This window comes from Lactuca sativa, chromosome 4 (genome assembly GCF_002870075.4).
Source record: "Lactuca sativa cultivar Salinas chromosome 4, Lsat_Salinas_v11, whole genome shotgun sequence".
Lineage (NCBI taxonomy): Eukaryota > Viridiplantae > Streptophyta > Magnoliopsida > Asterales > Asteraceae > Lactuca > Lactuca sativa.
In genome coordinates, this window is record NC_056626.2 from 240,840,576 (window position 1) to 240,912,664 (window position 72,089).

General features: G+C 36.1%; 1 long non-coding RNA gene across 1 annotated transcript; it reads left to right on the forward strand.

Annotated features, from left to right (window-relative positions):
• The first annotated feature begins 19,406 nt into the window (after nucleotides 1–19,406).
• On the forward strand, nucleotides 19,407–46,693 carry LOC128133312 (uncharacterized). Its single transcript, XR_008231778.1, has 3 exons — nucleotides 19,407–19,508; nucleotides 42,180–42,244; nucleotides 45,809–46,693. It is a non-coding gene; the product is annotated as an uncharacterized LOC128133312 (long non-coding RNA).
• Nucleotides 46,694–72,089: the final 25,396 nt, after the last annotated feature.

The window sequence follows — 72,089 nt, forward strand, 5'->3', positions numbered from 1 at the left end:
GTGCTGAGCTTCGAAAATGTCAACTACGCACCTGAGTTAAAGCACAGCTTGTTGACCGTTTCCCAAATATGCGACAAAGGCTACTCTACCCATTTCACTGATAAAGAGTGTATGATTCTCAAGCCAGGCATTGTCATCCCAGAAGAATGGATCCTGGTCAAATCTAAACGGGATGGAAATTCCTACATTATTGATCTAAACAGCAATCTCCCTGAACAAGTCACTTGTCTATTCTCAAAGGTCTCCGAACACGACGCAATGCTATGGCATCGAAGACTCGGTCATGCTAACGCGAAAAACCTGAATCGTCGTGCGAAAAATGAGATCGTCCGAGGCCTCCCTGTCAGAGACTTTATCACGTTTGACAAGTGTGTTTCCTGTGCTCAATGCAAACGTCACGGAAACCACACCTACCCAAGCAAGTCAACTACGTAAGTCAAGTGCTCCAATTGTTACACATGGACTTATTTGGACCGGTCAACGTCCTGAGCATTAACCGAAGCTCATACTGCCTCGTTGTGATCGATGATTTCTCTCGATTTACGTGGGTCTTCTTCTTATCCAACAAAGCAGGGGTTGCTGATCTGATAAAGAAGTTTGTGGTGATGATTGAGAAGCAGACCAACAATCAAGTGAAGGCGCTTCGCACTGACAATGAAACTGACTTTAAGAATTCGGTTCTTGATCATTTTTGCGTAGAATAGGGGATAGTGTGTCAATATAGCTCTGCTCACACGCCTCAACAAAACGGTGTTGCTGAAAGGTGAAATAGAACGTTGAAAGACGTTGCAAGGACGATGCTATGTGATTCCAAACTACCTGTTTTCTTTTGGGCCGAGGTGATTAACACTGCTTGCTATGTGCAGAACCGTGTTCTAATCAACAATGCACGGATGAAGACTCCGTATGAAATTCTTTATGGACACAAGCCTTCTGTCAGCCCTTTTCGTGTATTTGGTTGTCCTTGCACCCTTCTTCACTTAGATTCCAACCCTAAATTTAATGCCAAAGCTGATGACAGTTACTTTGTGGGGTATGCCGCGTGCACCACGTATGGAGTTTACAACAAAAGGACGAAGTAGATCGTTGAATCCTATGACGTGCGTTGGCTGGAGGAGAATGAAATAGATGCTCGAGTGGGTCCTGACTGGTTATTTGATTACACATCTCTTTTCAAATCATTTAATGTGTCTTCAGATAGTTCAAGTAGATCCTCTTCTAGTTCGAAGATTGTGTATAAAGACGAAGACAAAGAAGTAGTCTACAGACCCCCATCGGTTGAGGGGGAGTTCTATGCTCCACGTGATGGAGAGTCCTCTATTACACTTGAAGGGCAGTCATCTGATCAACCATCTAGTCCAAAGTCTAAAGTTCAAGATGGCACTCCTGATGCTGATGCTACACCTCTTACCCCTATTGAAAGAGAGTTCATGTCTAGAGATACTTCTGCTGCCACTGCAACTTTTATGGAACTACTCTTTCCTGAAGAAATTGCAAATGAGTTTATAGCAGTGTCATCAAATAGGACTCAATCAGCAGATGATGAAGGTTTCAACATTCACACTTTTCCTGTTTCTCTCAATGATATCAGCCAAGACATACCCTCCAGAATCCAACGCGATCATCCGATCGAAAATGTCATTGGCCAGCTGGGAGATGGACTTAAAACCAGAAGTCAGAGTGGAGATGTTAATGCATGTCTCTACTCTTGCTTTATATCTCAAATAGAGCCGAAGAACGTTGACATGGCTCTGAATGATCCCAGCTGGGTGGATGCGATGCATGAGGAGCTTAATCAGTTAGAAAAGCTCGGAGTTTGGAAGCTGGTTGACTTACCAAAGGGAAAAAGGGCTCTTGACACGCGTTGGGTCTATCGTAATAAGCAAGATGATTCGGGAGTGATCGTCAGAAATAAAGCAAGGTTAGTGGTTCGTGGGTTTCGACAGATTGAGGGTCTTGACTATACTGAGGTATTTGCTCCCGTGGCTCGGTTGGAGGCTATTCACATCTTTCTCGCTATTCACGGTGTATCAAATGGATGTCAAGACTGCCTTCTTGTATGGCAAGGTGAAGGAAGAAATCTATGTTGATCAACCCCCTGGGTTTGTTGACTCAAAGTTCCCTAATCGTGTCTACAAGTTGGACAAAGCATTGTATGGGTTACATCAAGCTCCTCGAGCATGGTATGCAACTCTTACAAAGCATTTTCTCGAGCATGGATACTCTCGCGGCACCATTGATCAAACTTTGTTCATTAAGCATGTGGGTAATGATCAGATACTTGTTCAGATCTATGTTGACGACATTATCTTCGGGTCAACTTGTCCACAGCTTTGCAAGGAGTTTGAAGGCATCATGAAGAAAAGGTTTGAGATGAGTTCTCTTGGGGAGATGACCATGTTTCTGGGGCTTCAGGTCAACCAATCTTCTACCGGAATCCTTATTCATCAAGCAAAGTATGTGGACGATATATTGGAGAAGTTCGGGTTTAGAAACATGAAACCTGCTCTTACACCCATGGCGGAGAGACCTCTACTGGCTCCTGATCTTGAAGGCGAATCCGTAGATCAAACGTATTATCGATCGATGATCGGTAAGCTCATGTATCTGACTGCTAGCCGTCCAGACATAATGTTTGCAGTCTATCAATGCGCACACTTCCAGGCCAATCCTAAACTTTCTCATCTTATTGCTGTTAAACGGATTTTTCGGTATCTCAAAGGTTGCCCAAAACTGGGCCTTTGGTATCCGAAAATCCAGAATTTGACCTTTACGCTTTTGCAGACAGCAACTACGGCGGGTGTGAGCTTGATAGAAAATCGACTTCAGGAGGATGCCAATTTCTTGGAGATAGACTGGTCTCATGGCAATGCAAGAAGCAGCATACGGTCTCAACCTCAACAGCAGAAACGGAATATGTCGCTCCGTCTGCATGTTGTACTCAAGTCATATGGATCCAACATCAGCTGTTGGACTACGGTTTGAACTTTTTAGAAACCCCAATCCATTGTGACAATGAGGCTGCTATTCAAATCGCTAAAAATCCAGTCCAACTTTCCAAAACCAAGCACATTGATATCAAAATTCATTTTATCCGAGACTGTTATGAGCGTTCGCTCATCAGGCTAGAACATGTTCACACTAACAATAATATGGCGGACCTGTTCACAAAGCCTTTTCATAAAGCTCGATTCGATGTGCTTGTGGGATTTTTAAAAATGATTCGTTTTGAGGATTAAATTTTTAAGTATTCTTAGTTTAAATATTTTTTTCATGCTCAAATTTAGGGGGAGAAATAATAAAAAATCCAAAAACATAAAAAATTGAAAATCCAAAAATATTTTTTTTCAGAAAAACTTTAAAAAAATCCAAAAACATTAAAAATTCAGAAAATTAAAAAATATTGTTGCTAATAGTTTTGTTTGTTGTTGAAGGTCTGGGAAGTGATATTATCTAGTGATAACAGGCAATCTAAGTCTGCGTAACATACCCGAAGTTGAAAGGTTTATGCTCTGGTCTGATGCGTTGGTAGGCACGAAAGATTCTAAATGGACTTGACTAGGCAGAGTTGAACTTAGGAAATTTATAGACTTGAAAAATCTTGATCTAGTTAGATCCGTTTAGCCTGACAATACGACGCTTGGATAGGATGAGCATGGAGATATATATGGGAATCCACTCGTCACATTAAATGAACTCGTACTTGGAACCGTGGTTTAACTTTTCCTCAATGTGCGGATTCTATCCTTAATTTCGGTTGGATGGGGCGACTGGTAAATTCCGATAAATTACGTCTGTAGGAAATCGTTTTCTTTGTCTCTGTCTGTCAGTCATATGTTGTCTCCTTTGCGTGACTTTCAATCCGACCTGGTACACAACATATGCAACTCTATTTCTCTGCATGTTATATATATGAAATTCTTCTTATCTGTTAGCCATATGATGTCTCCTTTGCGTGACTTCCAATCCGACCTGGTACACAGCATATGCAACCTTCTACTTCTCAACCCCTCTGAAACAATAAGTAATAGCAATCTGAATTTGTTCTCTCTCTGAATGATTGTCTGCTCACCTGGTGTAAGGAGTACTCTGGAAGTTCTTGATGGCTGGGCCATATCAGGAAGCGGGAAACGTGTTCCGGTACAATTAAAACTGAACACTCAGAGATTTTCTATAGATCTCGTTGCTCAATTTAGGTGGACAACAATATCCCTGGTCGTCGTCAGATGAATGGTCCTTAAGATATAGTATCTAAGGAATTAGGATCAGATAAAATTTCTAGGAACCTAAGATCACCTTGTCTTACAATTCTTAGTATGTCCTAAAATGGTCAAAAAATTTCGTGTTTAAGTGGATCACAATACCGACGATCGACCAAACAAAGATGTGAATATGAAAGGTACAGACAAGTGGATAAAGATTGTCTAATAACTTTGATCCCAGTATCAAAAGATGAAGTAAAAAGTTTACTTACGCGCATTATTTTGTTTAAAATTTCTTTTATTTTTGAGGTTATCTTTAATTTTCTTTGTTTGATTTTTATTTTTATTTTTTAAATGTCAAATTTTATTTCTTAAATTTTTTAATTAGGATAAATTATTATTATTATTTTATTTTTATTTCTTATTTTTATTTTAATAATCCTCAAAAAGATTTTATTTTTGAAATTTTATTTGGAAATTGGACTGTAAATCTAATTGTGTAAGGGAAGTTGAAAAGTCAAAGTGGTATATAAGGAGGAGTTTACTCCTGTAAACCCTCTTTACCGCCTCTCTCTTCTTAGACCGTAAATAGCCCCTTTTTCTCTCAAATTCTCGGAAAAATCAAGTGTTAGTTTTCTTGAAATCGCTCAGTCTACGTTAAAGGTATGTAAATTCTGACCCAGAAAATGTATTTCGTTGTTTGAATCGAATGCAAATCGAAGGAGTAATTTGTGATTTAAGGTTTGTCGGAGTTTACGGTGTAAGGAGATTCACATACAGTAAACTCATAGACCGTAAATTCATGTACCGTAAAGTCCCCTTTGTGACCTTGCGACCGTAAACGGATCTTGTCTTTACAACCGTAAACTTGGTTTGGCCTTATGGCCGTAAACTTTGTTTACGGTCGATTGACCAATGTTGACCGTAATCTCTTGTTGACTTGAGAAATACTTTGTTTACTTATTTGGGTTGTTTAGTGCAGATAATGGCGTTTCTTAAGACTGCTGAGATGCATAATCTTGCCATTGTTTTGGATGATCCACCAGTGGCTCATAGAGAATTTATGTCAATGATGTACCGGCTTCGAGAATGCTGCTTGGCTCATGATATAATGGTGAATCCTGTTATCTATGAGAATCTCATTCAAGAATTCTCGACTTCAGCAAAGGTGATAGAGGTGAACAAAGAGCTGATTATTGAAGCAATGGTGCAAAACTGCAAGATCAAGATTTCGGAGCAATATATCAGAGACACCTTGTTAATCCTTGATGAATCTAACTATCCCACTAAAGCTAAAGTTGAAGAAATTCCTAAAATTCTTGACAGGATGGGATATGAGGGTTCTTATCCTCCAACTGTGAAAAAGCTTATGCCTCCCTACTGGCGGTTCTTGGCTCATGTCTTCATAAGCTGCATGTCAGGAAGGAGATCTGGAGCAGATGAGATCTCCATTAGAAATACAGGAGCAATTGTTTCTTTAGCTGCTGGCAACAAGTTCAACTTCTCAAAGTATGTCCTTGATGAATTTCTGGTGAACATTGGCGCCAGAACACAGGGAAATAGGGACACATTTTTGAAGTATCCCAGATTCATTCAAGTCCTTATTGATGACCAATTTCCCGATATGGTCAAAGCTGGTGATAAAATGGACACAAAATCCTTAGGCCCTCACACCGTTGGTCTCATCAAACAAAATCGAAAGGGCAAGCTAGTATTTCAAGGTCTGCATCCTCTGGTGAAGTTTGGACAATTTGCAAAGATTAACGAGTCTTCTGAGTCTCATGGAAATTCTGAGAAGACTCTATCTGAACCAACTTCATCTGAACGAGTGTCATCTGAATTTATCATCACAGCCTCAGAACACGAAGAAAATGACACTCCTGATCCAGATGCTATAGTCGATGACGAACACGAATTACACTCAGTTCAAGTACAAAGTAATTTCGATGAGGGAGCAAGAATCGATGATGAAGGGCTTGAAGATGTTGATCTCACGGGATCTGATAAGGATGATATCCCGTTGAATTTTGGTAGCAATGACGGTTATCTGAACGAAGTAAACTTCAATAGTTTGTTTGACAACGTCAATGAAGTTGTTCACAAAACAACTGAGACAAGGGAAGTAGAAGACGTTCTCAAAGCTGCACCCATTGTTTCAAATCCAGAGGCGAAAATAACAACTTCTATGGTGTCAATATCAGGGATTCCTCCCCTTGATACTGTCTCACCTACTTCTATGACAATGGAAGATGATCCCACCACCACACAGGCTACTCCTCCTCCAAACAAGCAACGCAGACTAGTTCTAAGACTAGCAAATCCGAGTACAATGACTCAAGGTGCTACAACTCCATCGACAATCACGCATGTTATTGTCTCAACCAAACCTATCAGTGAAGGCCCCAGTACTATATTTGAAGCTGGTGGTTCCTCATTTCAAGCAAACATCTCTCCTCCCAGGCCAAACAAAGACGATGCCTCGGTTAGGTTAGCCCGACTATTGGCTGAAGAACAATTCTCTACACCACTTTCTCATGGCAAAGGAATTTTTATTGGAGGTGACAACACAAGAGATGAAACCCCTTCACTCCATGGACTCCGGAGTCGGATTGATGTTTTAAATCAGAAGAATGTTGATCTTGACCAAAGGAATGTAGAGCTTGTCATCAAGGTCATAGACCTTCAAACTGAAAATATAGAGCTCAGTATCCAAGTGGTCGAGCTTCATGAAGACAATGTTTTGAAGACTAAGAAAATTCTTGACCTTCAGACACAATATGGTCACTTGGCTGCTAACTTCCTGGAGTTACAAAAGAAGCTTAAAGAAAAATTTGGTGATGAATTTAAGTCAAATGTTGAAGAACCACATTTTGATTTCCTCATTCCAGATGCTCCCAGTGTTGATGCTCCTGCTATCTCTCAACCGATTAGATCCCCCATCATTGTGGATCGCTTTGAAGTGGAACCGGAACAAGCTCCAAGACCAAATGCTTCAAAGAGTTCCAAGAAGAAGAAGAAGAAGAAGGCTGTTACTGAGGATGACAAAGGAAAATGGCTTTTCAAACAAAGTGTGGATGATAAGGCACCATGGGATCAGCCACGAATTACCCTTACTAATCTTAGCACCCAAACTTTCAGGGATGTCTATGGTGATAGGTTAAGAATCGTATTGTGGGGATTCCATGACACACAGAACATGTTTATGGTGAGAAGGAAGAGCGGGAATAAGGAACTATACTAGGATGCTCATGATTTTCATTCTTTTACTAACGTTGACCTCATTGAGCTATCCAAAGCTCCCTTTTCAAATCCATCAGGAAATCCTAAGGCCAGTCAGTTCAAATCTTTCTTAGAAGATCAAGTCGCCAAGGGGTTCCCATCAATGAAGAATGCAGAGTCTGTTGTTAAGGTTCACTCCAAGGTATTTGATACCTCCACAAAACAGCCAATTACTTCTGTAATGTGGCCAGCTACAACTCAGGTTAAGCAAGTCTCTGTTCTTCAAAATTACCCTGATGGTTCTCTTGCATCCATGCTTTATTGGGTGTATGATGAATCCACGGATGCTGCGGTCATCACGCTAAAGGAAGATTGCATCCGTCTCTCTGAGAAAAGGATTTGCTTCAGTTTCACAAGTGGGACATACATCATCTTGCTAATAAACATATTATGGTTGCTGAATCCATATTTGAGCCTACTGCGAAAGAATATACGACGTGGCTCAAATTATCGAGAAGAAGATGTGGAATGGAGCAATGGGGAGATCCGATGTGCTGGTCGTTGACAAAGACTGAATTCATGCTAGCACCAAACCAAGGGGGAGATTGAAGGGTCTGGTAAATGGTTTGGGCTAGGCTTATTTGATTTGTTTGGTTTTGAGTCTGTAATAGTATTTTTTAGTGTTTATTGTTTTGTCATTTTCACGACCGTAAACACGTTTACGGCCATAAACATGTTTACGGCCGCAAACTCAGTTTGTTGTCTAGTCTGGTATATAAAGGCTAGAAGTTGGTCTTTTAAACGGTTGGTTGCTTGTCAGTTTACGGCTAATACTTGAGTTGTACCAGACGATTATTCGATATAAACGTGTGCAAGCTCAAATTCTTTTCATCTCATTGTTGTTCTCAATTTGTGATTGTTTGATTACTAGTGTTAGATCCAGATTCGGACCTAACATTTGGAAAACAAAAGCTGATTGTAATTTCAAAACATTAAATGAAAAATTTTATCCAAATTTTCGGGCTGCTACAATGAGCTATTATGGATCATGATGCTCCATCATTATGTTGTTGATGCTCATGCAATGTACATCAAGGATTAATGTTCCACAAGATATAGATGGCATATTGTGTTTAGTTTACACCATTCATGGACCTATGGGAGAATGGGCTTCGCCTATTAGGGTTTTAGGTATAATCCTTTGACTATAATTAAGGATGTCTGCTAGTCATTTGTTAGGGTCTTTTGTATCCTTAGTAAGTAAGTCAAATCTTTGTTGAATTGTATTTCTAACCTATATTTGAGAACTCTATGAATAAAGAATACTCCCTTCCTACTCGTGGACGTAGGTCACCTTGATTGAACCACATAAATATTGTGTTTTTGTGTGCTTTTGGTTTCATGTGTTATTCACATTACTTTATAATAAGTGTCATCATGTTTTTTCTTAATCTTAACTAGTTGAAGGCTCTTCTAGTTCAACAAGGATGTGCAACGATAAAGGAAGGAGAAGCAAAACTGCCAAAGGACACGACAACTGGAAGGAAGTTTGATATTTTTGCAAGAGCGCATAACGCTATTCTGTTGAGTTTGGCAAATGGAGTACTGAAAGAGGTTGTGGATGAAATGAGTGTTGATGGGCTCTGAGAGAAATTATGTGACAAGTATCAAAAAATTCTCCATCGAACACGCTCTACTAGAAGCAATGTTTCTATACTCTTAGGATGTTAGAAAGCAACCAAGTGAAGGATAATCTGAATAACTTCAATAGGATCATCTTGGACTTACAATGTGTGAATGTAAAGATTGAAGATGGAGATGAATCACTTATCCTATAATACTCGTTGCTGAATTCTTATAAGAATTTCTTGTTCCAGTTTGTTCACGGTTAGAGGAAGAACATCATATATATGTGGAGGTAACAAACGGAACTCAAGATCTAAATCTAAAGATAACATTAGATGCTATAACTAATAGGAAAAGGGGAACTTCAAAAGATATTTCCTATTGTTAAAGAACAAGAATAATGGTGTTGAATGAACTAACAGCAACAATGTTGTTCTGGTTCCAAGAAATTCTGAGGAAAGGGATGACTGTGAAGCTTGGAGTATATGTGTAACTAGTTATGCTGATGCTTGTGTCTAGGAATCTGGATCATCCTATAATATGACATACATGTTGGATAAGGTATCTAAGTCCATAACTATTTCTAGTATGTACTTCACCCGACTTGGCATGGTCCATTTGGGTTGCATGGCATTATGCATTTGGATAGACTAAAATGAGAGAAATAACACTTAAGGTTTATTAATATATTATAAGTTCTAATATATTAATAATATTATTTAATTAGGATTGATCAAGCATTAATTTGGAATTAATTACGTGATCAAAATGAGAGTAATTAAATATATGGGTTGATTGTGTAAATCATCCATACTTATATAGTGGGCTAATGCTTCATGGATTATCAAGTTGGGCTAAAACCCATAGGATGCTCCATGGTGTTTATAGAACTCATGGGTCATGGAAATGAAAAGCCATGACAATTAGGGTTTACATGGTGTAACCCTAATTGTAACACACTATATAAGCTTCATGTTCTTCACCAAAATTGGCCACTAGTGGATACAAGTGAGGGCTAGCCGATTTCTAAGTGTTCTTCATTTCTCTCTAAGTTATTCCAAGTGCATTTGGTGTTGTGTGAGACATTTGAGGTATCACAAGGTTTTCAAGGAATCCAAACTATTACAAGGTATGTTTTCTTGCTTACTTTTATGTTTAAAAGTTCTCCATGTATGCTAGATAGGATATAAACCTTGGAAATCAATTTTGCATGTATCATAGTAAAACATAGATCCAAGATTCCTATGGTTTAATGTACACCTTAGGAGTGTTAGAATGCTCAAAACCCAACAGTGGTATCAGAGCCTAGGCTTGTTTGTTTGATACTTGATACAAAATTGTGAAAAAAACTCAGTTTTTATGCACTCTGCAGCATGAACTCGAGGAGTCCATGGGGGGACTCGACGAGTCCACGAGTAAACTCATCCTACTCGTCGAGTAGGTTCATGCACTCGACAAGTAAGAGCCCCAGAATGCAGTTTTTTGATTTTTGCTACTGGAAATGGACTAGAAACATTACCCTAAACTGTTTTGGTCTTATAAAACTTGTTTGAGATGGTGTAATGGTTATGCTATCCATTTTCAATAGCTATTATCAAAATTTCAAGTTTTATATGGTTAATTTTATGATTCTTGAAATTGTTGATATGCATGTTCATGAACTTATGAGTTTAGAAGATCATAGGAATTATTTGTAACTTGCTTGTTAGTTAATTCTTGATCATTATGTTTTTAATGGAATCCATAATTTGTCCTCAAATTATAGATTACCAAAAATCATCCTTTTAAGGCCATTAAAGAAAAAAATAGGTTACATCAAACGAAAGTCTATCATTTTAATAAACCATTTAACTCATAAGTTTTGAAAGATGAAAAGTTTACAAAGTTACAAAACTTGCCCTCAAGTTTCGGAACATGTAAAGTCACTTTAAAAACTTTAGTTCCAACCCCTAGAATTTTGAAAGTTAAAAATCAACCCTTATACTTTATAATATTATAAGTTTAATAATAATTATATATGTATAAGAAAAAGTTGTTTTACCGTTAGTAGGCCTCATTCACGAAGTCAGTCTATAAGGGTGGGGGGGTATACGGTTGCTGCCTATAAAATGGCAGCTTAATGGGTGTCAACTCTCACCCACCGCTTCCTTGATCGGTGAAGGGTCGTTAACCGAACGGGTAGGAAAAGGACTAGAATTCTCCCATTAGAAGTATTAATGATGAATATAAAGTAACTAAATGTTTTTATAATTTCAATTCTTAGTTACTTTAGGAAAATGTGAATAAGGTGCTAACCCATGAAATTTCACTTTGCACTTTGTTTAAGTCGGTTAGTGGAGCGCGTGTGGTGAACCGGCACACTAACTGGACTTAACAAGGTAGGCAAAGGCTAACTTAACGTTTATCATAGTATCGATGGAGCGCATGTGGTCAAACGGCACATCGATTGAGGGGTAATACATTAAGGGTACCAAGTAATTTGCATGGTTACTTCACACCTTGTTTTATGATCCTCAGCATCCCAGTCACAAAAGCTGAAGGGCACACTCGAGATTAAAACATGCCACTGAAAGTTCAATGAATCTCAAAAGATCTAGGAGTTTCAAATCCAATTAAAACCTAATAGTTTATTTCGTTTTTCATGATGAAAATTGGTGAATCGTCATTCACCTACCTTTAAATATTTTATAGCTTGGATCACGACATCCCTCTTCCAAGTTATAAAATATTGTGTCGGGTCCTAGACTTAATATTTCATATTCGGTGTTATATTAAGGACTTTAAATCAACTATCTTGAATATCTCCCAAAAGATGTCTGGTTCAGACAATTATGATCTTCCCAAAACTCTTGGAATAAGCTTTCCTAATGAAGATGATGTCCCGTGACTGGATCATGGAAATCGTACTTCAATTCCTCCACCTCCTCCAATTATTCACCCTAACCCACAAGTTCAAGGTCACTCAAGCCCTATTGGCAAGTAAGGTCTATGTATGATCACATCTTGGAGATGAAGTCACATATTAACAAGTCGGGAGAGTTGGGTGTCAAAGTCTTAAGAAAGTTGGTTGTTCAATCACTTTCTAAGTCACATAGTCAGTGTCCTTTGGGACCACTATGTAAAAGACTATGACATGACCCTTAATGATCTTATCTATTTGTTTGGTGCTGCTGAATCAGAAATGATTTGGACCTCTGGTAAAGCAAATTTGATTAGTAGATCAACTTCCCAAACTACCATGGACATTGATAAATTGGTGACATTGGAAATCCAGAAAGCTTTCTCCTCCCAATGGAAAGGGATCGGCCATAGTCAACTCAGTTGACCAAATGGTAAAGAGAAAGGCTAAGTCGGAGATATTCATGTGTACAATTCCCAAAGGTTCCATATGGTTCTATTGCCAAAAAGGAAGGGGCACTGGTTACAAAGCTACCCTAACTTCGTGAAAGATCTGAGAGAAGGTCTAGTCAAAAAGTTTGATTCTGCTTCAGGTAAGTCCACTATTTATCTCTTTTAAGTTCCTTATTGATGATTCTTAATACATTAGGTGACTCGGTTACATTTTGGTGTTTGGCAGAATCAAGCAAAGGGAAGGACACTTGAAGAAAGAGTATGCTTAACCTGATCACGAAGATGGATTTCAATCGCATGGTTCGAAGATCGGATTCTTGAGCTACTACTTAGAGAGTTATGATAGATTGCTAGGAAATATATAATAGCATAGTTTCCATTTAAAGTTGCACCGTAAGGAAAAATTTTCCGCATTTTATAAATAAATAAAAATTTGATTTTATTTTAGTTTATATCTCCTTGCAATGGCTTTTATGGAAAATTGTTGTTTATATGTTTCTAGCAATAATGGAAATATGAATTTGATTCTTTCTTTTGTGGTAGTGTCTAAATTTACCAAATAAGGAAAGATTCTCATCACCCAAGTTTTTAGTTGGATAGAAACTTGGAACCATACAAGTTATATAGTATGATGAATGAGAATTTTCATCTTTGGAAAATTATGACTAATTCCTTGTTCACATTTATATGTGAGTCAAGTGAAGGACTAAGGGATCGAGCAAACATTCTTGTGCACTGGTCAAGTCCACCATAAAAAATCGATAACATTATTCGTTATGATTTACTAAAGTTTAGTAAATATGGTTATACTTACCAGTTTAAAGTATAATTCTGAGACATTGGAAAAAATTTCAATGTTTTGCAGGACAAATGAGAAGAATCAAATTAGGCAGAAGGATAAAAGTTTCTCAAATCTGAAAATATGGGAGAGTACTTTAGTATCATGTTTTGTGATCATCTCAAATGATTAAGCAACCATATCACAATTGATGCTCTAAGGACATCTTAGTGTATGCTTATGGCTAAGAAGAGGAATCATGAATTGTTGAATTGGTTAAATCAAGAAGGTGAGTCATACTTCGTTCCAAAACAATTCTTAGAGTCATACTCCAAGATTGTAGCTTGAGTGACATATCTTAAATAAAGGTTTATAACACTAGTCAAATGTAAGAATAAAGTGTGTCCTACTATTGTACATTTGAAATTGGTAAGTTGTGATGTTTTGGATAAAACAGAGACTAACTTAAGGGCAATTGTGTGAAGTGTTTGTCTTGATAAAGAATCTGCACTATCTCTTGAATATTTGGCAAGTGAGTCTTATATGTCCAGAGGGCATTGGGAGTCTTAAAGATCTTGAAAAAGCTTCTAGATCTAATCAAAAGAAAAACCTATAGTTTATCACTAGCACACGACTTGAGGTTTATAACCTATCGTGTTGACATATTCTTATTTATGTGCCCATTCTAGTTAAAGTTGGCTTTGCATATGAATTTTGAGAGTTCTCAATTGGTTGCATAACAACTAGGAAGCAATGGTAGGTCCTTGAGCTGCTAGGTGGCAAGAAGTTAAGACTGCACAAGTTCAGTCCATAAGAGTTTGGATTTGTCACTAACCTTGTCTTATGATTATGGTTTTGACAAATTCACATGGATAGGAACACATACACCAAAAATCTAAGTGTCATAAGGTTTCTCTCCGATTCATGAAAATGATGGTGAGGAAACTCTTTGACTAAGTAGATTTTAATTAGATAACAATTGTGATATTTGCATTCTCAAAGTCGTTAGTGGAGCGTGTGTGGTTAACCAGCACACTAACATGGACGTGTGAGAAATGGCAAAGGTCTAAACAATTGAGACTATGATTACAACATCCCTTTTCATAGTTCTAATATTGTTTAGAAATGCATGTGTGCTATCTAAGGAAAGGTGTATGATTTGATAAACTTTTATCAAAGCATCTCGTATCAGAAATATGAACTTTGGTCAGAAGGTCAATAAAGTATTGATTCCTAGAAGTCCAACAGATTTTTGAGTAAATGTCAAAGTTAGTGGGAGCATAAGCTTCATGCTAATAATCATCATACAAGCAGTAGCAAGTTAGGAATGTTAATTATAGAAAACAAAAGGTTTCAATTGGGAAAAAGTTGTTTTGCTATAATTAAGGGAGAGGAAATTATACTTCACTTCAATTCTAAAAGCTTAGATTGAGGTTTTAATCATATTTAGTCAAGGATATATATACATACATACATATATATATATATATATATATATATATATATATATATATATATATATATATATATATATATGAATTTTATGTTGGAATGGCTCAACATAAGTTCTATATATGGGTCCATTATTTGCGTTCTAAAATTCGATTATGATTGTGGCATCCCTTTTCATAATCTGAATTATGAGAACTTGGCAAATAGAAATAGGAATATTATAGCAAAATACTGGTCTAGTATCATGTCTTTATGAATCGTGTCCCATATGCTTCGGATATAGGATCGATTGCATGTGCTATAATATTCATATGTTCTAAATTTTTCCAAATGCCCAGAGCGTTAAGAGGGAAAAAGTACTAGAACTAGATATGAGTAATTTGATTAAGCAATTACCAAAGATTCGTTGCTCAGGGACAGTTGGAAGTACAGTGTTCATTTTTGAAGGACCATATTGACATATTCTGAAAAGAGGCAACTCTTGTTCAGGAGTAATAGTCAAAAGGAGAATATGGAAATGTTCCCATAGGTGGAAGTTATTCATTAAATATGTGTAAGATTAGGAAACTTAATGCAAGAAGAATGTTTAAAGGCAATGAACTTTAAATATGATACTTCGGTGCCATGCAGTTGATCTCCATTGGAATACTCTGTAATGTCTGTTGACAAGTCTTTGTGACTTAGTGCATAATGATTACAAGAGGACCAATGCATATAAGTTTAGAATCTAACAGATTTAGGTAAATGGCAGGAATTTGGAATTCTTGAATTTGCGGTAAGGATTTGGGATTGTGAAATGAGTATTATTGGAATTATGTTCAATCGATCTATTTCACAGAGTAAAGATCATAAACAAACTTAGTGTGCATACTTGGTGTATGGCATAACTAATGTTTGGAAAAACATAGTGTGCATACTTCGTGTATGGCATGACTAGTGTTTAGAAAACCATAGTGTACATGCTTGAAGCATGGGACAACTATTGTTTTTAATTCAAGTATAAAGTTGATAGTTTGAAACAGTATGCAATGAATGATGGGTAATCAATATGGTGATATATAAAACATGTTTTATTTATATTCATAAGTTTCTGAGACCGTATTGGATTCGATTATTCTTGTGTTTCACTTTGCATGTTTTGGATTCCAGAATAACTAAGTCGCTCTTCCTGAATGACTAAGTCATTCAAACCATCCACAGTCGGTCATATGTTGGAAGTAGATATGAATCAAGACTGTCATGAAGCTGGATTTTAGATGTTCAAGGTATGGGACATAGCAAGGATTGCTGCAACATTCATGAGTGCTCATAAGTTCTGAGTATTGGATTCAACCTCCGCTCACTGGTATCATTTCATGGAATTTATCTCAAGTGATCGTGAGACGGTAATATCATATTAGTCTTCAAACCTAGAGATATGACTTGTTGCCTATGAGTTGCTTATACATTAATTGTACGTAAACGTATTGGTAACTTGATGTTATAGAATGTGCCTTTGTATATGATTGAACAAGTAGTAGAACAAGCATATGAGTCGAAGTTTATCTATTCCTTCTTGGATTAGAAGTGATATCTGGGCCCCTCGATGATTTTGTGTTGACCCATGTACCGGGCCCGGTCAGAACTAAGTTGATATGTTCAAATAAGTTCTATGTTAAACAAATCGCAAATCGAGAAACAAACTGCAGGACAATAAGTAAGACATTGTTCCATGTATTTGTCCGGCTGATATCTAGAACAGAGGATTATATGATCACTTATCTTAAATGGTGTATCATCATCATCTTAGTTCTGAGAGACCTTGAAAGAGCTATGATTGCTAATCGGTTCCTGAAGTCATACTTACAGTTATAGTTATTAGACACATCCAAGTGGGAGACTGTTGGATAAGGTGTCTAAGTCCATAACTATTTCTGGTATGTACTTGACCCAGTTTGGCATGGTTTATTTGGGTTGCATGGCATCAATCATTTACGTAGACTAAAATGAGAGAAATAACACTTAAGGTTTACTAATATATTATAACTTCTAATATATTAATTAGATTATTTAATTAGTATTGATCAAGAATTAATTTGGAATTAATTAAGTGATCAAAATGAGACTAATTAAATATATGGGTTGATTGTGTAAATCATCCATACTTATATAGTGGGCTAATGCTTCATGGATTATCAAGTTAGGCTGAAACCATAGGATGCTCCATGGATGTTCCAAGGTGTTTATAGAACCCATGGGTCATGGAAATGAAAAGCCATGACAATTGGGGTTTACATGGTGTACCCTAATTGTAACACACTATATAAGCTTCATGTTCTTCACCAAAATCGGCCACTAGTGGATACAAGTGAGGGCTAGCCGATTTCTAAGTGTTCTTCATTTTTCTCTAAGTTATTCCAAGTGCATTTGGTGTTGTGTGAGACATTTGAGGCATCACACTTGAGGTGCTAGGCTCACAAGGTTTTCAAGGAATCCAAACTACTACAAGGCATGGTTTCTTGCTTAGTTTTATGTTTAAAAGTTAACTATGTATGCTAGATAGGATATAAACCTTGGAAATCATTTTTGCATATATCATAGTAAAACATAGATCCAAGGTTCCTAGGGTTGCATGTATACCTTAGGAGTGTTAGAATGCTCAAAACCCAACAATACAATCGTGATTGGTTCGATTCTTAAGAGTGGAATGGTGCAGTCCAAATGGTGATGATTGGGGTGTAGTATTAAGGGTTATGGCATAGGACAATCATGATGCACAAATGGTATGGCCAGGAAACTGAATTGATGATTCGTCCCAGATCTTCAAAATAATATGACCACTCTTGGGACTTGGTCAAAGGATTTCCTGAGATATTCTGGAAATGATGAATGGGCAATACTCTCCAAGGTTCCTCTTGTGGTTATGAAAGGGAAGATGAATCATGGGATTTGTTTCATGGAAGATTGCATGATTAGAGGAACGGTGACTATATCTAAATCCATGGATCAATGTGATGATAAAAGAAATTTATAAAATCATAAGTTGGGATATATAAGTGAGAAGGGTTTATTTGTTGGAGATGTAACTAGAAATGCTAAACCTATTGTGTTTAATGAATATTTTAAGGATGATGTTTCCAAAAAAATATTTTCTTGCTGGCATGCTAACTTAACTTGTTTTAATTTTGAAATCTAATATGAAAAAGGAGAATATAATAATCTTCCAAATTTTTTAACACGTGAATATTTGCATAATGATCTCTCATAGAGGAGGAGAAGGCTACTCTAATATAGGTGGTCGAGGTAGCGGTCAGTATCCTCTAATCCAACATGGGAGTAATAGGCTAATAGCGAAAAATCTTGTTTCAAGTTCTAAAAATTCACCTTCTATTCCTATTACAGGGGATCCATTATATGATGATTTTCAAAAATTTCTGAAAGAAGAAGGAGTTAATAATTCCTCTAATTATGCTCAAGCATTAATTGAAAGCGACAGTGTCGAAGATACTACATAGTATATTCAATGCTCATATAAAGAAGAAATTCTTCTTTTAGAAAACAAAGATGTTATGTTATATTTTAAAAATAACAATGACCCATGGTTCTTAATGTCTAGATATTTGGATAGAATGTATTTTTCAGCATGTTCCTATAAACCAAAAAAATATTATTAGCATATACTCATCATTACATGATCTATAGATTTTTTCCCATTTTAAGACAAGCAATAATATAGACTACAATTTTAGCAAAGCAATCATCAAAAGATTAATATATGTAGAAGATTGGGGATTGAGTATCCTTAGTGAAAAAGAATTTATAGTACCTCAATCAAAAAATGTGTTTAAATTTAATTATTGGGACTATATTGATAGTTTTCATAAAACACTTTTATATGAAAGTCCCAATAAAAAGCATTCTTTGTTTTTTAAAGTTTTTGAAAATGTTTACAAACAAAATGTTCCAGTTTAGTTCATAAGATGGTGGATATCATATGGTCCAAGTATTGATATTCTTCCTGATGATCCATTTAGACAATTATACGGTGAACGGATCTCAATCTCTCTTAAATATAAATAGCCTTCAAGCCAAATTAAGGATGGAACAAAAGTTATATCTTCTTTACATTTCTTTAATGAATTTTCTATACCATGGATATGGAAATAGGTTCCTCGATTGGATTATATTCCAAATAAATTCTCTTCATTAGAAAGGTTATACCTCACCAAATTTTGGAAAAAAATGTTACAGAAATATCCAAAAACAAAGGAATTAAATTCCAAATAAATTGTTGATAATATCAAGTAAAAAGTTCAACAATATAAAGCCCAGTTGGAATTCTCTAGTAAAGAGAAGGATCAAGATAATTGTTTTCATAAAATAGTATAAGATTTAAAAGCCAAGAATAATAAGGTTCCATCTAAACAAGATAGGATTAAAACATATCTTGCACGATTTAAAGAAGACTTGATCAAAAATTTTGAAAAATCCGAATGTACAAAATCAATCCCCCTTGATTATATGTTTGACATGATAAAAAACAATTTACTCAGACAGAATATTTCAAAAGATAAAGGACCAACATCACAATAGGCCCTATTGGAAGAAAAGTAAAGTCTAATAATTCAACTTTAGTATTATGGTGCTCTCAATTATCATAAAAGATGGAATCATTTTATGATATGTATAATTTTGTCGGTCATATTATAAGGCCTCTCTATTATTCGCTTAAATTTATTTTAATTTTGGTTTGAATCTATCCCTATATAAGGACTTGTATGTTTTCAATTAAAGGTAGAGTTTTCTAACCTCCCATCTCTTTCTCTTTTAAAAACCCTTCTTAGTTTGTAATAAACATTACAGTTTGGAGTACCAACATCCTATTGAGATCCTTATAATTTGTAAGTCTCTGATTTTATTTATATTGTTCATAATTTGTAATTTTGTTTATATTAGCCTAATGGAATGCTAAAATACTAAGGTGTTGAATAACCTATGACATTTGTTTCATGATTTCATTACGGAAAAGTATGAGGAAAGTTAAAAAAGAAAAGAGTATTTTAGAAAAAATTTCTTAAAATTTTTTAATCAAATTATCATTTTAGGACTTATACAATATGGTAACCATAAGTCGTAAGTCGGTCTGGCGTATTGCCAATAGGTGGCGTTTTTAAAGGGCCGGTATTTATTAACTTTGAAAATCTCATACTTTATACTAATCATGAAAGTACCTATATATATATATATATATATATATATATATATATATATATATATATATATATAGAATATTTTATGAACTCATATTTAAAATATTAATCATACTTTAATGTAATCTAATGAACCATTTAATAATTCCATGTCCTCATATTTCATATTTTCCATGATCCTTTCATACTATAGTATCTAAGTCATTAGTTCAATTTTCTTAGGATATTGTACATTTGTCTATCAATATATTCAACATATTTAGAAAATGTAATAAAACTACTGTAAAGAATTGATCAATTGAGAAATATGAAATTCCAAAAAACTTAGATTTATTAAATAAATGGAACATACCAAAAATACAACCAAAAGTTCTATATGAACTTGGTACATTTGAAGAATTTGGTTTTTTCCAGTCAGACAAAACTACCAAAGAAAATTGAACTATGAATCAAAATCAGATGACTTTAAAATTATAAAGATATAATGATATTAATAGATATCAAAATAATTATAGTTATTTACATTTAGAATTAGTACAAATTGCTTTTAAACCTTTGACCATACAAGGTTTACCAAAAAGCGTTTTAGCAGTATTACATGATGTACATAATTGAATTTGGAAACAATCTTTAATGACAATGATACAAACAAGTTTGACAAATGGTCTATTATATTAGATGTTTTAACTTTAAATGTTAAAACACATGGATATTATTATGTACCTGTATCAGAATTAATCTGGATATATTACATGATATATTTTAGACATCTAGTCAGTATGAATCCTAATTGTGAAAGGAATAATAAGTCTATAAATGAAACTATCTTAATAGAAAGTAGTTTTGATATGTCAAAAAAATAACAACTAGAAAAGCTATAAATGGAATGAAATTGAATTTCCTGAAAAATAGATTTTAGAGGGAGTAATACTTCCTTACCAAATAATAAGTAATAAAATAACAAACATAATTCAAAGATCAGATCGCATAATTAATATAGAATTTGAAAAATAAAAACCAAAAATAGAAGAAAATCCTTTAATTAGAAGATGTAGATATGAAAGAACATCTTATTCTTATATTTCTCCAATAGATTATAGATTTTAGGGTTGAAATGCCATCAATGGCATAAACTTCTCAAATTAGAGAAGAGGTAGATGAAAAAATTGACCACCTAAATATTAAGAATAATATAGTGCAAGGTATTTATTAAAATGAGGATCCTACTCCTTCATAAATGATTTTTAATATTTAATCGATAGTACATAAAAAATAGATTTTAGTCTAGGTCACTGGCAAGAACCAAAATAAAAAAATAAATTCAATCAAAGAGAATGGGAACCATTTAGAACGTGGTCATTTAAAACTTTTCAAAAGAAGAATTAAAAATAATATAAGAAACCTTCTATAATTATCTATCTTCAATAAATAAAATAATGTATTTTGTTCCTTTGTTTGTTAACACATATGTTATGACCTATATATATACCATTGAAATAGAATATAGATTAATTAATGGCCAAACTTCAAAATGAATATTTCCACCACAACAATCCTTCCAAATAAATAAAGATGAGATAACTTTCCAATTTACAGCTTATCAAAAGAATATTGAAAATAGTATTCTATAACTGAACAAATAAATAAACTTGTACAACAAACAAATTATACAAATCTTTCTTCTATTATATGAAGAGAACAAATATTAAATTTAAATGAACATATTGATCAAATGAAAAAAAATATTACAAGATTCTTTAATTCCTGAAGAAAAAAGTATTAATAAAGATAAAAGATTATATTGTTGAATTTTTTGCTTGATATTATCAAAAATTTTTGAATTGTAATGAAAAGTTAAGAACACTTGGAGAATGTCATGAGGGTGTTAGAACGAATGACACTCCAAGATATGATAGCCTAATTATGAAGAAGCAATGTATGGAAGATGTTTTATTATTGACCAAGGGGGAAGACAATTTCACATGATGGACGAGCCAGAGAGACGAATTACTAGTGTTTATGAACCATAGGGAGATTGTCGCACCCCCAAACCTGAACGGCGGAAACATTCGGGGGCGGATGACTTCATGTGGTAACGTAACAAATGAATACATAGTAAAGAAAGCAATACAACCATCATATATATAATTGAAATTTTACATTTGTCAAAAGTTACATGTTCAAAACCAATTACAATATGATGTCAAAAATATGAGATTAAACTGGCGCCGCAGCATCCCTTCTTCAAAGCATATTAGTACCTGAATTTACTGAATCCCTGGGACATACAAGTAAATTTGAAAGAGTAGATCAGCATTTAAGCTGGTGAGTTTCATAAGTATTTAAGTGACAATGTTTGTATAAAATGAAATGTTTTGTCTTTGTTTGTTTGTGTTTAGAAAATCCTATATTTTCTACTAGTATAAAAGTAGCCTTCACCCAAGACCAATGTTTGTTTCTAAAATGTATGTAAGTGTAAAACAACCAATGTGTTTGAAAACCTTGTAAATCAATGCATTTTTAATACCCCATGTGAGTTTTATAACCATACTATTGACTTGGAATGCCTATACACAACGTTCTTCAGGCGTTGGAATGTTATGACGTTTGTCACCCCAAACGGTGGACTGTAGCTAACAGTCAGGGCGCGGGTTGTCAAGCCCGTATAGATCTATACACAAACACCATGCTCCCCCTCCAAGGGATTCTTGTATATAATACAGGACTTGAAATGTGTACTCGAACGTACGTGAAGTTAGCGTCTCACAAAACTGTGGTATAAAAATAGATCTACTTGTTAAAATGTTTCATTTGTTCTTGTATACGAAAGAGACTTCTTGAAATTCATGTTTCTAGTACGAAGGAGTTAGAGATTTGTTCGTAAAACTATACCTATTATAGTTTTCTAAAAGTGTGACTCGTTTGTTTAGAAATACCTAGAAAAGGAATCATTTGTTATGAAAGCGCAGATTTTGTAATGACTAAAATAGACAAGTATACATATAATCTAAGAAAAGTTTAGTTGATACATGCATTATAACAATTTATATTTCAAAAGATAGAATATAACATATTTTGTATATATAAAAGTTCCCTATATAGTTTATAAATCACATGCGATTTGAATATATAAAAGCACATAAAATAATTGTTTATGTAACACACGATAATACTCATGTGTTTACTTGTATTCCCCCCCTTGAGAGCATATAAAAGCATTTAGAATATTTAAAAAGGTTGATTAAGGGGTATGAACTCACTTGAAAGTTTGAAGATAGCGAGATGGAAAACCGGGCAGAGTTTCGTCTCGGGAAACGGATTTTCCTCGGGATTCTCGGGACTATCGGGAGTAAAATCGACCCTCGGGACTTGAGCAAAAAGACCAGAGCTTCGGGGTAGAGCGGGCACGGAAAACGAGGCAAAACGCAAGGGAAATGAGAAGAAATGAGCAAGTTTTTCGGAAGCCCTCGCATTCTATTTATAGGGAGGCTGAACCGCCTCGGTACGCGGGGCGTACGCTCGTACGCAGCGCGTACGCGTACGTCACGCATGAGCGAGTCCTCGACTGCCTCGGCTTCGGATGGGACGGATCGGATGGGGCGGCGGGTCGGATGGGACGGCGGGTCGGATGGGACAGCAGGTCGGAAGGGTCGGGTCGGTAACTTCACATAGGGGCGACGTGGACGGACCGAGACCGCGGCCTTCGGGTACGCGGGGCGTACGGGGTTACGCAACGCGTAACTCGGATGAGGATGCTGACTCCTCCTTCGGATATTACCGGGTTTTGAATTAAATTTATATATAATTTATTTAATAAACTTCAAAAAATCATATCTTCTTCATACGATCTCCGTTTTCGATGGTTTTTATATCCACGCGTAGGTGAGACTACGATCTACAACTTTCGTTTAGACTCCGTCGGAAAATTCCAAAGTAATTTATTTTTATTTATTTATTAAAATGACGTGATTAAGGAATTTCTTTAAAAATTCATAACTTCTTTATCTGACGTCGGTTTTTGCCAGACTTTTTACCGCTGAAATACCATTGTCGAGACCTTCGATTCTCGTTTAGGTCATTCCGGCCAAAAGTCACTCGATCTCCGATTCGAGTTTTTAGTTGTCTGTTGCTAAGCCGAACTTGGAAAAATCATAACTTCAATATACGAAGTCGGATTTGGGCGTTCTTTTTACGTACGATCATGGTTTGATGACATTTAAACATAGAAGAATTTAAATAGGAACTTTTTGGACAATTTATTATCAAAGTTAGTTTTATTAACTCAAAAGTGGTTACAATACTTGACGTTTTAGGTCATTACAAAGAGTTGAAATATCGGGTTGTCACATCATCCCCCCGTTAGAGGGAATTTCGTCCTGAAATTTAAAGTAGTAAAGATACTAGCGAACATGAAAGAGATGAGGGTACTTTTGTTTCATCTGATCTTCGCGTTCCCATGTGAATTCAGGTCCCCGCTTGGCGTTCCAGCGAACCTTCACGATGGGTATGCGACTTTGTTTTGTTTGTTTGACCTCTCGGTCCATGATTTCTGCTGGTTCTTCCACAAAGTTGAGGCTTTCGTTGATCTCGATTTCGTCGAGTGGAATAACAAGAGTCTCATCGGACAGACACTTTTTCAAGTTTGAGACGTGGAAGGTTGGATGTATGTTACTAAGTTCACGCGGTAGGTTAAGCTTGTAAGCCATAGGGCCGATTCTGGCAAGAATCTCGAAAGGCCCTATGTATCGTGGATTTAGTTTCCCACGCTTTCCAAAGCGTATTAAACCCTTCCACGGTGAGACCTTTAATAAGACGTGGTCCCCCACCTGGAATTCCAAAGGTTTCCTCCTTTGGTCAGCGTAGCTTTTCTGTCGGTCTCTAGAGGCTTTCAATCGTTCACGAATCTGAGCGATATTCCCTGTCGTTTCTCGTATGATTTCCGGACCGGTGAGAGTGCTTTCAGGAACTCTTCCTCTAGCTAACTGGGTATCGCCAACTTCAGTCTAGCACAGAGGGGATCTGCACTTTCGACCATAGAGGGCTTCGAACGGAGCAGCCTTTATGCATGTATGATAACTATTGTTGTATGAAAATTCGACAAGGGGTAAATGGATATCCCATGCCTTTCCAAAGTCAATCACACAGGCTCTCAGCATATCTTCTAAAGTTTGTATCGTTCTCTCACTTTGCTCGTCTGTTTGTGGGTGGTAGCCTGTACTTATGTCTAGCCTAGTCCCTAGGGAACTTTATAGTGACTGCCAGAATCTTGAAGTGAATCTACTATCTCGATCGGAGATAATGGATATCGGAAGACCATGCAGTCGCACTACTTCCCTTAAGTAAGTTCTCGTAAGCTTTTCCATTTTGTCAGTCTCCTTGATGGGTAGGAAATGCACAGATTTGGTCAATCTGTCGACGATTACCCATATGGTATCGAGTCCACTTGTCGTCTTGGGTAACTTGGTTATGAAGCCCATAGTAATCCACTCCCATTTCCATTCTGGTATCTCTGGTTGTTGCAGTAATCCTGACGGTTTCTGATACTCGACCTTAACCTTAGCGCAAGTAAGGCATTTACTTATGAAGGTAGCAATTTCTGCTTTCATGTTAGGCCACCAGTACAGTTTCTTAGGATCCAGATACATTTTATCTGAACCTGGGTGAACGGAATATCTTGAGTTGTGTACTTCGGTCATGACTACGTCTCTGAAACCACCATGTTTCGGGGTCTAGATTCGGTCCATGAGATAGTAGGATCCGCCACCCTTGACTTCTAGATTCTTTTCCATTCCACGCAGGGATTCACCCGCTACATTTTCAGGTTGCAAAGCTTCCATTTGTGCCTCCTTAATTTGTGTGGATAAGTGGGAATGGATAGTCATAGTCAGAGATTTGACCCTCCGGCCAGTGTAATCCTTTTGACTGAGGGCGTCAGCTACCACGTTGGCTTTGCCAGGATGATAACGAATTTCGCACTCGTAGTCATTTAGTAACTCAACCCATCGTCGTTGTCGCATGTTCAGTTCCTTCTGATCGAAAATGTGTTGAAGGCTCTTGTGATCGGTGAATATAGTACTCTTTGTTCCGTATAAGTAGTGCCTCCAGATCTTCAGAGCAAATACCACTGCTCCTAACTCAAGATCGTGTGTCGTATAGTTTACTTCGTGTGTCTTAAGCTGTCGGGAGGCATAAGCAATAACCTTCCCTCTCTGCATAAGAACACAACCAAGTCCTTGTTTTGACGCATCGCAATACACTACGAAGTCTTTTATCCCTTCGGGGAGGGATAGTATCGGTGCGGTGCACAAGGCCTGTTTTAGCGTCTGGAATGCCTTCTCTTGCTTCACTTCCCAGTCAAAGGCCACGCCTTTCTGGGTTAATGTAGTGAGAGGTTTCGCAATGCTAGAGAAGTTCTTTATGAATCTGCGATAATAGCCAGCGAGACCTAGAAATTGACGAATTTTTGTAGGTGTCTTTGGTTCCGACCAGTTCTCAATGGCCTTAATTTTGGAGGGGTCCACGTGTATCCCTTTCTCGCTAACAACGTGGCCTAAAAATTCGAGTCTTCAAATCCAAAATTCGCATTTAGAGAACTTCACATAGAGTTTCTCCATTCGCAGTGTTTCTAGGACTTTTCGTAGGTGCTGACTATGCTCTTCCTTACTTCGGGAGTAGATAAGTATATCATCAATAAAGACGATGACGAATTGATCCAAGTAAGGACGGCATACCCTATTCATTAGGTCCATAAATACTGCTGGTGCATTGGTTAACCCGAACGGCATCACTACAAATTCGTAGTGTCCATAACGAGTTCGGAAAGCTATCTTTGGAATATCCCCCTCTAGAACTCGTAATTGGTGATATCCGGATCGTAGATCTATCTTTGAGAAGTAGTTTGCTCCTTGAAGTTGATCGAATAGGTCGTCAATACGGGGTAAAGGATAACGGTTCTTGACAGTAAGTTTGTTCAGCTCTCTATAGTCGATGCACATACGGAACGATCTGTCTTTCTTCTTTACAAACAAGACCGGTGCTCCCCATGGTGAGAAACTTGGTCTTATGAATCCTTTTTGAAGGATTTCATTATGTTGACTGGAAAGTTCCTGCATCTCTGCTGGTGCGAGACGATAAGGCGACTTCGCTACTGGGGTAGCCCCTGGAACTAAGTCGATTCTGAATTCGACTTGACGTTGAGGTGGTAATCCTGGTAGTTCTCCTGGGAAGATATCGGGAAAGTTGCGTACTACGGAAATGTTCTTGATGTCCTTCAGTTCTTGACTTGTATCAACGATGTGCGCTAGGAATGCTCGACAATCCTTCCGCAAGCACTTTCGAGCTTGGATGCACGAAATAATGCGAAGGTTTGTACTTGATTTGTCGCCGTAGATAACTAAAGTTTCGTTGTTAGGGAGATTGAGACGGACTGCTTTATCAAAGCACATGATGTCGGCTCGAAGAAGACTCAACCAATCCATGCCGACTATGACGTCGAAACTTTTAATTTGGACCGGCATGAGGTTGATTGGAAAAGAATGGCCGTCTAAAGTTAACGTACAACCCATGTATATGCAGTTAGTGTTTTCGGTTTTTCCATTGGCCATCTCTACAGTGAATGATTTTTCTAACATGCTAGGTTTAGGTTTAAGTAAGTGAATAAAGTTTTGACTCACGAAGCTTCTCTCTGCTCCACTATCGAATAATATGCATGCATATGAATTATCGAGAAGGAATGTACCAGCAACTATGGTTGGGTCAGCTACTACTTCGTCGTGGCCTATAGCCAAAACTCGTCCCACACCGCCGGTGCCTGCTGCCTTAGGGAAGTTCCTCCTGTACTGGCCCACCTCGCCACAACCGTAGCAAGTTTGGCCTACACCCGCGCTAGGGACTTGAGTGATCGGCTTCGCGGGGTCCTTGCAGAAACGGGTTGTGTGTCCCTTTCTGTTGCAGTTGGCGCACTGCATTTCCCGACAAGGTCCATGGTGGTGGTAAGTGCATTTGGTGCACTTTGGAAGGTTACCTACATAAGGCTTTATTGGGTAGGTATTTATAGGAGTTGTAGTAGGTACAGTGGCAGCATTCACTGAAACCAGTTGTTTCTTTGCGGGCTCTTGGGAAGACCCACCCTTCCCTTTATTCCATACCCTCTTCTTGCTATTGTTGTTGTTGTTGTTGTTGTTGTAGTTGTTGTTGTTGTTGGTTCCTTTCTGTGGTTCTGGTGCAGAAGTGGTTGAGTTCTGATAACCTCCGTAGTCAATCAGAGATTGTGCCAGTTCCTTAGCACTTTCAAAGGTGTTAGGTTTGGAAGCTAACACGCTTGATCGCATTTGGGGCGTCAGTCCCCAGATGTATCTCTCTATCTTCTTGCTTTCGGGAGCAATCATATCTGGAAAAAGGATTGCCAGCTCGCAGAATCTGTTGGTATAAGTAGCGATGTCGGTACCAACCATGCCGAGTGTCCATAGTTCGTGTTCGAGCTTTTGAATCTCTCCCCGCGGGCAGTATTCTCTCATCATCATGGCTTTTAGGCTCTCCCAGGTTATGGAGTTTGCCACTATTAGGGTAAGTACTTTAACGTGGCCATTCCACCAAGTTAAAGCTTTATCAATAAGGGTGAAAGTTGCAAATTTGACTTTGCGGTGCTCGGGACAGGAGCAGATTTCAAAGACTGCTTCCGTCCTTTCAATCCACTGCCTCAGGGCCATCACACCACCAGTTCCATAAAACATCTGGGGCTTGGCATTAGTGAAGTCCTTATAGGTACATTCTCGGGGTGGTCCGTGACTCTCGCCATGGTTGGATGGGTGTGTGCCAGATCCCGAGCCATTAGTACCCGAGTTATTGATTTGTGACATGGCAGCTGCTACCGCTGCAGTGACTGCTGCTTGGAACATAACCGCATCAAACTGAGGTGGTGGAGGTGGTGGTGGTACAGGTGTTTCCTCACCGTTGTTTCGCCTTGGGTTCCTACGCGGAGGCATCCTTCAACTATAGGTTGAAAAAGGTAAAGATAAGAATTCCATAGAATAGAAAATGTATGTGTCTCATGAACTAAATCGCTATAGTTCAACAACAGATGATAGTATGAGTCTTAAAATAGAAGGATGAGAGTTATTTGTAAGACTGAAAGTATGAAACAAGTATTTGGTTTCTTAAAGACCTTTCAAGGTTTGAACGAAATACTCAACGTAGTAATAATTGTGTCACTTATATTAATATAAAAGTTGTTACATCGATCATGAAAATTTGACCCCTAAAAGGGTCTCCGATTACAAAGTTCGAGAAATTTAAAGACTTTTAGCCGAGGTCCTAAGCTATAACAAAATTTGAGTCTTTGACAAGCACTACTTGCGACGAAAGTTGCGCTTGGAGCTTGACTCCGCATCTGATTGCTTCGACTCCATTAGACGCCTATTAAAAGCGGCTTGTTGTTCTCTCAGTTCAGCGAGGGCTACAATCATTTGTGCTTGGAATGCCTCGGTTTGGAGTTGAGCATTGTCTTGCATCTTGTCCAACCTACGGATGTTAGAAGTGTGAACCTGCACTTCCACATTAACATCCCGGAGTCGGCTAGCTTGAACTCCGGACTGATAGGACTGATTGGCTACCTTACCCGCCATTACCGGGAGTGCTCGATCAGCCGAACCTCCGCCGCGAACATCATAGAAGTCTCGGCACATGCCGTAGGGAGGGCGTAGGTTTTGCTGTTGGCTCTAATGGTGGAGGTGACTTCCCCAAACGGGAGTCGGTCCTTGAAAGTTCCTTACGAAGACAGGAGGTTGAATGGGTGGTGGGTCGATCACTTCCGGCTCTGAGTCGGTACCGGATTCATCACCCACTTCTATGGGTTCCTCGTCCTCTTTGGGATTATCTTCGATCCATCCTCCGTTGCCTTGGTTGGGAAAGTAGGGGTCGCCAGGGTGGTGAAATCCATCCATTTGACTATACGAGAAATAGGGTTAAAAGAATTGGATAAGGTTGAAACATGTAAAACATGTAAGTTAAACTAGTTTAGGTAGCAAATACTCCTATAGTATTTAAATTCTTGTGTTTGATTCTTGTAATGGTTTGGTAAGTTTTGACTTGTTGCTTACTACGATCATTCCTCGATATACATTGGTCCAATCTCGGGCAAATATAGTTGATCATGCTATATTTGTCCAAAATCTGATTACGTATATCGATTCCTAATCGTAGTGTCAACTTGTCTAAATACTTGTTGTATAGTTAGATATCATGAAAATAATTTGTTGTATGCATGCAATTGTACTTAAATGAACTATTAATTTAAGTTAAACGTAACGCTGCTTAAGCGAAAGAAAAGAAAAATGTTTTGTCAGAGAGTATTAGTCCCTTAAGCATTTATAGTTTGTATATCTTATGTGGTTCGATATACTTAGTTCACTATAAACATTGCTCTGATACCAATCTGTCGCACCCCAAACCTGAACGGCGGAAACGTTCGGGGGCGGATGACTTCATGTGGTAACGTAACAAATGAATACATAGTAAAGAAAGCAATACAACCATCATATATATAATTGAAAGTTTACATTTGTCAAAAGTTACATGTTCAAAACCAATTACAATATGATGTCAAAAATATGAGATTAAACTGGCGCTGCAGCATCCCTTCTTCAAAGCATATTAGTACCTGAATTTACTGAATCCCTGGGACATACAAGTAATTTTGAAAGAGTAGATTAGCATTTAAGCTGGTGAGTTTCATAAGTATTTAAGTGACAATGTTTGTATAAAATGAAATGTTTTGTCTTTGTTTGTTTGTGTTTAGAAAATCCTATATTTTCTACTAGTATAAAAGTAGCCTTCACCCAAGACCAATGTTTGTTTCTAAAATTTATGTAAGTGTAAAACAACCAATGTGTTTGAAAACCTTGTAAATCAATGCATTTTTAATACCCCATGTGAGTTTTATAACCATACTATTGACTTGGAATGCCTATACACAACGTTCTTCAGGCGTTGGAATGTTATGACGTTTGTCACCCCAAACGGTGGACTGTAGCTAACAGTCAGGACGCGGGTTGTCAAGCCCATATAGATCTATACACAAACACCATGCTCCCCCTCCAAGGGATTCTGGTATATAATACAGGACTTGAAATGTGTACTCGAACGTATGTGAAGTTAGCGTCTCACAAAACCATGGTATAAAAACAGATCTACTTGTTAAAATGTTTCATTTGTTCTTGTATACGAAAGAGACTTCTTGAAATTCATGTTTCTAGTACGAAGGAGTTAGAGATATGTTCGTAAAACTATACCTATTATAGTTTTCTAAAAGTGTGACTCGTTTGTTTAGAAATACCTAGAAAAGGAAACGGATTTTCCTCAGGATTCTCGGGAATCTCGGGAGTAAAATCGACCCTCAGGACTTGAGCAAAAAGACCAGAGCTTCGGGGTAGAGCGGGCACGGAAAACGAGGCAAAACGCAAGGGAAATGAGAAGAAATGAGCAAGTTTTTCGGAAGCCCTCGCATTCTATTTATAGGGAGGCTGAACCGCCTCGGTACGCGGGGCGTACGCTCATACGCAGCGCGTACGCGTACGTCACGCATGAGCGAGTCCTCGACTGCCTCGGCATCGGATGGGACGGATCGGATGGGGCGGCGGGTCGGATGGGACAGCGGGTCGGGTCGGTAACTTCGCATAGGGACGACGTGGACGGACCGAGACCGCGGTATTCGGGTACGCGGGGCGTACGGGGTTACGCAACGCGTAACTCGGATGAGGATGCTGACTCCTCCTTCGGATATTACCGGGTTTTGAATTAAATTTATATATAATTTATTTAATAAACTTCAAAAAATCATATCTTCTTCATACGATCTCCGTTTTCGATGGTCTTTATATCCACGCGTAGGTGAGACTACGATCTACAACTTTCGTTTAGACTCTGTCGGCAAATTCCAAAGTAATTTATTTTTATTTATTTATTAAAATGACGTGATTAAGGAATTTCTTTAAAAATTCATAACTTCTTTATCTGACGTCGGTTTTTGCCAGACTTTTTACCGCTGAAATACCATTGTCGAGACCTTCGATTCTCGTTTAGGTCATTCCGGCCAAAAGTCACTCGATCTCCGATTCGAGTTTTTAGTTGTCTGTTGCTAAGCCGAACTTGGAAAAATCATAACTTCAATATACGAAGTCGGATTTGGGCGTTCTTTTTACGTACGATCATGGTTTGATGACATTTAAACGTAGAAGAATTTAAATAGGAACTTTTTGGATAATTTATTATCAAAGTTAGTTTTATTAACTCAAAAGTGGTTACAATACTTGACCTTTTAGGTCATTACAAAGAGTTGAAATATCGGGTTGTCACAGAGACTTGGACCTTAAAAGAAATACCCACATATCTTTTAAGGGGTAGATGGTAGGATGTATACAAAAGTGTAAGGATGCAATGTACATGAGCTCACACCGCGCTTTAGGTTGAGTAAGAAGAACATGTGATGCTTGGACTTAAGAGTGACAAAAGCGAACCAAAGATACAATATTTAGAGCTTCCAAGTTGTGAAAACTAGTAATATGGACTAGGCACACTCTAGTACAACTTAAGTACTAAGTTTTGTTATTACTGCTAATATAGATTCGAAAAATAGATAAGGAATAGGAAGAAATATGTCAATGAGAACTTCTTTTTTGAATTTATATGGGAGATAGAACTTTGACTCAGATCATTGTGGGTCACTCGAACTGTAACCAAATGATGCAAAAAAATCAATTGATATAAAATTTGGTTGTGTAATCATAGGAAAGGGATAAGAAATAGAGAGAACTAAAGTATGATGCAAAAGAAGTTAAATTCAAAAAGTGATGAATGGAAGATCCGAGTACTCGAACAACAATGTTGAAGGACACCTTAAGGATGAAATTTAGATAGAAGCAATATGTGATTAATCGCATGAAGCAAAGATGGAATTTGAATACCACAAGGAGTAAATGTGAGGCAATGAACATTTAGCGAGGAAATAAACGAAACATCTTGTTACATTATGTGGATCATCTTGTGATTTAACCTTAAAAGAAATACCTTCATTTCGTTTAAGGGGTAGATAGATGGGAAGAATCAAGTTACAAGTAACGAGACAATTTGCACCGAACAATATTTTTTAAGTGAATTGAAAGAACACCATGTACTTTGGATCTTCTTGTCATAATGTGCTTAGGCTTTCATGCCTAAGAAGAGTGTTAACCCATTAAATGAGAATTTGGGTTTGACACGACAGTTAATGTGAATGAAAAGGGATATAGACAAGGTCAGGAAGCAGACATGAACTTGGGTGGTATGGTACTGCTTGGAACAAAAGTATAAGATTTAGATTGATATATATGGTTGGTTTATCCTATGGGTGAATGTAGAAGGATATAATCAATAGTATGGATGAACTAGAAATATATCTTAAAGGTAAAGTGTTAGTATTATGATTTAGAAATCAATACCTATAGAAAAGAAAGTATCAGAATGAGAGGTCACAAAGAGTGATTAGACTCTAAGTATAAAACACAACAACATGTTAGCTGCGATTATCGAAACAAGAATGAAATGATATATGTATCATAGTGTGTTGTGGCAAGTTGGCCATATAGGATGGCATTGTATAGACAATGGAAACCTCTTTTTGGTGGGCGTTCAGGTAAAATTAATGATATTATGTTATGTTTGAGACTCTAATACCAGAGAAGGTCAAAAAAGGCAAGATGAGTACATATCGAAAGCTATGTCATGGTAATTTGTTACTAACTAAATCAGTAAAGAATGGAATGTTAGTGATGTGCTTGAGCATGAAGGGATATACTTATGAAAATTAGAACCTAAGTAAGGAAATACACAAATGATGGATTAAAAGTTTAAAAGGAACCGGTAAGGCTTTATACATGCTTTAACTTTATTGGAATGTGACCAGACTATGTCTTGAAATAATTAATATCATTGTTATAGTATTTTGTTAAAAGTTAAAAAAAGGTGATAAAAGGATAAAAGTGTCCAAGAGGGTGGATAACTCCTAATTATGTATTATTCATAATTAGACGGACTGAAATTGTGTCAAACAAACAAAGTGATATGACCATAAAAGAATTTTAAGAGAGACATGACGAAAATATAATGAGATGGCTCATGATAATATTTCAGGGACGGAATCCTTTAAAGTAGTAGATAATTGTAACGTCCTAAAATTTAAGACTAGGTTCTTAAATTAATAAAGTAAATAAAGGAAAGTGATTTATAAAGTTAAATCATTAAGGAATAAACATATTATTAGTTTTTTTGATGCTAGAAAGTCAAAAGCAAAAATAATAACATTCCAAAAGTTAAATGAGCCAAAAGTGTTGTCAGTAAAGCAAGTAGTTGACTCAATTAGTGGAAGGGACTACCAAGTTATAAAATTGTTGGAGAAGGACTTGTTATGTCTAAAAATTATGTTAAAATCACAAACACTGAGGTTTGGTGAGTTTTGACCAAAATGGACAAACTAGAGGGACCTAATGTAAAAATTGAGGAAATAAGATACACGCCCTCCTTCCCCTCATTTCGTTGATCATGTTTTTCAAGCAAGGAATGATATAATCTTCAGGTTCCTCTTCTTCATCCTCTACGGTTTGATTCAAGATGGGAGGTGAGCATTCAAGTAAAGAAAAGGGAGAACAAAGGCTTGCAAGGTAGAATGTCTTCTCTTCTAACCTTGAAATTCGAATTTGAGAAATGGGAGAAACCCCAATATCGAATTTGATGAGATTCAATGATTAGGGTTTGGTTTTCAAACCTCCCTTGTGTGGTTTCCATGGTTCTAAAATTAATATAATTATCCCATTGATGGATTTGATGATTTAGGTAAAAGGCTCCATGAACCCTAGAAATCTAATTTGGGGATATTGCATTTAATGTTGAAATTGGTTTGTATTCTATAACCTAGATGATGTTTGATGACAATGAATCCAAATGGAATACTCAAAGACATCCATGATGGTAAAATCATGTAAAGTCTTGGATTAAAATGGAGATGGGGATAATATCAGGAAACTAATGGAATCCTTTGTAGTTGAGAAATTGATGAGTAAAGGAAGTTCATAATCATGAATGCATACTCTTGGAATAATTTGAATTCAAATCATAAAATGTCGCTTGATTCCTTCATTGATATATATGAAATAATTGGTGATTAGGGTATTTTGGGAAATGTAGGGATAACTATATGTTGATTGATATATTTCAAGTGAATGGCATTCGTGACTATGAATTGACACTCTAGAGATGACAATGGAACATAAACATGAGGGGATGCTTGTGAAGTTCTAGCCCTATTGATTGTTTTAGCCTAAAGGGAAATTTCGGAATATGGAATGGATTTGGGGATTCGATAGATAGATTAGGTATTTAAAATGAGATTAGTAATGATTTCATGTGCTTGACAACATCCTCTTGAGTGTTCAACAAGTTGGAAACAGGTTTTGTGGACTTTGGAATGTCCAAGTGTAAAATAGACTAGTTTACATTTCTTTTAAACACTTAAAGATAATCATGATCTTAAAGGTTTCAATGATCACTTAATGAATTAACTGGAGTGTTTTAAGATGATAAAACACCTTCTAAACGTGTGTGAGAACCTAAAAGAATGACACAAAGTGAATGGAAAAAGGTTCTTCAAGAACTATGCATAGTAGAATGTTATAATGCGAAAATTCAAGATTTTTGTGTGTGCAGACCTCAATATACGGTTTTGTAATGGAAGGAAAATCATTACATAGGTTGTGTAACAATCTCAGCAATGCCACATATTTTTGTCATAACTTTTTCATATGGACTCAGATTATGTGCGGTTTTCACCTACATTTATATATTTGCATAAGGAATAGTTTAAAGTAGTAAAATTTAGTAATGGAACCCTTGAGGGATATTCTGGTCATTTTATTCACTTTCACCTACTTGATATACAGTTGGTGTTTGTGATTGTTGTTTTAAGGAAAGGGACTAGAAGAGGACTACCTAGCCTTCATATGATTGAGGTGAGTACATGTTGGCCTTTTCCTACTTTGGGGTAGATTGCAAAATGATTTTATGATAATGAAATTAAATTATTTATATATGAAATGTTTTGATGTGAAAGTGTTAAATGATTTTGAAAAGAATGTTTTGAAAGAATGCCTTAAAAGTAAGAATGTTTTGAAAGCATGGAATATTTTTTAAAGACACCAAATTTTGATATGTGGAATCTGTCTTTTCAAAGTATATCTTCCTAATAATCCATGTTATTATAAATGACGATATGATTATTGATAATTGCTCAAAAGCAGCAAACTCAGGACAAAACAGTGCTCACTTAGTAAATATCTTGCAGATCTCCGTCACCAAATCAGTCCCCTGCCTTAATTCTAGATACTCCTATGCCAATATCTCCCTCTCAACTAATGGAACATATCTCGGGTAGAACATCTCAGATAACTGCTCCTATGAAACAACAACCCTCTGTTCCGAAGTACAGGAGCTAGTAACCAACCTTCACTAATCCTTCACTGCCAACCGGAGAAGGTTCAGGGCGCACTTGAACTCCTGTTCAGCTAGGAAGGAGCAAGTAAAGAAATATCCCTCAACATCGGACAACCAACTCATAGCAATGATTGGATCATGAACCCCATCGAATACCGGGGGCTTCGTATTGTCGAAGTCCCGCTATTGGAAGTCTCTCTCTCCATGAAACCCAGCGGCCACAATAGTCGTGGTAGTTGCAGCAACAATAGCCTTAAAAAGTGCACCATAATGGTCATCAAAGTACTCAATCATTGTGGTCTTGATAGACCCGAACAACTCCGGTATCTATCCTCAGATAACAGTCACAACCTCAGAAGAAATCAACGTTATAATCTTATCCTCAGTCAACCACGGCCTATCATGGTTACTCGTTCCAGCTCCTGATTTAGATCACCTCATGAACACCATACTAAAAATAAACCAAAAGTGTTAGATAAGGCGTATTTCATACCATATGAGCTATTCTAAGCGACAAAACCCTAGGGATTGTGACTTCCCTACTACGCATACGGATCCTATGCTTTACAGGCCCGTATTACCTTCTACACCTACATGTATTTGTCTCGGAAGAGCATCCAAACAACCCTAACTACACACACTAGAATATGCATACATCCTATTCTCACTCCCTAGAGAAAGGTTTTACATTACTTAATTGGCCGGCTGCTTACATATAGCCCAGCCATGGAACTTCCAACACTTACAAAAAACACATCACGACTACTACATACTCCCGAGGCTATCCTAGGATCCACACCTCACCCTACCATCAACTACCAAATGACCCCCCATTGGTTCTAGTTAACTACTGCATGAAAACAATCACATGTAGCATAAGTTAAATAATCTTATATTAAAAGATTCAACCCTACAGCATTTGGACTCAGACAAGAGCTGCGCAACAGGACCAAATCTTTCACTCTAAAATTATTTAACCCATGCAGCATGTGACTTAACGTACTCAATTAATAGTTAATTTACACTTGAAAGAGTCCTACAAAAATAATCAAGAAAACTCTATAGGAAATAAGGGATCATACAACAGACAATTCTATCATGCGGTTCCTGAAGATCCCTATCCGACAAATAGCATGTTGTTCTACCATACCATTACAAATAACAGTGTGGTTAACTTGGGGTATACTTTCTTGCTCTAATAGATTATACACATCATATCCTTCCTTTGTTATTTTGAATTTTTTTTAAATAATTTAAAAACTTTGATAGTTCCCTAGTTTGAGTCTGGATTCACACGAATGATCATCAAATTCTCTCAAACCAAGGCTCTGATACCAGCTTGTAACACTTCAAAAATCGAAGAAATTTAAAATTTTCAAAATCAAACAAAAACTACCATTATTTACAGAAAGATTCATTGTTTTCAAAAGCATTATTTCCAAATCAGAGTTTTTCGAAGACCCATTGACATAAAACTGGAAGATGTGCACGATCACGCCTTTACTTTCCCACGATCATCAGAATTACCAGCAACAATAAACTAAATATTGCTTACTGAGTTTCCCCAAAGTACCAGCACACCACATAGCAAAAAAGCATACAAATATGAGCAACCATCCTAACTGGACCGCCTCACAGGGCCTAAAACCTATCTGGACCGCTCTACGAGACTTCAGCATGACTGGACCATCTCGTAGGGCCTACAGCCTATCCGGATCGCTCTATGGGACACTAGCCTGATTGGACCGTGTAGCAGGGACTACAACTTATTCGGTCATTACCAGTGTCGTGGACTACAACACAAAGTAGGACCACCTCAACCCAAACACAATATGTCGACATATGCAACAGATAACGTAACGCTCGCATATTCGAGCTAGTCAATTTAGAGACAATAAGCATCAAAAATGAGTTTTTGATGGAAGATTATTTAGAAGGAGTAATATTAACCAAGTTTTAGTATATGTTACAAGGATTCCGTAGATATAAAGAATGCCGAAATTCGAGTTATAACAAAAACGTTATGGCCCATCGAAGTTTGGCGGAAAAAAAACTGGCACGATGTTATGAGATGTAAATAGAGAATTTACGATAGAGGGATGTTTAGCCTTAGTAATCTAAACCAAAGTCATAGTATACGTTAAACCGAGAGAGTGCATAAAAAGAATGTGTAACACCAGCGAAATTAGGTTCAAAATTTAACTTTTATAAAACAATAATTTGGATATACCAAGTGGTATATATCGTAACGAGGTTTCCAAAAATATAAAGAACACTAAAATCCGAGTTATAACGAAGAAGTTATGACCAATCGAAGATCCGTGGCAATACCAGTAAAACACTGTTAAAACGTAAAATACGAAATCGCGATAAAATACTTTTTAGCCTTAGGTATCTAAATGAAAGTCATAGATATCATTAAACCGTGAACATACATAAAACGAACACCCAAATCTGACTTCGTATGAGGAAGTTATGATTTTTCTAAGTTTCTGACCTAGCAATAGACAGCTAAAGACTCGAAATAGAGATCGAGCGGTCTTTAGCCAACCAAACCTAAACGAAAGTTGAAGACCCTGACAATAGGAGTACAACAGTCAAAAGTCTGACGAAATGGACATCAAATGAAGGAGTTATGGAATTTAAACGGACTTTTCCAGGTCCGGCCTATTAAGAATAATATAATAAAAATAAAATCAAAATTAGCCGACGAAGTCTAAACGAGAGTTGTAGAGCCTTTTCACACCTAAGCATGCATATAAAGAACGTTGAAATCGGAGCTCGTACGCAAAAGTTACGGATTTTACAAGTTCGGGACACAAAATCCGAGGGTGACTCAGCCTCAGGACGTGAGTGCACCATGCTCACGATGTAAGCTCGTGATTGATGGGTTCCAGAGTGTCAGCCACGTCAAATCGTCGAAGGGGATCATGCTGACTAAGCCTCACGACGTAAGGATCCAAAACTCACGACGTGAGACCCCCAAATTAGCCCCTATAAATAGAAGCTTAAGGGTGCCGGGTTTGGTGCTCATTTCTTTCCTTCTAAGTGTTGTTACATTGCGTGATTACCTCGATAAGCCTTCCTGAATCCCCGGTTTTTCATACTCGAGTCCCGAAAGAAGTTCTACACTCCCGAGATCGCCAATATTCCCGAGATTCCAACTCTCTCTAAGTCGAAGTTCTGCTCGATTCTTCTCTCGACTACTTCAAAACAACCACTTCAATCAAGTGAGTTCATACCCCTACAAACACGGTTTAAATACATTTTAACCACTTTTAAACACTTTCAAGGGGGGGGGGGGGGAATACAAGTAAACACATGGCTAAAATCGTGTGAAACATCGATCTTTTGCTATACTTTTCATATTGTTGTTTTAACTATAATATGAAGTGGTTATCATGCAAAACACCTCAAAACACAACTTTACCCTCTTAGGATACAATATGTTTTATAAATAGAAATATGTTTCATTTATACGTTTGCATACTACATCATATCAAGGGTAACCATTTTCAACTATAACATAATGCTTTTATAAGAAAACTCAACTCATCATCATGCCTTTGTAACACGGTAGAAAAGGAAATCATTTCATATAAACGATTTTTCATCATATTACTCGTGAACTTGTTGTTAGCTATCCTTGTTAAACCATTTTATGCATTCAAAAAACTTATGATTTATGCTTAGTCAAACATTGTTAAAGAGAATAAACATTGTATACAAAACTATCACCTTAATACAGACTTAATTGAGAATCCGTGAGACATTTACATCTTCAACGCTACCTTTTTGCGAAAAGGTACAACTTAAAGTCCTGTCTATTATAACCAGTGTCTCCCGTTTGGAGAGCATGTCAAATGTGTATAGATCTATACGGGAAGTCATGATCCCGCGTCCTGACTGTTAGCTATAGTCCTTTGGGTGACAATTTGTCATAAACGTTTCGACCCCTAAAGACCGTCGCCACAGGCATATTATGTTTAGTAGGGTTATAAAACTCACCGGATAGACAATTATTATGGTATTTTGATTTTATGATTGACTAGTTATTAAAACTATTCTTCATCTAACAAGTGCAATCTTCTTATAGCTTTATTATATAAAACTATGCCTCAACCTTTAAGCACGTCGGTTTCTTGCGATTTTCGGTCTTAGACATTAGAGACTGCCTGTTACGTTAGGAAAATAAGGGATTTTCCTGCATATAAAACAGTCAAATAATAGGAAAATAAGGGATTTTCCTGCAACTATTTACAATCACAACACGAACATTCATATGCATTTCATACTTTTATAAGAAAATAAGGGATTTTCTTGGAAAACGCACGAACTTTGGAATGGCATACATATTCTCAAAACCGCTTATGAACTCACCAACTTAATTGTTGACACTTTTTCTTTGAAATAACTTGTATTCTCAGGAAACCGCTAAGCAGGTTTGGAAATCATCTTTTGGGGATTAACATTCTGGCGTTAATGACTTCTTTTGAAACGTGTTATTGTATTTATATTTTGAATATGTAACAACTACGATAAAGGAATTTCTAGCCCCTCCCCCCCCCCCCCCCCCCCGAAAAGCCTAGGGAACCTCCCTAGCACAAGGCGGAAGCACCGGAGCGCCTGACGGCTCCGAAAAAAAAGAGCTTTTCGGCTCGGAAACGCTACTCCAGCGAAACCCGGTTTTTAATAAAAACCCGCTGTAGTGAGTTATGCTTACCCTACTTTAAGTATAACTTATGTTTAAGTTCATTATCGTTATTATGAACTAATAAACATGATTTATCACTGATTCCAGGTCGTTATACTGATTCATCTAGTTACAGGGATGATGTCTAGTCTGTGATTTAGTGAGGTGTTTAAAGTGGGATTTGCAAACAGTATACTTCGTATACCAAACGGGCCCTACCTCCGATATGATCCTACCTGGTTGTTCCTTACTTGATAGATAATGAATGTAGACGTTGATTTAATGATAAATCTAGACTAATAATTAGTTGCAATAAAGATTAGACTTAAACTTAGTGATAATAATGTTAGGTTTCGTCGAAGGAAAATAGAATCATTAGAAGCGAAGCACTGCCCGAATTTGGAATCATCACTTTGACAAGTGAGTGCATAGTTACTTTCATCTTACACATAGATATGAAGTATTTAATATAAATTGCATGTTATGTGTGCATATTATCTGTGTTCTTGATATCTTTGAGGGATGAACGATTTATATATGTTTTAAATGATTTAAACTATATATGTATTTTATATCTACAAAAATGTTGGGTAAAACGTGGGTAGATGACATAGTTGATGTGTGATAAAATGATGAGAGGCCTCAATGTTTAAGACGATCTAGCCATCTAGCAGAGTATAGATGATGACCATGAACTGAGTGTTCACCATATGTTTTGAACTACGTGTTCACTAGATGTTTTGAACTACGTGTTCACCAGATGTTTTGAACTGCGTGTTCACCAGGTGTACCCTGAGAGACCCTAGAAACTATAAGATTTAGTGCCTAAACCCTGGCGACTATACGACTTAGTGCCTGTTGTATAAACCCTAGCGACTATGAGACTTAGTACCTAAAACCTAGCGACCATGCGACTTAGTGCCTGTTGAGTAAACCCTGGCAACAATGGATTTTGTGCCGATTCCTTAGGAATGAATGAACGAGGAATAGCTATTTCTTAGGGTAGATCCTTAAGAGTAAAGAAGATAATGGTGATGGGTAATTGGGTTGATTGTTTGATGTTTAAACATAATAATTATATTATTGTGGGTTGAAAACCCTATGTACTCACCAAGTTTCCCAACCTAACCCACTCCAGCTTATTTGTATCACAGGTGTCGATATGAAGTTACATTACACTGACAGATTAAGGAGATGTAAATCACTAGTGATAATGAATGTAAGTTCTGTTTATGCTTATGTTTCTGTATTGACAATGACATCCCAAATGTTTTAAAATGAATAGAAATACATTTCTTCAGAAATGATTTGATAACGTATTTACATGTTTTACTGGGAACAAATTCCGCAACTCTTTTATTTAAAATGTTTCTCTGATTTTTTTGAACAAAGCATAAACAAAATCCGTCTTTTCTGGCTGTGAAAAATCCGTCTTTTCTGGCTGTGAAAATGGGGATGTCACAGATAAAAATAAACACGAAGACAATAAATACTGATAATCATACGGATGTACTAAATGGCTACAAACTAGCATAATACTATCCTATCTAGGATAAATAATCTAGTGGGCCAGCTTTGGTGCCTTCGACCCAAGGGTACACTGAGGAAAACTCACCTCTCAGTCTGAATGCAAGCTGAACTAAATTTGTGCTCCAAAAATCGTCTCAACGATCACCTAGCCAATATCAAGGAGCTAATATTAATTAACAGCTTAAAATACCCAAAATACTCCTAAGTTAAACTTGGTCCAAACTCTGGTCAAAGGTCAAGGTCAACGAGTCAACTCAATCAACTCAGCTGAGTACACAGGGCGTACTTAACTTGTACGTTGGGCGTACCCAAGCCTTGATCGGGATTGGGCGATTCAACCCGTACGTGCGGTGTATGTTGAGTTACGAACAACGTCCTTACCAAGGCTTCTTTTACATAATAAGAGCTTAATACGTTAAGCTCTCATGTTTTAACTTTAGATCCAAGGCCAAATTATCAATAAGAGTCATAAAGTTTCCAACTTTATGACTTCGCATGCACATAAATACTTAATACCAACAATCTTAACTTCTTAACAATTAAAGACCTTCTAGAGCATCTATGGGGAAGGACTAAGCATAAAGATCTTATTTTTATGACTCAAGATCCCTCATTGGGTCTGAAATGACGACTTATTTGGTTAAGAGCATGCCATGCTCAAGAATCACAATTTATGGGACCAAAATGCCCTAAATGAAGGAATATCTAGATCTATAAGAAAAGATGATCAAGATAGGAGCTTTTTACCTCTTGAAGGTTGCTAGCAAGGTGAGAATACCAAATCTGAACTTCTTCCAAGCTCCAATGTCCTTCTTCCACATTCTTCTTCTTCTTCTTCAAGAACACCACCAAAACACACAAATGAGCTCAAGGTGCACTCTTCACACTTAGGTTAGCTAGAGGGACGATTTTTAGGCGGAGGCTAATGATGGTGAAGGTTTTGGGGCCATAAATGGGATTATATAGGGTGCAAACCCTTAAAACTAGGGTTTTGGTCTCAATGGCTTACGTGCCACATACCTGATGAGTACGCCGGGCGTACACGTGCGAGTACTGCTTTCCTCATGCATGAGTACACCATGTGTACACCCCGAGTACGCACGGCGTATAGACCAGAATGCCAATCTTTAAAAATTTTAGGGTTATAATGAACCTTTTCGGAATAGGTGTTAAAATGTTACTAAAGGTAAAGCAGATGGAGGGAATGAGAACGTAGTTGCGGTTTTGGAAAAATTAGAGACATGGATCGAGAATGATGAAGATGGATCAATCTGTAAATGCCATAAGATTTGTATGTGACAATTGTCTTGGGTCACATTTAACAAAAAAATTGCCATTTGAATGAGCACGGGAATAACAAAGCACAACTGTTTTACTCTAGTCGAGACAAATATGATGAAGATTAGAGAAAGCCAAAAAAAAGGAGTGGTTACCTTATGACAAGTACAAGAAGAAAAAGGACGAGAAATATAGACAAACATGTTGAGTCTATTACCAAACAAAACACCCACAATCCGAGAAGAAATTGGATTTTGAGTAATTATTTAATCGATTCATTGAATCCTTGGAGAAAAACATGATACTAATGATGCTAATGTGATAAATCATCAAGCTTGCATCAAGAACATAAAGAATGAACTTCGGAAATTAACAACACTTGTTAACGAGCAGTTACCTCATAGAAATCCTAACCTAAAATCACAACCTCATGAAATGGAATTTTTTACTAAGAAAGAGGTTCATTCTGAGCGATTAATGACCCATGTTACAGCCACTAAAAAGTATGATTCGTATTTGAAAGAAGAGAAGCCCGAAGCTAAAATATGAGCCGTGTTTTGACGATTCACCACGTCGTGGTGACATTGCCATGTCGTAGTCATGGGAGAACCAAAATTATTCTCTTTTAAATCAGTAACAACCTCCTTTACCATTCCCATATCAAGCCCTTAAGAATGCTCTGGAGCCGGAACAGAAGAAATTCATGGAATAAGTGCTACCCCTCTCAATAAATGCTCCATTATGAAAGTCCATGGCTAAGCTCCCTAAGTTTTCTAAGGATGTGATAACTAATCGCAAGGAGTTGGGAAAACAATATACTATTGTGCTTAATGAATTATATTCAGCTGCAATCATCAATGGATTGCCAATCAAAGTGGGAGATCCGAGGCAACTAACTTTGCCTTTTGAATTTGGGAATTCTACTGTAATAAATGCTTTAGTTAATTCGGGGGCAATCATTAATCTTATTCCATATTCTTTCTAAAAGAAACTCGGTCTACTAAAGCTCCAAAATACACAAATGACACTTCAAATGGAGGAGTATTCAATCACTAACCCAGGTGGAATCATTTGAGATTTGTTGGTAAAAGTTGGGAAATTTATTTTTCCGGGTTGACTTTATGGTTCTCAACATGAAAGAAGATAAGGAACTTCCCATAATTTTGGGAAGACCATTCTTGAATACTATAAGAGCCCTTATTGACATTCATGACTCAAGGCTCACACTTCATGTAGAAGATGAAGAAACTACTTTTGAGATGAATCCAAAAGTGGGTTATTCTATGCCATGATATGAAGTGATTAGGATCACTAATTTGGAATAAGAAAACCTTGGTGAGCTAGAAGAGATGGAAAATTTGATGGGAGAAAAGTTGAAGGCTTGGGAGAAACCTCATGTTGCTAAAGTCAAATGTTCTAACCCAAGAGCTTTAATTCCTATGACTTTGGAGGTGTTCACATTCACTACACCTAAGGCTCAAGTGGAAGAATAAAATGAAAAATAAGAAGATGATTCTTGTGAAGAAGTTAAGATAAATGATGAAGAAATGGGTGACGAATTATAGGAGCTAATAGCTCTCAAAATGGAGTTAGACAAAGAAGGTCGTAAAGAACATGGGAAGAAGATTAAGAAGATGAAAGGGGAAAACAAGGGATTGAAATGCAAGCATGAAGAAAGTGCCATCAAAAGATGAAAGAAAACTCAAAGAAGGCGTACATTCGACGAGTTCACGCATATAAGCACAAGTAGAGAGAGCAAAAGGAGAAAAGGGAGATCCCACTCCTAATCGCGACAACGTAGAGTGGGAAGGAGTCCTGCTAACGACTCCTCAAAAAGAAGCACTTCTCGGGAGGCAACCTAATTTTTAAAAGTTTGCCTTTTCTTTTCCTTTTGATTTTCTTTTTAATTTTAGTTTTTACTTTTATTTTAACTGAATGATAATGTTTTTCACTAGTCTTTGATCTTATTTTGTAGTATTGAACGAAAGTGAAGGAGTGAAGGAACTTAATTGATGAAGAAGCCATGAAATTTTTAGAAGTTTATAATTGAAGACCATATTTTTAATAATTTTGGGGTTCCCACTAGATGAAGAGAAGAGTTTTGAAGAAATTTTATAGAAAGAAAAGGTCAGGAATGATCAAAATCCATTAAGAAGGACTGATGCATTATTTTAAGACATTATGAGAAGACACCACAACATGGCCATCATCTCCATGTCATGGCATTTGATATTATCTCGGTTGCATCAGACCAGTTACCATGATGTGGCATCATTTGACCACGCCGTGGCAATCTTATATGTCGCGATCATGACGATTTCAAACACGACACCATGACGTGGCATTTCTTTCCCATGTTGTGTTTGAGGTTTAACATACTTTTTGAAGAATGGTTCTTTGGTTTATTTTGATCCATCTTATTTAATTCACAAGAAGAAGGCATAAAAGTACTGTTACCAATCATTATACGAGAATTCTGAGCTTTACCACATAAGTTCCAGAATTCGATCTCACCACTACTATCCTAGGGGAGTCTGTTCCAATTTCTCCTATTTAGTTCTATCTTCTTTAAATGTTTAAGCATGCAATGGGGACATTGCATCAATTAAGTGTGGGGTAGGGGTCAGATATAGGAATGCAAGCATACTGAGAAAAAATTGAAAAATTACTAGAACTTAAAAAATTATTATACAGATTTTAAAAAATAATCTAAAAACTAAATCTAGTTATAAAATTGTTGTATTGTTGTGTTGAGACCTAGGTTGCTAGTGTATTTGTGGCTTCCCTGTCCTAGTGAAATCATGGAACAAAAACACAACCTTGCTTAGTTTGAGGGCCATAATATGTTTAGCATCGTGTACCAAAAATTTACCCAAGAGAGCTTATGTAGTCATTGCACCTTAGACTAATACCTTTAACCAAAATGAGTTGAAGTTAAGTTTCCTTGCTTAAGCTTATGTTTTTCTTTTAAGGATTTTTAGTTTTGAGTGATAAAAATAGGAAAGAAAAAACAGTTGCAAAATTTTGAGAGAATAAGAGTCTACCAAGATATGAAGATCAAGAAATATCATGAAGAAAAGTTCAAAAATCAAAGACTTAAGAATAAGGCAATTTTCCAAGTTATTTATTGTAATTTTTAATTTCTAGGTTATTTGTCCATATGTATGCTTGGAGGCTTAACCAAAAAATTACCTTGAGGTTAAAAAAGTTTTTTAGGAATGGATTCGGAGGGATACATAAAATGAGTGTTGTTAAAAAGAAGTGGGGAAGTATTTATAAAAATTGTGAATACTTGAGAGGCTCAAAATGGATTGTCTTGCACGATGTTGGTAGCTAGGCTTTTAATGTGATGGTATGATAATAATAAAATCAGATATACCTGAGGGCAAGCAAAGGCCAAGTGTAGGGTATTTTGACATGTGCACATTTAATCATTTATTTCATGTATATTTCTAATACTTTTAGCTACAATCATGCTTAGTTTTGAACAAAAGGTACTCATTATTGTCACACCCCGCTAAAGCGGAAACGCAAGGTATGACAGCGATAACGGTTTCATTGCAAAAGATAAAGATACATCACCATAGCAGTATTTAAAAGTTTACAACCCATAGCTTCAAAAGAAACAAAATACAAGTTTTTCCAAAATAACATTGTTCAAAGATAACTTCATAAATAACTTCAACACGATGCAGCATGCTCTATGATGATGAATCTTTATATCCACTTACTAATTATTTCCTGAAATAGCATGTAAAACGAGCGTCAACTATGAAAATAGTTGGTGAGCTCACAAGTTTATAAAATCGAGCTTGAAATAAGGCTTTTCGTAAATACAAGTACATTGCTTTAATGATAAACAAAGTTGATTGCTATTAATGAATACAAGTTTATTGCTATAACGAGAAACGAGTTTGTATGTGTATGAGCAAACAATGAGTCTCAACCAAACCTACGACTGAAGCCCTATCGAGATCTATGCTTATCGTTCCATAGATGAATATGGTATCATGCACTCTAGCGATTCGGGCGAGTGAGGAGTTGTCAATTCCTAATAGCGCTATCCATAATGACCATTGGCTCAAAGAGTTAATGGTTAGAGATAAGGGAAGGGCCTTAGTACGATAAGTTCTCATGTTCCGTGTTGCATTGACATACATAAAGAAACATAGCAATACAATAGCAATCGTGTTTGATACAAATCAATTTAAATACAACATACAAATAATAGTTTTTCTGGACATGCTTTTCCACCCCAAAACATAAAACTAAAAATAGGGGAGTGCGTAAATACTCACAACGTTTCGAGTAGGTACAAGGGGTACTTCGGAATGCACCAACGTCTTACTACCGGGATCCTACGACATCAAACACACACTAGTGAGTTTCCATGTCGAAATCTAATGCTAATATACTAAATTCTACATATAGTGAAATGCCAATTTATGTTTTAGTATTTGATTTTATATTAATTGGTTACACTTTTTCTGAAATAATGAAATTCTACATATCGGGCGATTAATTACAACATTGGAATATAAATTTTCCAAATTTTTAAGTCCTTATTACAACATAAATTCACGAAAATAGCATTCAAAGGATAAAAATTCTCAAACTTTTTATTTAACTGTTATTACACAATACTAAGCTGGGAAAATTATAAAAATGGATTTCCAAGCTGTTTAATTATATTTTATGATTTTTGAGCCTTTATTCCAATAAAAATTGAAATAAATAGAAAACAGTTTCCAAAATTATCCAAACTTTTTGTAACATCATTTACAGTATAAATAACCTGAGAAAAATGTCAAAAGTGGTTTTCATATTGAATAATCCCGTTTTGGGTATTTATGTGAATTTAAGTGTAATTAACTTTAGAAATTAAGAGAAAAATAGTTTACAGTGGAGAAAAATCCTCAAACTTTTTATGTAACCTCCTACTGTACAACATGATGTACTGGTAAATTTTCATGAATTTTGGATAACCAGAACTAGTTTTTCTATTTTTAAACCATTATAATTACCAAACATTGGGAAAAATAGCAAGGCATGATGAAAAGTGTTGAAATTATTTTTCTGAGAAGGTATGCGAAAATTGTTAGATAAAATTTTCACACTCTCTAAAGTGGTTTTGCGATTTATTATATCCTAACAAAAAGAAAATCGGAAAGCATACTAAACAGCAACAAAAATTGATGAAATTTAGTGAGGGGTCATTATCCATCATAAGGGTCATCCATGAATTTGTTCCGGATTAATTGACCTCTGGAAGTATTTTATGTGATTTATGCCCTTGGTTTCTAGCAATAATTTTAATAAATCAGAGAAATAATAAAAGCTTTTGGTATTTTACAGATTATCACATGCATGTGAGGTCTTTCAAAAGGAAAAATGGTCAAAATTTAATCAGAAGGGAAATAGGGGTATTGAACCCAAACAAGTTAAGAAATGTTGCATGCAATGGTGCATGAGATATAAATGTGGCTGAAGTTCATGAATTTATGTAGCCCATTCAGTGGGGTTTTAAGCCACGAACTTTTAACCATCATTCACTGGATATGTTAAGTTTCTAAATTATTTTTCCCCAGATTTATGGTTGGGTTTAAGGCCATTTATCACGCAAAGCAAAAATGGTGATCACAGAAAAAGAGCTGTTTGCGCAACCATTTTGTAAAAATTGCCAAAAATCCTATATTTAATATTTTACAGTGAGACCAGTTGGGTTTGAAATTTAACTCGTGGAACTATCCAATACAAAAATAATATCAGGATTTGGTTAAGAAATGACCGAGTTATGGCCGTTCAAAGCTGAACAATGTAATCTAGCAGATTGCATGTTTGCTTCGAGTGCATTCTTAGGGCATTTTGACAAGAACAACATGCATGCTTCTGCTAAGGTCTGATTTCTAGCACATGCATGGAGTGAATGAGCATCCAAGATGTACTAGAAATGGTTTAAATGCTTTTGGTCATGCAAGAACACAAAAGAAATGGAGAAGAAGATGTAATACTCGGTTTTGAAGTCACATGAACACATGTGCATCTTTTTCACTCCTTGCATGGGTTTGATCCCGGATTTTCACCATCTCAAACACATACATTGTGTTATGGTGAGAATCTACAAACCACAAGGGAAAAGTAAGGATTTCTAGCCATGGAAGGGCATAGAATCCGAAGAGTATAGAAAACCATGAAGAAGAGGAAGTAAAATCATGAAACCATGAGGGAGGATTGTGTTGTTTACCTTGGTTTTGATCTTGAGAGAAGCAAGAAAACTTCAAGGCCTCCTTAATCTCGAAATTATGGCAGAGAATGGAGGATTTTCTGATGTGTAGGAGTGGTCTTGGAAGTGGGAGAGTTTTCTTGGAGAAGGAGTGTGAGATGGAGTGTGTAGGTGGTTCAAATGAGGTGTAATGATGGGTTTTAAGGCATGGGGGAGAGGGAAAAGCCTAATGGACGAAAATTTAAGACAGATATGGTATTTTTATTGGCATTTGATCAAATAATAATAGCCACCCTTGAATTTTTATATATCTAGATTTTAAATTTTATAAAACTCAAACATTTTCATAATCTCCTAAGGTTTTAATTATTGGGTTTTGTTGAGGTATTTACACTTGGTAATGACTTCCAAAAATTATATTTGTTGAACTAATTTATATAATGATAACCTATCATTTAATTTTTTTATAAAAGAATCAATTTATAATAATTCAACAATTTTAACAAGGATTCATAATATGTGCTTGTAAGAATTTGAAATTCATGGATTTTACTTTTGGTTCACATTTCGAATCATGAAGTGTATGAATTTGCCATCAACTTTATAGTTGGTTCATATTATGATCTAATTTTTGTTCATATTAGCTTGTGATACTTAACCTTGTTAAGCATAAATTTGTTCCAATATGAAATTTTTAGGGTTAATACCCTACCCTTGAGTTGTAATCTATCGAACATAGATTTATGTTTAGACTTAAGGTTCAGCTTTGGCACTTTACCACTTAGTTGGTTCCTTTACCTATCAATATGATCGTTCAATACAACTAAGGTACACTACTTGATCCGAGGGATATATTAATTCACAAACCTAGTTCAACTTGTAACTATAGAGCCAAGTTAAGTGCACACAAGGAAATGACAAGGTTCTAGATGAGTATTGACCTGAGTTGACAGTTGTCACAATTATGTTTGAAATCTGTTTTGTAGTTACAAAGACATGTTCAAGACAAAAAGGAAGCTGTAACACTAGCAAAAATAAGGTCAAAAATAATATTGTTCAGTAACCATAATTGAGTATACTAAGTGGTAAATACCGTAACAAGGTTTCCAAAAATATAAAGAACACTAAAATCTGAGTTATAACGAAGAAGTTATGACCAATCGAAGATCCGCGACAATACCAGTAAAACACTGTTAAGCAAAAAACGCAAAATTCCAATAAAATACTTTTTAGCCTTAAAGTATCTAAATGAAAGTCGTAGATATCATTAAACTGTGAACATACATAAAAAGAACACCCAAATCTAACTTCGTATGAGGAAGTTATGATTTTTCGAAGTTTTGGATATAGCGGTAGTCATCTAAAACTCGAAATAGAGATCGACCGAATTTTAGCCGACACAACCTAAACGAGAATCCAAGGTCTCATCAATAGTAGTACAACGGTAAAAATACAGACGAAAACGGACACCAGATGAAGAATTTATGGATTTTTAACGGACTTTACCAGTCCCGCCCTGTTAAAAATATAATATTAAAAATAAATTCAAATCTAGCCGACGGAGTCTAAACAAAAGTTATAGAGTATATTCTCACCTACGTGTGGATATAAAGAACGTTGAAAACAGAGTTCGTATGCGAAAGATACGAATTTCAAAAGTTCGAGGCACGCTTACCAAAATGGGAACGCCCCGCATTCATATGGGGAACGCCCCGCGTTCGAGGTCCAGAGCCTATTCCGTCGCCTGTCAAGTCCGAAGTTCGTAAGCCATGACGCACGGTGAAACGCACTGCGTTCATTTAGGGAACGCGCTGCGTTCGGAGGTTAGACCCCTCCTATAAATAGGATGTGAGGGCTGCCCGGGTTTGGTTGCTTTTCCATCATTCCTTTCACCTTCAAACACCTCTCAAGCCCCTCTAAACCACCCCGAAGCACCAGTAACACCCCTAGCACACAACGCAAGTCCCAACACCCGAAGTTCCCGAGAAAAACAGTCTTTCCAGTCGAAGTATTGCCCGTGTGAAGCCCGGTTTTTCACTAGAAACCCGTTGTTTCGTCAAGAACAATCCTTCCTAGAAACGAAACGCTGCCCGATTCACCACTTATCAAGTGAGTTCATACCCCTATCTAGACCTGGCAATTTCAGACACGCAAACACGAATCTGTGAGAGACACGACACGACACGAATACACGACACGAATACATCTTAAAAATTGAGATTAAGCTTATTTGTCATCGTGTAATCGTATCGTTTCAAATTCGTGGCTGACACGTTTTCATGACACGAATACACGAATTGCCAGGTCTACCCCTATCAATACGTTTTCAAATACTTTTTAAATGTTTTTAAACACTTTTAAGGGGGGGAATACAAGTAAACACACGGCTAAAATCGTGTGAAACATCGATCTTTTACTATACTTTTCATATTGTTGTTTTAATTATCTTATGAAGTTATTATCATGCAAAACACCTCACAACACAACTAACCCTCCGGGGATACAATATGTTTTATAAATTAAATACGTTTTATTTATACGTTTGCATACTACATCATATCAAGGGTAACATTTCAATTATAACATTATGCTTTTACAAGAAAACTCAACTCATTAGTACGCCTTTGTTAACAAGGTAGAAAAGGAAATTATTTCATACAAAAGATTTTTCATCATATTACTCGTGAACATCGTTGTTAGAAATCATGTGATTTCATATGGCTTTGTTTGTACCAAACGAAATTCCCCACCTATAACCAGAGTCTCTTGGAGGGAAAGCGTGACAAGTGTGTATAGATCTATACAGGGCTGACGACTCCGCACCTTGACTGTTAGCTACAGTCCCCCGGGTGACAAATGTCAACATTAGGTATTGCGTCTAGTATGGTTATGAGGGACTCACAACACGCGGAAACAATGACTCATGCATGTAGTAATACATAACTCAATCATGCTCGAGGGGCAATAACTATATTATAGGGTACTATCATCATGTTCAGAATTCAGGATAAACACTTCCACAACTACTTTTACTTAATAATAAAACTACACATTGTGATTTCTAAGCATGGCATATTTGCTTACAGGTTACAGTCTTGGTCATTTAAGATTGCATCTCACTTTTAGGAAAATATAGGATTTTCCTAATTCAAATACATTCATTTTGTACAATAACGATTTACAACATCATTCTTAAGAAAATATCGGATTTTCTGAAAACAAACGTGGACTTTTCAAATGACATTCATTTACACAAATAACAGCTTATGAACTCACCGACATAAATGTTCACAGTTTTTCTTTGAAATAACTTGTATTCTCAGGGAATCACTAAACTAGGTTAGCAACTGCTTTTGAAGACTTACGCTCAGGCGTTAGTTTAATCTTTTGGACATCATATTGTAATTGACTTTTTCAAACATGTAATATTACAATCATGTAAACTTTTCAATTATGTATATGATCGTTGTGTGTACTTTCTTTACTATTCATTTGTTATGATATTGTACATGACGTCCTCCGCCCCCGAATGTTTTCGCCGTTCTGCTTTGGGGGTGTGACAGATTGGTATCAGAGCATTGTTTATAGTGAACTAAGTATATCAAAACCATTTTTGATATACAAATATATATAAAACTGGGCAAAAACACTCTGAGTGAGAGTCATACTTTTAAAATGAAATTTTTATAAAGTATACATGCATACATTATGTAACAGGGTCAGTATCATAATGAAAACAACTATATAGAATACTATAAAGTATAGATGAGTTGTGCAATATAGGTATGCCTTGGAATATGTAATCAGAACTGCAATGAATATAGCCTGATCAACTATATTTTTCCGAGAGCCAACCAGCATATGCTAGGGGATAGCTACAGTGGACAACAAGTCTAAAACTTACCAAACTTATAAACATTAGAATCAAACATAACATTTAGAATACTATAGGAGTATTTTATGCATATAATAGTTTAACTTTGAGGTTCAACCTTATATGCCTTAGTTCTAGACAATTCTTATATCCCTATTCTTGCACAGACGCAATGGTCGGATACCATCTACTAGGGGACCCCTACTACCCGAACCAAGGCAATGAAGGATCGATAGAAGATGATCCGGAGGAGGATCCCAAGGAAATTATGGAGGGATTCGAGGGTGAAATACAAGAAGACTCCGACACCAACCCCGAAGCCAATAACTTACCCTTAGTAACTCCGATCCAAAATCCTAATCCTCGATCAGGATTTCAGGGCCCAACACCTCTTTGGGCAGTGAAACTGAATAAGTGGAGCAACGAACAAGTTCAACTCCCTCCGTACAATGGAGACCGAAGCTTCTACAATCTGAGCGAGGGAGGCTCAGCAGACAGAGTCCTTCCTATACTGATTCACCGAATTGCTCGCAATGATGAGCAAGGAAGAGCATCTATCCAACGAACCGAAGAGAATGATGCGAACATCAGAGTCAATACAGTTCGCATCCGACAATTAGAATTAGCTCATAGGAGAACCATGAATCACAATGAAGCTCTACAGAGAGAGCTAACTACAACTCAAACTGCAGTCAGAAAACTTCGATCACACCAGGCAATGTATGAAAATCGTATGTGTGGGATGGAGCGTCAGTTGGCAGAACCAAAGGCTCATCCGAGCAGTTCCCATCACAAGTAGAGGACACTCTACTCGCCCTTTCTTTTGGATCATGGAATAACCTTTGTACGTACTCCAAGTAGTACTCTTTTCATGTAAACCTCCCCGTCTAGCAATTCATGTTCCACTAGACCTCTATGCTATCAAATTTTCCATGTGTGGGATGTTGTAGACCTACGCCAAGGTCGAATTTTTTGGATTCTATGTAACTTCCATACCAACTATTATGATAGACTTCTTGTTTCCTTTAATGATCATCATTATCAGTCCATGCTTTGGGCTATGTAAACAATTCGTGTCATAAACTGTTTTAGCGACTCACTACACTATGCTTGTTGACCTAATCTACGGAAGTTCAATGTTATTGAACTTGGAAACTGTATCGAAGTTTTACCACTGTTTTATTCTTTAACCCTATAGCTGAAAAATGTCGCCACGCAAATCAGACAGGCGTAATCCCCCGATAAAACCCTTCCAAAATACCCATGCGAGAAGTACCATGCCCTTCTAATCTACCCAATAGTTTTTAAACATAAAATGAAGAACACCAAATAACATCTAAGAAGTATGCGACTTTCACCGTTGGATAACGAAACTCTATCGATTTATAATGACGAACCCGACACAACTCCCAAATCCTTTCTAGTTTCAAAATCTCGTAGCACTCATGTGAGGAGTACTATATCCTTTGCAACCTTCCCGAAGTATTACCGACAAACTATTTAGGAATAGCACACGTACGACGAGTCAATTTCAAACGCAGAGGCTAGGATTGATTACGATTAACCTATCACTGCAAATATGTATGCAACTTGTATACACAAGGCTGTGATAAGTGGACCAGGTAAGAATTCAACCATGAACTTCAAAACGAAACGACATGTATTACGAGTGAACAATGCTAACATTTAGATGAACATAGTCAAACAAACCCAAATCCACACGACCTCTACCGATCGAAGCAATAGACGGAGTAATGAAGGTCCGCAGGAACACCTACGGTAGGATTTGGGTTCACTAGAGAACAAGAAAATTCAAATGGAGTAAAAGTACACACATCCTTCTTCAACAATTGATGTCCTAGTCAAAATGCGAATTTTGAGACGAAATTCTCTCAAACGGGGGGATAATGTAACGCCAGAAAAAATTAGGTCAAAAATAATATTGTTTAGTAACCATAATTGAGTATACTAAGTGGTAGATATCATAACAATGTTTCCAAAAATATAAAGAACACTAAAATTCGAGTTATAACAAAAAATTTATGACCAATTGAAGATCCGTGACAATACTGGTAAAACACTGTTAAGCAGAAAATGAAAAATTCCAATAAAATACTTTTTAGCCTTAAAGTATCTAAATGAAAGTCGTAGGTATCATTAAACCATGAACATACATAAAAAAACACCCAAATCTGACTTCGTATGAGGAAGTTATGATTTTTCGAAGTTTCGGATATAGCGGTAGACAGCTAAAAACTAGAAAGAGAGATGGAGCGATTTTTAGCCGGCACAACCTAAACGAGAATCGAAGGTCTCATCAATAGCAGTGCAAGGGTAAAAATACAGATGAAAACGGACACCAGATGAAGAAGTTATGGATTATTAACGGACTTTTCCAGTCCCGTCCTGTTAAAAATATAATATTAAAAATAAATCAAAACTAGCTGACAGAGTCTAAACGAAAGTTGTAAAGTATATTCTCACCTACGCGTGGGTATATAGAACGTCGAAAACGGAGTTCGTATGTGAAAGATATGAGTTTCTGAAGTTTGAGGCACGCTTACCAAAAAGGGAACGCCCCGCGTTCATATGGGGAACGCCCCGCGTTCGGGGCCCAGAGCCTGTCCAGTCGTATGTCAAGTCCGAAGTTCGTAACCCATGATGCACGGTGGAAACCGCTGCATTTGGGAACATGCTGTGTTCGGAGGCCAAACCCCTCCTATATAGAGGATGCGAGGGCTGCACGGGTTTGGTTGCCTTCCTCTCATTCCTTTCACCTTAAAACACCTCTCAAGCCCCTCTAAACCACCCCGAAGCCCTGGTAACACCCCTAGCACACGATGCAAGTCCTGAAGCCTGAAGTTCCTGAAAAAAACAGTCTTTCCAGTCGAAGTGTTGCCCGCATGAAGCCCGATTTTTCACCAGAAACCCGTTGTTTCGTCAAGAACAATCCTTCCTAGAAATGAAACATTGCCTGATTCACCACTTATCAAGTGAGTTCATACCCATATCAATACGTTTTCAAATACTTTTTAAATGTTTTTAAACACTTTTAAGGGGGGGGGGGAATACAAGTAAACACACGGCAAAAATTGTGTGAAACAACGATCTTTTACTATACTTTTCATACTGTTGTTTTAACTATCTTATGAAGTTATTATCATGCAAAACACCTCACAACACAACTTACTCTCCGAGGATACAATATGTTTTATAAATGAAATATGTTTTATTTATATGTTTGCATACTACGTTTTATTTATACTTTTACTATACTTTTCATATTGTTGTTTCAACTTACCCTCAGGGAATCACTAAACCAGTTTAGCAACTTCTTTTGAAGACTTACGCTCAGGCGTTCATTTAATCATTTGGACATCATATTGTAATTGACTTTTGCAAACATGTAATACTACAATTATGCAAACTTTTCAATTATGTATATAATGGTTGTGTGTACTTTCTTTACTATTCATTTGCTACGATACTGTATATGACATCCTCTGCCCCCGAATGTTTCCGCCGTTCTGGTTTAGGGGTGTGACAGAAGAAAACAAGGAGCTGGAAGCAGTTAAATGGGAGCTAGGAAAAAAAAGAAGAAGAAATAGACTTAAAGATAGAGGACCGCGATGTGGTGATCATCCACCATGATGTGGCAAACGGAAGATTCTCGACCAATGAGCTAACTAGGAGAATACAATATATGCATGAAGACCACGACATAGTGCCTTTCAACCACAACGTGGTGAGCATAGAAATGGCAATTATAAATATCCGAACATTAGGTCAAATAGGGGACATGATGCTGGATTTATCAAGAGAATTGTGACTAAAAACCTCTTGAAACTCAAAAGAAGATCAAGAATCAACTGGAGCTCAAGAGTTGAAGGAGATTTAGAAGAATTATACCTAGTTCCATTCGGTTTGCTAAACATACTCATGTCTAGTCTAGTTTGCATGGATTTTGTGTGTTTTTCCACTACTATGAGAGGCTAAAAACCATATACTTCTGTTTGGTGAAGATGAACCTGATCTTATTATGTTGATTTCGATTATGGATATTAGATATTGATTTTGCTTGTGTTTGTTAATTAAACCCTAGAATGTTTTAGCTCTAGATTATATTGCTTATAACTCAGCTTCTAAGTGATAGTTGATCATTCTAGCTGCATGAATTTGTCACCTAACTGTTTATGATCATTTAATAATTAGAGGTAGGATTAATCACATATCAGATAAAGTAATTAAAGCTAGTAGCTTAAATTGTGTTAGAGAGCATAATTAATCTTAATTTGTGCTCGGTTGCTTAACTTGATTATAGGAAAGTAACTACTACCATTCATAGTCCAATTTGTGCTCATTATTGATTTGGTGTTTAACTTGTGCTTGATCGTTGCATGGTAATTCATAATTGATAAGTCTATATACTAGATCATAATGGATAGTTAACGAATTAGTAGTCATTCTATCCATTAGAAACCAACCATAGGAGAAGGTAAAATCAGATCTAAGCAGATGTCCTCTTTAAATCTTGAAGTAAATTTTTTTTCTTTGTTTTCTTAATTGTTTAGTTGATAATAATTTGAATTAGGTTCTTTTGATCTTGAAAAATCAGTAAAAAACCCCCACTTTAAGTTTATATCTTAGTTTAATTATAAGTAGTTAGATTAATTAATTAAGTTCTAATCCCTGTGTTCGACGCCTGACATGCCCAATCTATTCAATAATCTTGCTACGTACACTGCCTATAGGTGCATAATTTAGTTATGTTAGTTAGGTTATAAATTTGAAACAGGTAGGTACTTTTGTACACATCAAAGGGATAATGGAAAATTTTGACAACTTTGATTTTTCTATCAAAGTCGTAGGCTTATGATGATTTGGCTCATAAAACATCAATTTTGTAAACTCATTATTGATCATTATGTACATACGAGACTTATTATACACATACAAACGTTTTTACTCATTTTACCGACAAACTTCTATTTATGGAAACTTTGAATCAAAACTTTGATTTTGACTAATAAAACTTCGATTTAGTAAACTTGTGAACTCACCAACTGTTTTCATAGTTTACTCTCATTATACATGCTTTTTTAGGGATTAGTTAGTATGTGATTATAAAGATTCATCATCATAGAGCATGTTATATCATGTGGAAAAGATATTTTGTGAATTTAACTTTTAAACAATTTTTTTATGTTGATTATGTTGGATTAGGTGTCGAAGCCCATAACTATAAATGGTACATACTTGACCCGAGAGTAGCATGGTCCATTTCGGGTTGCATATCACCAGGACAATTTGATAGGATGGATACTTGAGTAAGAGGTTACTTATGATTTATTAATATATTATAAGTTCTAATATATTAATATGAAATCATATTATTTCATTAGTATTGATCAATAATTAATTTGGAATTAATTATGTGATCAAAAAAGACTAATTAAATATATGGGGATTGATTTAGTAAATCAATGATTCTTATACTGTGGGCCAATTGTTATTTAGGATGGGATAAACCAATATGGTAGTCCATGGAGGTTTAACCCATGGAGCCTAAGTAATATGAAAGGTCATGGACATTAGGGTTTGCATGGATGTAACCCTAGACTTTGCCACACTATAAAAGGACTCCCTTAGGACCCAAAATCGGATACTAGAGTTCATGGAGTTCATTAGAGCTGATTTTGGAGCTAGCAACATCTCTCTCAAGTTCTCCTTTATCCTAGGTGTGTTGTGAATCGTTTGAGGCATCACACTTGGCGTGCTAAGTTCTTAAAGGCCAAATACAACAAGTTCTACAAGCTACATAAAGAGGTAAACTCCTAACTAGTATTTTATGTTGTTTATGTCAATTGTATGCTAGTTGTAGGCTTAATGCTTTGGAAAGAATATTGCATGTATAATTAGAGAAAACATAGATCCAAAGCATTTAGGGTTGTATGTGCACCATAGGATGTTGTAGTATACAAAAACCCAATAGATTATGGGTTGTAAAATTTAAATATTACTACTATGGTGATGTATCCTTACCTTTTGCTATGAAACCTTAATTGCTATTGTACCTTGTATTTCTGCTTTGGCGGATTGTGACATTTGAAAATCATCAAAAGTTCCTAATTGCATTCTAATTGAGGAAGAGAGTTGTGTATATAATCAATGAAAGCTACATAGATAAAATCAAGAATCTCAATGTTATCCTTGACAAGAGTCTTTCTACAGATCTTGTTATTGGATCTTTCATTAGTTCTTATGATAATGTCAACTTTATTTGTCATATGAATATTATGAAAAAAATATCGATAGGATTCTTAAACCTTCTCCAAACTGAGGCAACTAGAAAATAATTTGATTTCTAATGAAATTCCATTTTTTTCCTTTTTTAATGTTGTTGGAAAGAAGAGGAAACCTTCATATCCTAAAGAAAAAGGAACGATTTCGGACGAAACTTCCCACTATGAAGGAATGGGCATGGTGTGTCCTCTACTCCACGCAACCATGATTCAAAAGAGGCAAGTTACAATTGATGCAATGACAAGGATCAATCAGAAACAAAGTTTCCCTAAGTACTTTGAAGATATTGGAGATGGTAAATTCAAAATTTTGACTCTACATCAAATACTTAAATAGTCAAACTCCAAATACATCGAATTCGTGGTTCCTTGATGCATGATGTGCTAATCACATTTGGATGACATTGTAGAACTAAATCCAATCGTTGGAATGGATGAATTTCGCATGTCTCGAGCCTTAGCCTTTGGATGATATTAGCATCTAATTAAGCTAATAGGTCTAAAATCGTAAGCAATCGCCATGTCCTAGGTCTTAGGAATAATCGCGAAGAAAGAGACATTGCATCCTTTCAGAATAAATGGATTCCCATGAAAGTAAGAAACTAAAGCGGCAATATCATTAGCCACAAGATCCCAACATCGCTTAAGAAAACGAAAAGGAAAAACCATCAAGACCCGATGCCTTTGTCGAACCACAATCCCACACTTCTCACCAATCACACCAATCACAATAGGAGCATGCAAAGACTAAACCTGAGAAATAGAAAGAGAATGAAACAATATGGAATCGATCATTGGGCACCTTTCACGATGCTGTGAGAACATCGTTTGGTAATAAAGACGAGAATCATTTTCACCCTGACAGGATCATCCACCCAAATACCATTTGCATGAATACCTCAGATAGCCATATGTCGGTCTTCTATTTCAGGACACCATTAATAAAACCTAGAGTTTTCACCACCCTCAATACTCCACTGAGCCTTAGCCTTTTGGGCTAATTTTACATGAGAAAGATTATCTAAATCCACCATATCTTTAATCAAAGTAATCTACTGTTTTCCAACAAAATCATCACCCACATCATACATTAGGAACGATTCAAGAACATTAAATTAAGCTTGAACGTCCCTTTTCCTACCTTCTAAATAAATTATAGTAGAAGAATTTCACACCCATAAATTAGATTTAAGAAGCTATAATTTCTTCTTAAAAATAGTGCACAGATTATCCACCCCTTCCACAATAGATGACCAAGAATGTATGACAACATAATCAAACCTATAAATCTCAAAACAATATTGAAACAAACGAAATGGATAAGGCCCGTAATCCACCACATGCTCCGATAAGAGGATGAGATGATAATCAGGAAGCTTCTTTTCAAGAACCATACCTAAAAGATATGGAAACATGTCAAGAATGTCATGTGAAACCAAGAACTAAAAGTTTACTAAATTTTGATTCCCATCTAGCACACATGTCAGGTCAAACCTTATAATCTGATGAGTCAAGTACTAATAGACACTGACCATCAACGCCAATGCAGCTCATGCGCTTCGAAGCCAGTGTCAATGTGTAATCTTTTGTTGGTAATTCTCTTTATGTTATGTAATTATAGTAATGGTATCTACTAACTATGTTTCCATCAATCTTAGTGATTAGGATCTAATTGTATATTTAGATTAGAATCAATCCCCTTAATACTAGGATTGATTGTTACTATTTCAACTATATATTCAAGTAATTGGCTTGTTCTCATTGCAACCCTAATTGCCAGTTTGTGTTGACTGTGTTTGTGAGAATCATTACTTAGTGAAAACGTCTTTATGATAACTCTGTGTTATTAGTTATTGTTATTTTACTTGTTTGTATCCCATATACGAACCTTCAAGTGGTATCAAAGCAGGTTTTCTGATACATTCAAGTCATTATGTCTTCTTCATCCCAATATAATAAAAAATCCTTGGCAGCAAACAAAATTCCACTGTTCATTGAAAATAATTTTGCAATGTGGAAGACAAAAGCCATGGTTATAGTTTACACCACATACTATGCATTAACCTATAGTCAATAATGCGCCTGCTGGTGGATTAAAGCAGAAGCCGAAGTCATGTTATAATAAAGAAGATAAAAGAATCATAAAACTAGATGTAAAGTCAAGGGCTGCCATAGGAAACTCTCTTCTATACCACATTTATCACTTGGTTCAAAATTGTCACCTTACACAAGAAAAGATAAAGACACTGCCAGTGGCATACGAAGGCACAATAGAAGTTCAAGCAACAACTATCAACAACTTCAACCGGAGAAATAAGCACTTCTTTGTTTAGCAAGGTAAAACATTAACCCAAACCTTTAAAATGTTTAAATGATTAGCGAATGATATACTTTGGTTAGGCACCACTAAACACTCATCACAGTTGGTGTTAAAGTTCTTGGATTCATTGGGAAAAAACAGGGAACATCACGCTAATGTCCTGAAGAACAACGAAAAGATCAACATAATGGACCTTAACTCAATGTTTGGAAATCTACGCAAATGTGATGAAACAAAGGCTATTCATAAAGACATCATGAAGGAATCTAACAAGGAAAACTTTTGTGGCCTTGTTCTTGATAAAGGAGACACTTGTGTGGCAGTGACTCTAATGCATCTGATCAGGGTAAAATACCTGGTGAAGAAAACCCAAATGAGTTAGTTGTTAGTGCTACACTTATTGTTAAATGCTATGAAGAAAACAGGTCTAGTGGACCGAAAAATATTCATTCTAAAAGAAGAAGTTCTTCAGCAAGAAAGAATGCCATTAATAGAAAGGATGTTAGGAAGTGCTTCAATTGTGGAATCACTGATCATTTTTTCATGGAGTGTAAGGCAAATAAAGCATCACAAAACACAGAAAGCTATGTAGTGTTTTACAAGAAGCTGTTGGCTCTTATAAAGAAAGAAAACATTTCTCTTCTAAGGCTCTTATTGTCAAACAGGAGAAACCAAATGAATGAGCATATGAAGAAGAGTCATCCGAAGATGAGTAGACAAAAGGGAAGTGTCTGATGGCTCTCATTGTTGAATTCCACGTTAATCTTTCTCAAACTGCATAGGATTCAAAAGTGCAAGACTGGGACTCTTCTTCCATGTATCAAGTTAAGATTTTTGTTAGTTACTCTTCTAATGAAAAATTTTACATGTTTGATTATTTACATTTTGATCTTGCAAAATCCAACTCATAAAAGTTTACACTTAAATTAGAGATTAAGATTTAAAAAGAAAAACTGATCACCAATGAAAATTCTCTCACACTTCGAATAAAGAAAATACAAATCTTTCTTTATCAAACTTTTTCTTTTTAAATTAAAAAGAAAAATATGATGAACTTCCCAAAAAGTTAGACCTTATCATTAAAAATTGGGCACATTCACATTTCAAATAAAAGAAAACAATAAACGCTCAAATTCCTGCTCTATGTGAGAAAATTCTTGGTGGTAATATGGATGATGCTGTCAGAAATTCAAAAATATTGAATCTGAACAAAATTTTGACAATGCTTGTGATCTTAATAAATACTTTAAAACTAGATTTGTAAGTACCACCTTCATAAATTAAAGCTTATTTGACAAAGGTTGCATCAATGAATCAAATGGACACACTGAATGTAAATATCACTTGTCCGCTCTTGATCCAACAAAACAACCTCCAAATCGTGAATATGTGTTGCCTACAACCAAGGTTGTAGAACCTGCTACTCGGTACCTGTTCGGTTGAAGTAGCGAGTACTCGAATTCGGTAATTCATGTAGAAATATTTTTAAGGAAATTATGTATGTCAAAATCATAAGTTGATTGAAATATATAACAGAATTAGATACATGTGAAAACATAAAAAATAAAAAACACACAATGGTCTAACTTCATGAATAATTACTGAACAGTTAAGATGTATATATATAGTAATAATCACATATGGGTGTGTCTTAAATAACAAATCATTAATTATATTATACATATTAGTCATTGAGTTGGCCGAGTTTTACAGCACTGCTCGCTTCAGTAAGGGTCCGATCGAGGAGTAATCGGATTCTGTAACTTGCCTTGGTAAGGGGCCGAGTAGGGAGTACTCGGCCGAGTAATCGGCCAACTCGGCGAGTTTTACAACACTGCCTACAACTGGAATCTTGCTAAAATATCTCATTTCAAATGGTGACATTCACTCAGTGAATGAAATTCTTAGTGAATTTCCTTAATTAACTATTAGTGACATTGACATTGACTATCTTTCAATGACCTCTGACACTATTGAGTCTTCCAACTCATTAGTGTGCAATGATAGTGTTTCCTCACAGTGTAGCGTATCATGTTCTAGAATATAAGAAAGCGTTTTAAATTAAACGAAAAAGATTCCACTCATTGGAAGCTAAATTTAAAAAAAAATCAAAACTCAAGTTTTAAAATGAAAATCATTGGAATCAGGGTATGTTATTGCAATGGAGACACTTCACACAAAGTTAGTGACTAAACTTTGAAGATAACACGAAATGCGCTGAAAATATCATAGCAAAAAATAATAAAAGGATCAAAACGGAAAATTCTTTAAATTGTCCCCCTAATGAAGGCTATAACATTTTCCCTCCTAAGCGACCCATTGAACAATGCATTAGTGTGTGCTAACGTGTGTTTTAGCATTGTAGGGTCAAAAGTATATTTTGTACTTAGGTAGTAGATGATCAAGGCATATGATATGATTCAAGTCTCTCCTGGATGATTATCTATAAATGATGGCCCTACAGTAACGTACAGAGACAACAACAAGGGAGTAACAAAAAGTTATGGTACAATCAAGTGTAAATCAGTTGAGTTCAAGAATGTGTCTTACATCAAAGGTCTTTAACACAATCTCATCTCAATCAACCAACTATGTGATGCCTCCTATGAAGTTCGCTTCAACCAAAAGGAAGGCAACATTATTCAGTAAAATTAAGTAACAATACTCGTTGCAAATCGTCAAAATGGCATCTATGTATTGGAAATGTTTTCCATTGATAACTCTCTTAGGTGTTGCTTCTTCTCTTGTTTACAATCTCATCTAAATTGGTTTTGGCACAAGAGGCTATCTCTCTCTCTTAAACTTCAAGTACATTTCCAAGACCTCTAGAAATTAGCATGTGAAAGGGATGCCTAAGATGAAGTTTGAAAAATATAATTTGTGTCTAGCGTGTGAAAAAGGGAAGTAGACAAAATCTTCTTTCAAGCCCAAGTCTTGTTCTTCTATCACTGAACTCTTTCATCTTCTTCATATGGATATTTTTTGGCCATGTTCCTACTAAATCTAGATCTGCAAAGAAGTTCAAACTGGTCATTATTGACAAGTACTCAATATTCACCTAGGCTATTTTTCTGAGAAAAAAAAATCATGCCGCTGATGAAATCGTTTATCTTATAAAGTAGTGTGAAGTTTGAATAACCGCAGAGTTAGGAAACTAAAAAGCAATCATGGCACTGAGTTCCAAAATTCCACTTTAGAGGAATTTTGTTACGCTATAGGGATTTCTCATTTTTTTTTTTTGCTTTCTGGACACTGCAATGAAATGGTGTCCCTGAAAGACAAAATCAAACTCTCATGAAAGCTAGTCGAACTATGGTGGTGGAAGTTGGTCTTCCTTTACCCTTTTGGGTTGAAGAACTTAAAACAGCATGTTACACACAAAATAAGTCCATCATTTTGAAGCATCATGTGAAAACTGCCTATGAACTGCTAAAAGGAAGAAAGCCTGATATCCCATACTTTCATGTTTTCAGGTGTGTTTGCCAGATTTCCAGTCAAAAGGATCAACGTTCAAATATTAAAGCAAAGGCAGAGAAAGGTTTCTTCTTGGAATACTCTAGTGAATCTAAAGCACTTAGATAATTCAATCTTTCACGATAAATAGTTGACAAATCTATACATGTTAGATTTGATGAAAATTCATTCATTCAAGATCAAATAGAACATCCTGCCAAAATTCTTAACGAGCTAGTTCTTAGTCCATCTGTTACTCTCACTAAGCCAATAGTTCCAAAAGATGTTCCTATTCTTAAGCATTTCTATGGCGCTGAGGATCAAACCAACACTAAAGATCAATCTCATAATGTTGAAGAACCAAACCTTGTTGTAACTTCTAATCATGAAGAACCTTTCTCCGATGATGAACCAGTCAGTAATAATGATGCAAATCATAGATTTCATCATGATCACCCTAAATCTCAGATAATCCTAAACGTTAACTCAGGGATCCTTACTCGTAGTAAGGCCACCAACAATTTTAAAATATTCTTCAATTTCTTGTCAATGACTGAACCCAACATGGTGACTGAAGTGTTAAAAGATGTTGTTTGGATCAAGGCAATGCAAGATAACCTGAATGAGTTTGCACAACACAACATTTCGACACTGATCCCACGTCCTCAAGGAAAGACTATCATTGGCACTCGCTAAGTTTTCAGAAACTATATGGATGAATATGGGATTGTCATAGAACACAAGGCAAGACTAGTTGGTCAGGGTTTTTGTCAATTGGACAGTTTGGACTTTGATGAAACCTTTGGCCCTGTAGCAAGACTTTAACCAATAAGATTGTTTCTTGCAAATGAATCTTTCATGAACTTTAATGTCTGTCAAATAGGCGCCAAGACATATTTTCTACATAGGTATCTTCAATAAGAAGTTTTTCTGAAACAACCACCAAGCTTTGAAAGTGAACAGTATCGGAATCATGTGTATTGTCTAGATAAAGTTGTATATGAGTTGCAACAAGCTCCTATGGCTTGTTACGACACGTTGGACAATTATCTCGTGGAGAATCGATATAAGAGTAGGGTTATTGATAACACTCTACTTATCAAGAAATCATGTCCACATATTATTATTTTTCTCGGGTGTATGTAGATGATATTATTTTTGGATATATTGATGAGACACTGAGTACTGAACTCGCTGACGTAATGGCTAAGAAATTTGAAATGAGCATGACGAATGAACTAAGATTTTTCATAGGTCTACAGTTTAAGAAATTTGTTGATGGGATCTTTAATTTTCAAGCTAAGTACATCACTGACCTATTGAAGAAGTTTGGTTTCACTAATTGTAAACCATCGAAGACCCCAATGTCACCATTTGAGACAATAACCGTTAATCCATATGGCAATGACGGTAATGCAAAAATCTATAGAGGAATGATAGGCTCTCTTCTCTATCTCACTTCCAGTCATCTGGATATCATGTTATAATGGTCGCCAACATATTTTGTGCTCGCTATCAAGCCAATCCCAAAGAATCACATCTTCACGCTGTAAAGATAAATCTTCTATTATTTGAAGCATACACTCAATCTTGGGTTATGGTATCCACATGATTCATAATTCAAGTTCGTTGGTTACATTGACTCTGATCATGGTGGATTTGGCATTGATCGAAAGATTACGTCAATGGGAGCTCAATTGCTATGATTAATTTAGTTTGATCTTAAAATTAACTTAATTTAATTTTATAATTTATTTTATTTTATTTTAATATTAATATTAATTTGATTTTATAATTAATTTCGTTTGGTCTTAAAATTAACTTAATTTGAAATTACTAAAAGTACGTTGCTATTAATAACCTAATTAAGCTAAAGTCGTAATAACCAACATTAAGTCACTAACAAAATTAAGCACTTTGAAACCATATTAACAAGAAAATAAAAACATAATAAACATCTAATACAATCATACAATCACTTCATCTTATATACACTCAAACTATTAAACCTAAATATCACATAATCATACATGTATACAATACATTCAATTCCATTTCCATTTCATTTTAGACATCATTACCACTTTCATATTTCAATTTCATACAATTAAGCTAATCATGCCCAACAAATTTCATAGTAGTAGGCATTTTCAAATCTATACCACTTTCATATTCCAATTCCAATTTCCATTTTATTTTAGACATCATTACAACTTTCATATTTTAATTTCATACAATTAAGTAAATCATGCCCAACAAATTTCATAGTAGTAGGCATTTTCAAATCTATACGACTTTCATATTCTAATTCCAAATTCTATTAAATGTTAGACATCATTACCACTTTCATATTCCATTTCATTTTAGACATCATTACAATATCCGATTCCAATTTCATATAAATATGTACAAATCCAAATACGAAATCAAACAAATAATGCCCAACAAATTTCATCATTCATCCTGATAGGCATTTTCAAAGAATTATAAATAAATCAAACAACATATATAAAATTCCACATTTTCATACAACAATTATCCCATCAAAATAGAAAACAAAATTAAAAAAAAAAAAAAAAAAAAAAAAAAAAAAAAAAAACAACCTTACATTTTCTATCGGTGGTGGTGTGCTGGCCGGAAGTGGGAGGTTGACGTGGTGGATGTGTTTACCAAAAACAACCATTACATCAATTAAAGAAACAAAATGAAAATGAAAAATCACAACACCTTACCTGTGTCGTCGGCAGTGAACTAATCGGCGGTGAACTAATCGGAGAATGTGTTGGCCGGACATCGCAATAGACGTCGTTGCAGGTGGTCAAACCACCGGTGACAACCCTATTGAGACACAAATCAAAAGCAGGAAAAAAACCCAAAATTCTCAAAATCGAACAGGGAAAAGAAGGTCATCGGAGAAGAGAAGAAACCTACCTGTGTCGTCGGCGGTGAAGACTAGTGGCCGGAGGTCTTTGGACGGAGTATCGCCGACCGAGAGAGAGAAACGAGGTTTTGGTGAGGTCTGCAAATAAGACGGGGTCGAAGGAAGCTGATGACTTAAAACCCTATACCGACAACATGGAGTTCACCCACACGACGCCGCTTCAACTTTTTCATAATAAAAAATAAATAAGAAATGTGTTTCGAGACGACAACTCATCGGTATAGCCAACAAAAACCGACGTCGTTTTGTTTTTCTGCAAAATAGAAATAAATAAATAATATTATATTTTGCCTACACGCTATACCAACGACTTCGTCGGTATAACCCAGACAAACCGATGTCGTTTTGTTTTTTCTGCAAAATGGAATATATAAATAAATAAAAACTATATTTTGTGTATTCTATACCAACGACTTATCGTCAGTAAACGATTTGAGGAAACCGCGTGAAATTTTTATTTCCCGCTTAAGGTATACCGACGACTTGTCGTTTCTATATTGTCGCAGGTCAAAGAAATTTAGTCAACGCTATACTGACAATATGTCATCGGTATAGATGACACAGTGTCGACGACATATGTCGTGCTAGATGTTGTCTGCATAGGGCTCAATTCTTGTAGTGAAAGGAAGATCTTCTACATCACATCAAACAAACCGAACCATATGCATAAAATTTCTATCCCAAGGATGTTTATCTAAACATCAAATCATCAAAACTTTCATCCTAAGACAACATACAGAGGTTACGAAGAGTAAGCAAATCTCTTGGTTTAACAAGACACAGAAGCTTCCTTTTTTCCACCACATAATAACTCGAAACAATATCACTGCATTCCTCTACCGGTTTTTTTCCCCTCATATTCAATAGAGAACTTTTAACAACACTAACATACAAATTCAGAGACAAATCTCTTTTCTCTACCGTAGAAGGAAGAGAAAGAGAAGAAAACACCTTAACACTCCGGGAATATCTAGCGAAGGAAGCATAAAGTTTATGATGCTTGAACCAAATGGCAAACATCACACAACTGTTTCACCATAATATCATCATTTTGAACACTGGAAAATGACAAACCCAAATCTTTTACCCATACGAGAAACCTTTGTAGAGAAAAATACATCTACCGGTTTACCCAACCGATCATACATTTACCCAACCGATCATACATTCTCCATATATCAATAGTCAAAACAGAATCATGGAAATTTGTGATGTAAAAAGACTTGATATCCAAACTTACATGCTTTGGAATTCGACTGCCAGGCCTTAATTTCCCAGTAGCTTTAGACCACATGTCCCATGTCATCGAACAGAATCAAGAATCCAAAATGAATGATGCCTTAATATGAAGACTTCAGAAGCCCAATCAGAAGAATCATCAATGCAGATTACTTCAACCAACATTTGATCTCGCTGCTGAAGGGGGGATGAAGCTTCAAATTTCCGAGATCGTTGATCGACTATTTTTTTTTCTTTTCAAAAAGATAAATCTAACATACTCCTTAAATCCACCTATGTCATGGACAGGACTTGAACCCTCAACCTCAAGGAAGGAGGACAACACCATATACTGTTGAGCTGGAAGCATTTTGGTCGTCGGTCAAATATTTATTTGATGTTTTTATTGGTACTCTTTTATTGAAATTACACATATTATATCCTGTTATAGAAAATATAATATAGATTTCAAAACAGAATTTATATTCTTGTAAAAGCAACAAATTAAATGTAGATACCATAAATTGTGTAATATAAATTATTATATGTTTAAAGTTTTGGGAAATGAAAGTAACTTAAGAAAAGATACTATACAAACTAAAAATCTAAACGGTTATAAGAAGTAATTCTAAAACTTTTATGTCATTCCTATCAGGCTATTTAGTCATGAGAATTAAATATCTTCCGATCTTTAGTTTCGATCATCTTTTTACAAAAGTAAATATCAAAACTAATAGAGAAAATTAAAAAAAATGGATTTCAGATATTATTATTTTAATATAAGTTGGAAAATAGAGAGAAAAATATATTTAAAGCAAGTCGTATTAAGAAAAAAAATTAAAATAATAAATTAATAATCAATGGCAAAACATTCGTCCTTCGTTTATGTAAAAGATCGTTACTATATTTAGAATCTCCCATTATAGTATCCAAAATAAAAATGAAATTGATGGTGATTATGATCAGTTGGTTGTTTTGAAAGTGAAGGTGTCGATAGCTTGATAGAAATTTAAAGCTAGTCCTGACATCAATTATCAATTATGATTTAGTAGGGGGCGGGGTCTCCCGCACACATAATGCACTCGTTAAGCTCATACCTCTTGGGCTCTTACCTCTATATCTTTGAAATTTGATCACTTTACACTCGTTCATTACGTCTTTTCTATTTGTTAATTTTAATTTCTGTTTGTTATTCTTTATTGTTTGGATGATAATGTTTCCTTCACTCATACAAATAGTCATTTCATAGAGATGCACATCCATCTATTCATACAGGCGAACACAGAGTAACTCAAGAGTATGTATACAATTAGCCTATTGTTTGAAGTTTTAACTATTTTAATCGGTGTTTAAAACTCGTAGACTTGGTCGATTACTCGGCCGAGTACTTCCTATTCGGCCTCTTTTTGAGTCGAGTTATAGAATACGAGTATATTCTCCGATTGGTTTGTTATTGAAGTAAGCAGCGGTGATTAATATCTATAATATACTTAATGATTTACTATTTAATACACACATGTGATTATTACTATATATATATATATATATATATATATATATATATATATATATATATATATATATATATATATATATATATATATTAAATTTTCAGCAATTATTCACAAAGTGAGACCATGGTGTATTTTTCACATGTATTTCAATTAACTTATGATCTTAACTTATGATTTTGACATATATAATTTCCTAAAATATGTTTCTAAATGAATTTACGAATCTGAGTACTCCTCGAGTACTCGCTACTCAGTAGTCGGCCGGCCGAATATGTACTGAGTAGCGAGTTCTACAACATTGATTTTAATATATTTCTAGATTAAAATACAGTTTTGATCCATGTGTTTTACTAAATTTCATTTTTGGTCCTAGTATTGGTTTTTTTGTCAATGGTGATCCTTATGGAGGGT